Source organism: Saccopteryx leptura, chromosome X (assembly GCF_036850995.1).
Source record: "Saccopteryx leptura isolate mSacLep1 chromosome X, mSacLep1_pri_phased_curated, whole genome shotgun sequence".
Classification (NCBI taxonomy): Eukaryota; Metazoa; Chordata; class Mammalia; order Chiroptera; family Emballonuridae; genus Saccopteryx; species Saccopteryx leptura.
This window is the reverse complement of record NC_089516.1, coordinates 88,138,850-88,210,938: the sequence shown is the minus strand read 5'-3', so window position 1 is coordinate 88,210,938 and position 72,089 is coordinate 88,138,850. Positions and strand designations below refer to the sequence as shown.

The following is a 72,089-nucleotide window of genomic DNA, read 5'->3' as shown; positions in this document are numbered from 1 at the left end:
TGCTCCTCTGCCCCGTTCACCTCTCTCTCTCTTTCTCTTTTTCTCCACCCCCCCCAAGATGAGTAAATAAATAAAAACTAATATGATATACCTCCAAAAGAAAAGAAGAATTAAGTCAGATAATATATGTAATCTGAAAGAAAAATTCAAAACATAATATGTTAATTATTTTTAATATTATATTACATGTAATCCAGACATCTAAAGAAAACAAATTTGCACTTTGAATAGTAAGTAAAATTAAATAAACATAATCAGTATATTTTTCTATATCTCTTCCACTTGATACAAACACTATCATAGAATATTCTAAATTTCCCAAACTTTAGACTATTTATTATGTAAATAACTATTAAAGTTTATGCAAACTATAAATACAATATGATGGGTTTTGATTATATTTGAATCCAACACCTCTTACCAAGACCTAAATTAAATTCTTAGCTAAAAAACAGGGAATGGTCTCTGAACTTAACATTTTTTCTATTAATATTTAAGTTTTGCAGATTCTTTTGGTAATATTCCACGCTATTCCTGTTCCATAATTTTGACCATTGGGACAATTGCAAGATCCGGTTATGATTGGCAGAAAATATTTGATTTCAACATCTATAATACCTTAAAGATTGTATTTTATTTAAATGCAGTAAATATTTTTCAGTGTGTTGTTAAGTGTAGAAGATGAAGTGATTGAGTAGATGTTCTTTCCAATCTGCTTCTGTCAAACATAGAATCTTTCCTTACTTCAAAATATTATTTAAAATTATAGTTGTGTTGTTGTATACTAGTAAATCAGAGAAATTGCATGTCTATTAATATTTACTGATGTAAAATGCCAAATTAAAAACACACCACTGCCCAACTTATTTATTTGGTTTTGTTTATTTAAAATAAGCAAATTTACTATTTTCATACTTTTCCATAATAATATTATAACCAAAACCATTTTAGGAATGATTAGGTTACTTAAGTAACTGAAGTAATTTTGACTTAATAAAACAATCAATGAATTCAAGAGTGTGTTATTTGATTTAGTTATAAAATAATTAAATGAAAAAGATCACATCTATAAGAAGTTTAAAAAGATGCTATGCAACTTCTATGTACAAGTACTTGAAAATCATCATAATGGAGAAAATAAAATATTTTTTTTGGTTATTCTTTCAAAAAGCATCAAAATAAAAGAAAATAATAAACAATTCCTAAACGTTAAATGCATGAATTTCTTTTCCCTATGTCATAAACCAACCCATGCTATCAAGAACAAAGGAGAAACTAATTATTTGAAATCTGAAAATAAATACAATATGGCATGCAAAGAACTTGTATACATAATCTTGAATTATTGTCATCTTATCAGTAGGAATACAATACTTGGATTAACACCAAACACTAAAAATTTTTAAAGGATATATTTATTGATATTTTAGAGAGAGAAAAAGAGATAGAGAAAAAAGCGGAGGGGGAGAGAAACTAGAGGTATCAACTCATAGTTTCTTCTCATATGTGCCTTGACCAGGGAAGCTTGGAGCTTTGAACCGGTGACCTCAAGCATTCCAGTTTGTCACTCTATCCACTGCGCAACCACAGGTCAAGTAACATCTGAAATTGAAAGATATATAAAAAGCCAAAGAACAAACCTCTAAAGTCTTTTCATGGCATTTTAGCTGAAACACTGACAGTATGATTGATTATCCTCTTCTTACCAGTGACAAGAAATCTGGGGAAAAAAAAGTGATGAGTAAATGTTTTGGACTTTGTAGGCAGCTTGAGTTTTGTTCTGGTTTTTGAAAAATATTTTGGTATTTGATACATTTTTAGAGCACCATTGTTTAGAAATAAACCTACTAACACTATTTTCTAGTATCCATTACAGTTATACACGTACTCATTTCCTTTTGACCAATGTTAAGTTGACAGTGATCATTTTTATTTTAGTTAGGAAAGAATTGGTCTGTTTGACATGTTCTTGAGGATGTGCTTCTTAAGTAACCAGTCCAATCACATTTTTTTAGGAACAGAGTAATCAAAATACAGTGAAAATGTAAAGTCAATTTAGTATCTATGCAGCTTCATGGTGAGATAATTTTTTTAATGATGAATTATAATCATTTATTCATTCTAAACATCTAATACTACTATTTTAAGAATACCAAAAATAAAACTATAAAAAGAGAAAGTTATCAGATAAAATGTTTTAAAAATTGCTTCAAAAATATGATCTACAGATACCTGGACAATCTACTATAATGTGAATGTAAATAACTTACAAATATACTGCTCACAAAAACTAGAGGATATTTCAAAATGAATATGAAGCGATAAAAAAAAGAAGCATTTAATTTTTTTTATTAAATAAGAACATCAGAAAAGCAAATGACAAATCAAAGAAAGTTGTTCAATTATACAAATGAGATGCAAAACCAACTTTTTTTGAGAGAGAGAGAGAAAGAGAGGGATAATAAGAAAGAGTGGGGGAGAAGTGGGAAACATCTACTCATAGGAGTTGCTTCCTGTATGTGCCTGGACCAGGCAAGGCCAGAGTTTCGAACTGGTTACCTCAGCGTTCCAGGTTGATGCTTTATCCACTGTGCCACCACAGGTCAGGCAAAACCAACTTTTATTTCATTGGTGAAAATGCACTATACAAAAGGCTGAAAGTACTGGGGTATCTGCAATTTCCCTGACCCCTAATTTTTCTGAGCAGTTAAAAAACCTCTGTCTAGTAAATAATGCTTTGCTGATCTGTGTCACATCCTTTTAAATGTAATTTGTCCTTTTCATTTTTTTGACCTAGATCAAAATATATATCACAAGTAAACAAATACAAAGCAAAACCAAAACAATAGCAAAATACTTCTTACTACCTATCTCCTTAAGTCCAATTTCTGTTGAATTTGCCAGATGCACTGTGATGTCTTAGTAGGTTTAAATTTCAATTTGATCGATCTGTCATTAATTCAAAAAGTTTGCTTTTCTTTTTTTATGCCCACTGTACATAGAACACGAGTCTATTATTGTCAATTTAGAACTGAAAATTTAACAATAAGATTTACTCAGTATCCACAGGGAGTTATTAAAAAAAATGCATTTCTTCTGGTAGAATTGACTGTATAAACTGTTTTTCTTCATGATTTGTGACATTTTGAACAACATACCTTTTTCCAGGTGACAGAAATAATTAGAGGGAAGTCATCTTCCAGAATTTACATCCATTTTAAAGGAAACGAGTTAATAATTTTAGTTCTCTCAAAATGTAAAGTGGAGCTGTAATGGGAAAGACATCAGAAATAATTAAGAAAAATGAGCCTCTAGATCATAAATAAGAAATACTTCATCCTGTAAAGATTATCCCATCTTATTATAAAACTATGTGTTTTAAAATTCAGTCTAAGTTTGAAGTGCTAACCTGGTAATAAGCAGTGCAATACATTTTCTGTTCATGCAAAAAGCGTAATAGAAATTTTATTAGAAATAGAGGAGCAATAAGTATGATGTATCAGAACCCAGGCATCCAAATTAAAAACAAGTAAATGATAACCTCATAAATAATAGAGGCACAAGACAATAGCACAACAGGAAAAAGTATAGCTGAGGGATTTGCTTGGCAGTGTCTATTAATCATCCTGCCAAATTACCCTTTACCTCAGGCTTTTCAGGATCTAGTTATGTACTGCTTTCATAAAAAAAGTTACCACACCTCAGATTATTAGGAATAAGTTTACTTTAGTAGTAGCAAATAGAAGAAAAGTATAGTTTTAAAATATAGACTTTTAGAAGAAATGTTCAAATAACTTACCATTTTTGCATCTTTAAGTGACAAATGGTGCAAATTTATTCACCTGTCTCTAGCTTCCCTTATTATGTTTCCATAGGTAAAGGAAAACAAACATATAATTTTAGGGTGATGTTTCATCCATAGACCCCTCCAAAAAACTATTATCTCTAGTTTTCAAAAATATATATTTAAATATATTTATAACTTATTTTATAACTTTATTTTGAAATAATTTTAACTTACAGACAAGTCGCAAGAATTGTACAATGAGTTCCCACATTGCTTTGACTCAAATTCTTCTAATGTTAACATTTGACATAATTGTGGCACATTGCCAAAATCAGGGAGATTACAATGACACAATATTACTAACTAAACTACAGATCTTAGGTGAATTTCAACAGTTTTGCCATTAATGACAAAACATATGTTTTCTATATCAATTAGAACAAAAATTTCAACACTACAAAATTTCAATTTGTTTTCTGTACATTATGGGTTCTAAAACAATATTCTATCTTTAAGTGATTATATTTGAGATTCTACTACATTCTGAGACAGTCATACATAATTCTTCTCATTTTTAGGAATCATGAAATTAGATTTAAGGGCACATAAAAATTAAATATAAAAATCTGAAACTTATTTCTGTATATATACGTAAGTCTGATATCTGTTAAAAGGAAGATAAAAGGGCAGGGAAAGGGGAAAAAGATAGAGGAAGATATTATAGACAAATCTAATTAGAAGCTGATATCTCATGTGGTAAAACTTCTTGAAAAAACACATACCCATAGAGTTTGAACAGGATTTGACAAATGCTGTAGATTTTTCGAGATATGTGAAATAGATGTTAATAAAAATTATATATATAAGATCTGGATAACAGAAAAAAATAAGGGTTGTTCTGGAGGTCCAAAGGATGAATATTTTAACAAACAGAAAATGAATTTAGTCAAAGATTCTACATTTATTGGCTACATCATTTAGAAAAGATTAGAAATATATTGATTCTAGTTGTTTACATAATTCAATATAGAATTTGACAATGTAAGTGTCTTTTCTCTGACCATGAAAAAAATATTTTCTTTCTCATTACTTCTTTCTTTTAGGGGAAAAAAATGTTTTTTAAATGTAATTGCGAGTCCTAAGTTTGATAGTCACGATATGTCTCTCCAGTTTTGTGTGAGAAAAATCTTTATTCCAGTCCTGACCTGGAATTGTGAGGTCACTAGTTCAAAACCCTGGGCTTCCTGGTCAGGGCACATAAGGGAATTGATGCTTCCTGTTCCTTCATTTCTCTCTCTCCTCTCCTCTCCTCTCCTCTTCTCTCCTCTCTAAAATGAATAAATAAAATCTTTTTAAAAATTCTTCATTCCAGGTTCTGATTTCAGGGAATTGAGTTAGGAATGTGAACTCTTTGAAGAAAATCCATACAATCAATAAAGAAGTTAATGTTATAGATAATGTATAGGTGAAGATATTGAGGCTCAGAAAATTATGAAACTTGTCTAAGACCAGCTTCACAGAGATGTGTTGAGGTTCAAAAAATTTAGTATGTGTAAAATGCTTAAAACACTGTGTTTATTTTTTATCTAGCTCTTCTTCATTGTTCTGATATCATGTTCCACTATTTTTTAAAAATCTTCATGATCTATCAATATAAGTTATTCAACAAATAAATGGAAAACATTTTAATGATAGTTCATAATGAGAATTTTTACACTTATAGTTCTTGTACATAGTATAAAACTGATCTACATTTTCAATTCAAGCATTTGCTGTCATTGGTTTCTACTATTTGTGATTCATCTAGAAGTTTTTGTTAGAATAAACTGGACATAAATGAATAAATTTAATACTTATAATATAGCCTTCTTATGCTTTCCTGATTTTCAAAAGACTACTACTTCCAAATGTAAAGAATATATATATATGGTCTACCAGAAAGTTCTGTCTGTTTTTGGAATAAAACAAAATACAAATTTTTCTTACCGTCAATAAACTTTATTAAATAATATAATTGCCATTATTATTAATGATTTCTTGCCAGCATGAGGGCAATTTGTATATCCCATTTTTGAAAAATGTTTTATCTTTTGATGCGAAAAATTGAACCAGTGCTTGTTTGATATCTTCTTCATTTTTGAATTTTTTGCCCTTCAAAAAATTTTGTAATGCCCTGGCCGGTTGGCTCAGCGGTAGAGCGTCGGCCTAGCGTGCGGAGGACCCGGGTTCGATTCCCGGCCAGGGCACACAGGAGAAGCACCCATTTGCTTCTCCACCCTTCCGCCGCGCTTTCCTCTCTGTCTCTCTCTTCCCCTCCCGCAGCCAAGGCTCCATTGGAGCAAAGATGGCCCGGGCGCTGGGGATGGCTCCTTGGCCTCTGCCCCAGGCGCTGGAGTGGCTCTGGTCACAATATGGCGATGCCCAGGATGGGCAGAGCATCGCCCCCTGGTGGGCAGAGCGTCGCCCCTGGTGGGCGTGCCGGGTGGATCCCGGTCGGGCGCATGCGGGAGTCTGTCTGACTGTCTCTCCCTGTTTCCAGCTTCAGAAAAATGAAAAAAAAAAAAGGGAGAAAAAAAAATTTTTTGTAAGGACAAAAACAAGTGATTGTCGGAGGGTGCTAAGTCTGGGGAATATGGTGGATGCGACAGACATGCTTCTGTAGCATTTCTTCTTTGTTGAAATTCGTAAAAATTACAGTGGCGTAAATGAACTTTATCAGTAGCCATGGGTACACTATCGCTTCACACATAAGACTAATGTGAATCAACTTTGTTTTAGTTAATTTGCTACGTCAGTATGTATACATTAAGTGATAAAAATAGAGAGGCACACATGCACCAAATAAACATGTGCTTACGTGTCGAAACTTATTGTGATAGAAACTGACAGAACTTTCCAGTAGACTATATATATATATATATATATATATATATATATATATATATATATGAGAGAGAGAGAGAGAGAGTCTTAAGTTACTAAAGTAGAATCTATGTTTAAATACCTATTAACCGAAAAATAAAAAACAAAGTGAGATGCAACAAGTATTTATTTGAGATCACAAAGAATAGCTATTCAGAAAATACTGATTCTGGCAGCAATCCACATAGTGTTCTGATTATGAGGCAAGGGGATTTTATGAGAAAAGCAAGAAAGTAATTGCATGAAGAGTAGGAAGGAATGTCTGTAGGTACAAATACACTAAGTTATTCTTTTGCTACACAAAGTAGTGTTAATTCTAAAAAATGTCTTTTATTTTCAGTCCGGTATTCAAGATATCTGCTTTTCTGTTAGTTCTGCACTTGTTCAAAATAAAATGATGGTTTGACAAAGTCTAAAGTTTATTTTTCCTAGTTCAAACATTCTAAATGTTCAAGAAACAAAACATGAAATGACTAAAAAGTTACCTTTTCAGTTTTGGGCATCACTGAGCTTTTACAATTTTCTACCTGGATCCCAAAGCTTCTATGAAGGCATTTTTTTCCATGTATGACTGTCAATTACTGTTGCTGAGGGAGATTACAAGTGGGAGACCTTCCATTCTACCATCTCGCTGATGTCTTCATTTTCAATGGTTTTTAATTATACTACAGTCTTTTTTTCTAAATGGCACCACCATAGCATCAATTTTCTTGTATACCCTTGTGCCAACTCTGTGATAATTTTTTATTTATTTGAGGCTGCTCTATTTTAACCATAGGTGAAGGGTTAAAGTTCACATGTAAGACACAAAGATTTTATGTGTGTGTATTCATATATATATATATATGAATACACACACATACACACATATACAGATATACATACAAATGAACATATACACACATCTATATATCTATATATGGAAAATTTTTTCTGTAAATGGTTAGATAGTATTTTAGTCTTTATGCTTTGCCAACTACATAGTTTTACTGTAATTTTTTTTGTCTTTTTCTTTGAAGACTCTTTATAAATGTAAAAAAAAAATGTTCTTACCTAAAATGCCTTACAAAAGAAGACTTGGATTTGGCCCAAAGGCCATACTATGTGTTGGTCAAATAAGTTTGTAAAATATTATTTTTATGTTTGCTTGTTTGTAGTTTGCATTGGGGGTTGGGCAACACCAGGTGTATGTTGTCTGTGAAATTGCAAATTACCTTCCTGCTTGGGAAGGGCCATTGTTTTGCTAGCGTTTTCTGGAGAAGAGATTTTCATGCCAGAAAGTTTTGAGAAGAGAGCAGAAGAAGAGGCAGAGAGAAACCATGTTTGTAGAGTGAGAGAGGAGAGAATGCAGAATACTGGAGAGAAGCCATGTTGGCAGGGAAAGAGACAGTGTGCAGATGGGGAACTAGAGCTGAGGGGCTTTGCGAGCTCTGATGAGACTGATTGTGCCTTTGATTCTAGGAGGAACCGGACAAGATTCCCCTGGTTGTGGAACCGAATGGAAGTGTTTTCCCTGTGTGTTGCTCGTCGGCTGGTGCAAGACTTTAATAAAGGAATGGCCCACCATGTTTAGCTCCACTCTTTCTTTACCATCTGCCCGAATCCAATGAGAACCTGCATGTGCATAGCCACGATGGCCGCAGCCCCTGGCCGTCATTAACCTTTGTTGACCAAGATGCTTATATTTTTCATTTTGCTAACATTCAATTCAGTCCTTCCAGATAACCCCAGATGTACTGTTCAAGATCAGTTTCTTACTCCAAATAAAAATAGAAATTTCTCTTTGTTCTAAATACAAATAAATCAACACCAGACATCATTATCAATCATCCTGCTACATTTTGCCCCATCTGTACGTTGGGCCAAGTATTGAATATGTCAGTATTCATTCCCATGAATCAGTATGTGAACTCAGATGACATTCCATAGCACTGCCAAATTTTGTTCCAAATTGGTTCTTATGATTTTGAAATCTTGAAAATTAAAATATCTTATCACTTCTGTTTCAGCCCAGAAAAATAAGGAGCTGGTAAGGATATCGCTCTCACTAATTCAACATGAAAAAAAGCTGATCACTTTGGATATTAAGCATTTTTCTTGAACTCATCAGAGAAGTGAGGTTGCAGGTCAATCAAATAACCCTCCATATAGGGAGACACGGGCCATTAATATTTGTATATCTGGGGCAGAAGACCCATAAGTCAGTGAGAAGATTTAACTAGAAAAGTATTAAACTGCTAAGTGCTGGGTGAGCATGCATGCATGATAGTGCAAAACCGTTGGTGGTCATTGAAACAGAAACATTCATTTTCTCTTGCAGCTTTTTCTTTTCGCAGCCCCATTAGGTGCTGGCAGGGAATGTTATAAAGAATCTGAAAAATAATTTTCAGGAGATGTCTAGGAAATCCACTCCCAATATTCAGCTCAAAGCTATTCCCTCCATTTTCTCCATAAAACAAAATCCATAATCTGGGGAAGGAAAACAAAAACTTTAATCTAAGGAGACTGGTGGAAATCTACTTCAGTAAAGAGAGGAGAGCAGAAAGAAAAAAAGCTTTAACCTAGGATGCAGAGCAGGGATATATGTTCACCTCAGCATTATATTAGCAAGTGAGACAGAAACATTCTCCTGAATGGCACACTCCCAAAATCCAGGTTCACAGTGCTTGTTAAATCTGATTAAGATTATGGTTTAATAGGAACATCAAAAAAAAACAAAACACAAAACCTCTTCCTCCACTGTGGCATCCAATGCTAATACCATACAATGAAATAACAATGTAATGCAGCTGGAAGACATGAAAGAGACAGATTCTTTCTGGTCATTAGTGAAAAGGGAATAGGTCCAAAGACAAATTGAAACTAGAAAAGGTAGGCTAATACTGCTTGTCACCCACATAGTCAAATAAGTAGAGATAAGGATAGAATCTTTATGCACACTTTATTCAGATGGCCAGCAATCTGAGAAGACAGCGGATTTGTGGACTAAAAACAGTCTTAATATCTCATCTCAAGCTAGCCTTTTTAAAAAGAGAAGTAAGGGGTGGGTAAGAAATTTGGAATTCAAAAGTTTAATTGCTTCTGAAGTCAAGGTTCAGGAAAGAAGGTTTATTGCTCCAAAGCCTCCTGGAGACAGCATTTCAGACACACTTTGATTGTTAGCAGTTCTCCTGACCAAAAAAAAAAAAAAAAAAAAAGCTTAATTACTTGGAACAACAACTATTTACATGTGTTAACTTTAAACCTACTGGTTAAAACTAAAACTTAAAGCATTAAACCCTAAGCCTATTGACTACAACTAAGCTAAAAATTAAACTCACAAGTTTCCCCATCAAAATGGGAGAACAGAAACAAGGTGGGAACAGACATTGAGAAAAACCCACTGTCAAATTATCTACACTCTTAACACAAATTATCACAAGAAGAATTTGAAATCCCTGCTGGATTGAAGGTAACTATGGCAACAATTTATTTCAAACCAAGCCCAACTACTAAGTAGATTAACAAAATAAATACTAAAGCCCTAGCAGAAGGAAGACGTGCTCATCTTAAATCATAAAAAATTATTTACTTTAACATTTACTGTCATGAACAACACATCACATTTTCAATGAAAAAAATCTTGGAAATCATATTGTAAAGTAAGAAAAAACACATTCTGATGAAATAAAGCATCCTAGTATCAGAGTTAGTCATATGACACAGATGTTGAAACTATTGAACAAAAGAATTTTAAATAATTATGATACATATGCAAAAGGTTCTAATGGAAAAGCTCGACATCATGTCACATCACAAAGGTAATTACAAAAGTGAAATGAAAATATTAAGAAGGAATCAAATAAAATTGATAGAAATGTTTTTATCATAACAAAAACTCTTTTTTCTTTGGCTATGATTGCCACTGTGCAGAAGGGAACACACTTCAGTGACTGCTCTTCAATCCAGGTCATTAGAAGTTTCATCATGCCTGATATAAACCCTTCTCAAATTTTTTTGTTAATCTTACTGTCTTCAATAAAGCAGATCTTTTGTCAGCTTCTGTCACTTTGTCCTTGTTCTTCAAGGGTGTAGCTATGCTAGAATGAAACCTGCCTGACTGGCGACTAATAACCATCGTGGATTTTCCATCTTCGTAGTCCTTAATCACTTTTTTCTTTTATTTCTAAGTCAATCTCATGATGTGGTCACTTGCAATATTAGCATTGGATTTTGTATGCTTAGGGGCTGTGATGACTAAAAAATTACAGTATTAAACAAGCACAAGAGAAAATTAAAGAATGCCATAAACACAAGATATATGAGACAGATACCAGCATACCATGGCACACTATTTTACAACATTTTACAAGTAGAAAGAGTACACTCAAAAATAACAGAAAGTTTAGTATAGTAAATACATAAAATAGTAACAAAACCATTTATCATTATTGTTATCAAATATTATATATTGTGACTTGTGGTGGCACAGTGGATAAAGCGTCAACATGGAATGCTGAGGTCGCCAGTTTGAAATCCAGGTCTTGCCCGGTCAAGGCACATATGGGAGTTGATGCTTTCTGCTCCTCCTGCCTTTCTCTCTCTCTCTCTCTCTCTCTCTCTCTCTCTCTCTCTCTATCTCTCTCCAAAATCAATAAATAAAATCTTAAAAATAATAATTATAAAAAAGGTTATGTATTGTACATAATTGTCTGTTCTATACTTTTACTTGCCTAACAATGCAGTAGGTCTATTTGCATCAACATCACCACAAATGAGAGCAATGTACCATAATGTTATGGTGACTATGATGTCACTAGGTTATTGGAACTTTTGAGCTTCATTATAATCTTATAGGACCATTGATCAAAACGTTGCTATATTGCTCTTTTTTTTTTGACATCCAGCTACACTTTATTTATTTATTTATTTATTTATTTATTTATTTATTTATTTATTTATTTATTGTATTTTTCCGAAGCTGGAAACGGGGAGGCAGTCAGACAGACTCCCGCATGCGCCCGACCGGGATCCACCCGGCATGCCCACCAGGGGGCGATGCTCTGCCCATCTTGGGGCATCGGTCTGCTGCAATCAGAGCCATTCTAGCACCTGAGGCAGAGACCACAGAGCCATCCTCACCGCCCGGGCAAACTTTGCTACAGTGGAGCCTTGGCTGTGGGAGGGGAAGAGAGAGGCAGAGAGGAAGGAGAGGGGGAGGGGTGGAGAAGCAGATGGGTGCTTCTCCTGTGTGCCCTGGCCGGGAATCGAACCTGGGACTCCTGCACGCCAGGCCGATGCTCTACCACTGAGCCAACCTGCCAGGGCTCATCCAGCTACACGTTAACTTTGGATAGAAAAATTCAATCCACTTACATTTGAAGTATTTACTAATATTAAGGACTTACTACTTAACCGTTTACTGGTTATTTTGTACTATAGTTAGTTACTTTGTTTCTCTTTTACTGTCTTTTTGTATTTCTTTGTGATTGACTATTCTTATGTGTGTGGTGGTGGTATGTTCTGATTCCCTTGTATTTATCTTTTGTTAGTCCCCTATGGTTTTGTTTTGTCATTAGCATGAGACTTATATAACATCTTATAGATAGATGTAACAGTCTCTTTTGTGCTGATAATTTCTATTACATAAGAGACTCTCCCTTTTACACTTTTATTTTTGATGTCATAATTTTTATATTAAATATTCATTAATAAATTCTAATAGACAGATATTTTTTGATACTCTTCTCCTTAAATTTTTATACTATAGTTAAGTGGTTAACACTTCATCATATTACAATATAAAGTATTCTGAATTTGACTGTATTTTTTTATTAATGTGTTGTATGCATAATTTTATGTGTTCTCATGTTACTAATTAACTTTCTTACATTTCAGCTTGAAGAACTTCTTTCAGCACTTTTTTTAATTAAATTTATTGAGTTTACACTAGTTAATAAGATTGTGTAAGTTTCAAGTGTGCAATTTTTTAATATATTATCTATATATTGCATTTTGTGTTCGTGACCCAAAGTTTAGTCTCTCTCCATCATCATATATTTTATCCTTTTAATTTCTTCAACCTCCATCTCTACCTTCCTTTCCTTCAGGTAATCACCATACTATTGTCTATATCAATGAATTCTTATTCTAGTTTGTTTTGTTTGTTCATTTGTTGTTTTCTGTTTTATATGCTGTACATGAGATGAATGATGTGGTTCTTGCCCGTTTCCATCTGACTTATTTTGTTTATCATGATAGTCTCAAGATCCATTCATGTTGTTGCAAATGACAGTATTTCCCCTTTTCTTATGACTGAGTAGTATTCCATTGTATGTATGTACCATATCTTCTTTATCCTATCATCTATCAACGAACAATCGTGTTGTTTTCATGTTTTGGCCACTGTAAATAATGCTGTAATAAAAATAGTAGTACATATATCTTTATAAATAAATATTTTCTCTTTTTTTTGACAGACACAGAGAGAGAGACAGATAGGGAAAGACAGATAAGAAGGGAGAGAGATGAGGAGCATCAATTTTTTGTTGTGGCACTTTAGTTGTTCATTGATTGCTTTCTCATATGTGCCTTGACCAAGGGGCTACAGCAGACTGAGTGACCCCTTGCTCAAGACAGCAACCTTGAGCTCAAGCTGGTGAGCCTTGCTCAAACCAAATGAGCCCGCAATCAAACTAGCAACCTCGGGGTTTCGAACCTGGGTCCTCTGTGTTTCAGTCTGACGCTCATCTATCCACTGCACCACCACCTGGTCAGGCTATAAATAAATATTTTCAAAATTTTCTGGTGGAAGCCAAGAAAAGCTCTATTATTCATTATTTCAAGAAACTCCATACTGTTTTCTATATTGGTTATACCAGTTTAAATTTCTACCAGTAGAGTATGAGAGTTCTTTTTTCTCCACATCTTCTCCAACACTTGTTAATTCTTGTCCTGGTGATAATAGCCATTCTAACAGATGTGAAGTAATATCTCGTTGTGGTTATAATTTATATTTCCCATATAGCTAACAAAGTTAAACATATTTTTATATAACTGTTGACTATTTGTATGTCTTCTTGGGGAAAATATCTCTGAAGGAACTCTTCTCATTTTCTAATTGGATTATTTTTTGTTGTTGATTTTTATATATTTTTTGTTTATTTTCCATATTAACCCCTTATCAGAGGTTGTTTGAAAATTTCTTCTTCCAATCTCTTGGCTGCCTTTTTTTGCCAGGCTCTTATAGTGCTGATTTTCCTCAGCTTTTGTTTGTCTGGCAAATTTATTATTACATCTTTATTTCTGAATAATAACTGTTCCAGATAGATTGTCTTCAGCTAGCTTTTTTTTTTCTTTCAGTACTTTGAATATGTCATCTCACTTTCTCTTTGCCTGTTATGTTTCTGATGAGAAATCTACTGAGTCTAATGGGGGGTTCCTTGGTAAGTTACAGTCTTCATTTTTCTTGCTTCCTTTAAGATTCTTTGTTATTTTATTATAATGTATCTTAGAGAGAATTCTTGTATTGAAATAATGGGATTCTTAATATTAACCATATAAACTTGGATGTCTAAATCTATTTCAGGTTTGTAAAGTGCTCAGGAATTATTTCTTTAAAGATCTCTGCCCCTTTCTTTAGTTCTTTTTCTTTTATAACTTCATTTCAGATTTAGGCGTTTGGGGTTTTGTTTTGTTTTGTTTTGGGATATGTATTAAACAGGCTTTCTTCACTCTTTTTTATTTTTTTGTCTTTTTCTCTTCAGGTTTTGTTATTTTAAATTTTCTCTCTCACTGATTCTTTTAATTGGTCTACTTTGATGTTGATGCTCTTTCTTGCATTTTCCACTTCGTTTATTAAATTTTTAAGCTCCAGAATTTTTTTCCTTTTATATGGTTTTAAGCTTTTTGATAAATTTGTTTATTTGATCATGTATTATTTTCCTGATTTTGTTGAATTGTCTCTTGGTTTTTTTTTAGTTTGTTGAGTTTCCTTAAAATAGTTATTTTGAATTATTTATTATTTAAATAATAGTTTCATGCTTTTTTGTCTGTTATTAGAATATTATTGTAAAATTTTAAATTTAATCTTTCAGGGTTTTGAATTGCTTTTTTTTTTTCACTTTTTCTTATTTTTACTAATTTCTTTCAAGGTAAAAATATCTTATCAGTCCAGATATAGATTCTGAAGCTTTCTTTGACCTTGTAAGAATACATCTGCTCCACACTTGCTCCTTTTTGTGACAAAATTCTTAAGCTTACATATCTTCTCTAGACCCAATAATACACAAATTCAGCTGCTGATAGCCTCTCTATTATTTTTATGAATGTGGGGCTATTGCTTATTTGTGCCTTTTCCCTTGCCAGTAGACTCTAGTCTACTTTCTATGCTCCATGTTTAACAGATTTCTCTCTGCCTTCCTCAGTGACATACACAGGAGCCAGCCACAGAGTGTAAGGAGATGTGGGTTTAACTCATGATGCACTTAGGGTGATCACAAGTCTGTTAGAGGGATCTGCAATTCATGTTTTCCCTGAAGCTTGTGAGTATGTTTCCTGATGGAGTCAAGAGTACAGTCAGCAAGAGTCGTGTCTCTTGAATACCTTCTAGAAATTTGATGTGCTATAAACTCTTAATATGCTCCTTCCCTTAGTCATGCAATAGTTTAATGTTCTGGATGCTCTGAGAGATAAATGAGTTTCTTTGATAGTGCCACAGCTAGAGAAACTGAGCACTCACTCAGTGGCTATTTCTACTGTGGGAGAAATCACAAAAAATCACCGTATAGTTTAACCTTAAGCTGTGCCAAACTGGGGGAGAGGTGAAGACAGCAAAATAAAGCTGTTTTTCTTGTCCAATCTAGTGTATACTGACTTATGTATTTTTTTTCTCCAATAGTGTATTGAAATGTCTGCTATGAAAATCTGGATCTTCACAAAGAACTTCTCATTCACAGGTGACCATTCCAACCACTATTTTTCAAGTACTTTTGGGCCAAGTTAAATAATGCCTGTAACAGTTCACAGTTTTCTAAAGTTCCACAGCTGGTATGGATGTAGGTCTAACAATCACCTAATAGACTGGTGTGCATGCAATTTCTCCTATGTTCCTTGGTGCATTGTGGTAGGTACCAGTACTCCCACATAGGCATCTCTATTCATAAATAGATGCCAAATTTTTGTTGTTGAAAAGGGGAAAATCACTTTTTTTTTTCTTAACAAGAGAAAAAGACAGAAAGGAGAGAGATGAGAAGCATCAACTTGTAATTGCGGCACTTTAGTTGTTCATTGATTGCTTTTCATAATTGCCTTGACCAAGGGGCTCCAGTCAAGCCAGTGAACTTTTGCTCAAGCCAATGACGATGGGCATTAAGCCAGCGACCATGGGGTCATCTTTATGATCCCATGCTCAAACCAGCAACCTCAGGCCTTTGAACTTGGGTCCTCAGTGTCCCAGGTCAATGTTCTATCCAATGCACTACTCCCTAGTCAGGGGAAAAAAAATAATGTATTTTTTATGCTGTTGCAATGCCACCATTATTATAAACTTCTATTTGTGTGATATTCATACCATAGTTATAAAGTTTAATGATATTACTTCATTTTAATATCTAGAAAGGAAAGTTTTTTCTTCTTAACATTTCACTTTAAACCAGGGGTAGTCAACCTTTTTATACCTACTGCCCACCTTTGTATCTCTGTTAGTAGTAAAATTTTCTAACTGCCCACCAGTTCCACAGTAATGGTGATTTATAAAGTAAGGAAGTAACTTTACTTTATAAAACTTATAAAGCAGAACTACAGAAAGTTAAAGCATATAATAATAATTACTTACCAAGTACTTTATGTCGGATTTTTGCTAAGTTTGGCAGAATAAATCTTTATAAAACAACTTACTATACTTAAATCTATCTTTTTATTTATATTTTGGTTGCTTTGCTATCACCCACTATGAAAACTGGAACGCCCATTAGTGGGCAGTAGAGTGCAGGTTGACTACCACTGCTTTAAAATGTTCTTGAATAATTTTACTTTGCATTCCTTCAAGTATGCCTTATAAAAACTGTTTTAAAAATATATGTTGGATTTTGTTGTGTTTACTAAATTTTTGAATATGTTTAAAAAGTATTGACATATTTTTAATACTAATATTTCCATTTTGAAACACATAGTTTACCAATTAACTCTTTTTAAACAAATTTTAACTTTTTATGTATTTTGTACACATTTGCATTGTTTTTATAGCACATTTAATCTATTTTTGCTATAAATCTGTTTCTTTAAATGTTTTATACACCTGTTGAGACTTCAGTGTGATTATCTCATTTAATACTGTGTGTCTTTTTCCTGAGCTTATATACCTTCATGTGTAGGGAAAAATAATTAATTTTTAGCTTATCAATTGCATATTAAATGCTTATTTAAGCATAAGTATGTGTACAGATGTTTATTTTTATCAAATTTTACTTTGTATGCAGTGCATTTAGAACCAGGATGAGTGAGAAATACCTTGGATTTATTAAACAATCATTTTATAACTCTAATATATACAACATTGTGCTACATACTGGAAGTGTGAACTCTACAAATTTCATAGATTGTTAAAGGAAAATATATGTTCACGTAACTAATCCAATTGTGGATAATTTTTTGTGTATTGATTACATCAATGATACAAATAAAAACTCTTTTAAAGTAAAGAAAAGAATGGATAGTGTTGAGTAACATGATTAAGAAAACTTTTATAAACAAAAATATGAACTAAGAATTTAGATATTTCAGATAGTGCCACATCTCTTATTTAAAGTTGAAAATATTGAGTATACTAAATCCTACAGGGAAAGCTTATAAAAAATTGAAACAACTTATAGAACTGTAAAATTGCTTGTATAACAGGGAAATAGAATGCAGACACTTTGGATGCAAAGGCAGTTTTCCATAACTAGTCTATGTTGTGTCATGTAGAAGAAAAACATAAACAATAAAACCTATTTTTTCTTCTCATGGTACACAAATTTTACAGCAACTTCATTCATAGTAACCTAAAACCGGAGTAAAGCAAATTTTCCTTAACTGAGTAATGGATAAATAAAGTGGAGTATAAACATATAATAAGATACTTCTCGGTAATACAAACTATTGATATGTGCAACAGGATGGATGAATTTTCTTTTTTTTTAATTTTTTAATAATTTTATTTTTAATGGGGCAACATCAATAAATCAGGATACATATATTCAAAGATAACAACTCCAGGTTATCTTGTCATTCACTTATGTTGCATACCCATCACCCAAAGTCAGATTGTCCTCTGTCACCTTCTATCTAGTTTTCTTTGTGCCCCTCCCCCTCCCCCTTCCCCTCTCCCTCTCACCCCTCCCCCCATAACCACCACACTCTTATCAATGTCTCTTAGTTTCACTTTTATGTCCCACCTACGTATGGAATAATGCAGTTCCTGGTTTTTTTCTGATTTACTTATTTCACTTCGTATAATGTTATCAAGATCGCACCATTTTGCTGTAAATCAGGGGTCCCCAAACTACGGTCCGCAGGCCGCATGTGGTACCCTGAGGCCATTTATCCGGCCCCCACCGCACTTCCGAAAGGGGCACCTCTTTCATTGGTGGTCGGTGAGAGGAGCATAGTTCCCATTGAAATACTGGTTAGTTTGTTGATTTAAATTTACTTGTTCTTTATTTTAAATATTGTATTTGTTCTCATTTTGTTTTTTTTACTTTAAAATAAGATATGTGCAGTGTGCATAGGGATTTTTTCATAGTTTTTTTTTTATAGTCTGGCCCTCCAACAGTATGAGGGACAGTGAACTGGCCCCCTGTGTAAAAAGTTTGGGGACCCCTGCTGTAAATGATCCGATGTCATCATTTCTTATGGCTGAGTAGTATTCCATAGTGTATATGTGCCACATCTTTTTTATCCAGTCATCTATTGATGGGCTTTTTGGTTGTTTCCATGTCCTGGCCACTGTGAACAATGCTGCAATGAAAATGGGGCTGCATGTGTCTTCACGTATCAATGTTTCTGAGTTTTGGGGGTATATACCCAGTAGAGGGATTGCTGGGTCATAAGGTAATTCTATTTTCAGTTTTTTGAGGAACCACCATACTTTCTTCCATAATGGTTGGTACTACTTTACATTCCCACCAACAGTGGATGAGGGTTCCTTTTTCTCCACAGCCTCTCCAACATTTGCTATTACCTGTCTTGTTAATAATAGCTAATCTAACAGGTGTGAGGTGGTATCTCATTGCAGTTTTGATTTGCATTTCTCTAATAACTAACGAAGATGAGCATCTTTTCATATATCTGTTGGTCATTTGTATTTCTTCCTGGGAGAAGTGTCTGTTCATGTCCTCTTCCCATTTTTTTATTGGATTGTTTGTTTGTTTGTTGTTGAGTTTTATGAGTTCTTTGTATATTTTGGATATTAGGCCCTTATCTGAGCTGTTGTTTGAAAATATCATTTCCCATTTAGTTGGCTGTCTGTTTATTTTGTTATCAGTTTCTCTTGCTGAACAAAAACTTCTTAGTCTGATGTAGTCCCATTCATTAATTTTTGCCTTCACTTCTCTTGCCATTGGAGTCAAATTCATAAAATGCTCTTGAAAACCCAGGTCCATGAGTTTAGTACCTATGTCTTCTTCTATGCACTTAATTGTTTCAGGTCTTATGTTTAGATCTTTGATCCATTTTGAGTTAATTTTAGTTCAGGGTCCAGTTTCATTCTTTTGCATGTGGTTTTCCAGTTTTCCCAGCACCATTTATTGAAGAGGCTTTCTTTTCTCCATTGTGTGTTCTTGGCCCCTTTATCAAAAATTATTTGACTATATATATGTGGTTTTATTTCTGGGTTTTCTATTCTGTTCCATTGGTCTGAGTGTCTATTTTTCTGCCAATACCATGCTGTTTTGATTGTCGTGGCCCTATAATATAGTTTGAAGTCAGGTATTGTAATGTCCCCAGCTTCATTCTTTTTCTTTAGGATTGCTTTGGCTATTCGGGGTTTTTTATAGTTCCATATCAATCTGATGACTTTTTGCTCCATTTCTTTAAAAAATGTCATTAGAATTTTGATGGGAATTACATGAAATTTGTATATTGCTTTGGGTAATATGGCCATCTTGATTATATTTATTCTTCCTAACCAAGAACAAGGTATATTCTTCCATCTCATTATATCTTTTTTGATTTCCCTTAACAATGGTTTATACTTTTCATTATATAAGTCTTTTACATTCTTTTTTATGTTTATTCCTAAGTATTTTTGTTGTTGTTGTTGCAATTGTGAAGGGGATTGTTCTTTTGAGTTTGTTCTCAAGTGTTTCATTGTTGGCATATAGAAAGGCTATTGACTTCTGTATATTAATTTTGTATCCTGTGACCTTACTGTATTGGCTTATTGTTTCTAGTAGTCTTTTTGTGGATTCTTTGGGATTTTCGATGTATAGGATTATATCATCTGCAAAAAATGATACCTTTACTTCTTCTTTTCCGATATGGATGCCTTTTATTTCTTTGTCTTGTTTGATTCCTCTGGCTAGAACCTCTAGTACCATATTAAATAAGAGTGGAGAGAGTGGACAACCCTGTCTTGTTCCTGATTTAAGGGGGAAAGCCTTCAGTTTAGTGCCATTTAATACGATGTTAGCTGATGGTTTATCATATATGGCCTTTATCATGTTGAGATATTTTCCTTCTATACCCATTTTGTTGAGAGTCTTAAACATAAAATTGTGTTGTATTTTATCAAAAGCCTTTTCTGCGTCTATTGATAAGATGATGTGGTTTTTGTTCTTTGTTTTGTTGATATGGTGTATTATGTTAACCATTTTATGTATGTTGAATCATCCTTGAGATTCTGGGATGAATCCCACTTGATCATGATGTATTATCTTTTTAATATGTTGTTGTATTCGATTTGCCAGTATTTTGTTTAGTATTTTAGCATCTGTATTCATTAGAGATATTGGTCTGTAGTTTTCTTTTTTTGTGCAGTCCTTGCCTGGTTTTGGTATGAGGGTTATGTTGGCCTCATAAAATGTGTTTGGAAGTATTGCTTCTTCTTCAATTTTTTGGGAGACTTTCAGTAGAATAGGAACCAAGTCTTTTTTGAATGTTTGATAAAATTCGCTGGTATAGTCGTCTCGGCCTGGACTTTTATTTTGGGGGAGATTTTTAATGGTTTTTTCTATTTCTTCTCTACTAATAGGCCTGTTTAGGCTTTCTGTTTCTTGTTGACTCAGTCTAGGAAGGTTGTATTGTTCTAGGAATTTATCCATTTCTTCTAGGTAGTTGAATTTAGTGGCATAAAGTTTTTCATAGTATTCTACAATAATTCTTTGTATATCTATGGTGTCCGTGGTGATTTCTCCTCTTTCATTTTGGATTTTGTTTATATGAGTTCTTTCTCTTTTTTCCTTGGTAAGTCTTGCCAAGGGTTTGTCAATTTTGTTGATCTTTTCAAAGAACCAGCTCCTTGTTCTATTAATTTTTTCTATAGCTTTTTTGTTCTCTATTTCATTTATTTCTGCTCTGATTTTTTTATCTCCTTTCTTCGGCTGGTTTTGGGTTGTCTTTGTTCTTCTTTTTCTAGTTCCTTAAGGTGTGATGTTAAATGGTTCACTTGGGCTCTCTCTTGTTTGTTCATATATGCCTAAAGTGATATGAACTTCCCTCTTATCACTGCTTTTGCTGCATCCCATAGATTCTGATATGTCGTATTGTCATTTTTATTAGTCTGTATATATCTTTTGATCTCTGCACTTATTTCTTCTTTGACCCATTCATTTTTTAAAAGTATCTTGTTTAGTTTCCACATTTTTGTGGGTTTTTCGCCCTCTTTTTTGCAGTTGAATTCTAGTTTCAAGGCTTTATGATCAGAGAATATGCTTGGTACAATTTCAGTTTTTCTAAATTTGCTGATATTGCCTTTGTGGCCCAACATATGGTCAATTCTTGAGAATGTTCCATGTACACTAGAGAAAAATTTATACTCTATCGCTTTGGGATGAAGTGTCCTGTAGATGTCTATCATATCCAGGTGTTCTAGTATTTCATTTAAGGCCGCTATATCTTTATTGATTCTCTGTTTGGATGACCGATCTAGAGCCATCAGCGGTGTATTGAGATCTCCAAGTATGATTGTATTTTTGTCAGTTTTTGTTTTAAGTTCAATAAGTAGCTGTCTTATATATTTTGGTGCTCCTTGGTTTAGTGCATATATATTAAGAATTGTTGTGTCTTCTTGATTAAGTGTCCCCTTAGCCATTATGAAATGGCCATTTTTGTCTCTGAGTACTTTTGCTGTCTTGTAGTCAGCATTATCAGATATGAGTATTGCTACGCCTGCTTTTTTTTGGATCTTATTTGCTTGGAGTATTGTTTTCCAGCCTTTCACTTTGAATTTGTTTTTATCCTTGTTACTTAGATGAGTTTCCTGTAGGCAGCATACAGTTGGATTTTCTTTTTTAATCCATTCTGCTAATCTATGCCTTTTTAATGGTGAGTTTAATCCATTTACGTTTAATGTAATTATTGACACTTGTGAGTTCCTTATTGCCATTTTATATCTTGCTTTCTGTTAGTTTTGTGTCTTGTTTGATCCTTCTCTTTCATTTTTCTATCTTTTGTTTTTATTTGGTTGTATTCCATACATCTTTCCTCTGTTGCTATCTTTTTTATCTCATGTGCTTCTGTGGTGGTTTTTTCAATGGTGGTTACCTTTATGTAATGAAAAGGGTTCCTACCCTGTTCATTGTAGAGCACTATTTTGTGAGTACTTTTGTACTCCATCATCCTTTGCTACTATTAATCTCCATCCTCTCCCCCCCCCCTTTCTTTTTGTTGTTGTCATGGTTTAAATTTGGTTTTATTGTGTTCTTCTTGGAGCTTTTACTTGTGGCTTTGTTTTTTTTTTTGTTTGTTTGTTTTTTGTTTTGTTTTTTTTATTCTTTGTATCTGATTGGAGAACCCCCTTTAGTAATTCCTGGAGTGGGGTTTTCTGATGATAAATTCCCTCATCTTTTCTGTATCTGTGAATGTTTTTATTTCTTCTTCATATTTGAAGGATAGCTTTGATGGGTATAGTATTCATGTCTGAAAGTTCCCCTCTTTCAGGACTTTAAATATTGGGGTAAACTCTCTTCTAGCTTGTAGAGTTTCTGCTGAGAAATCTGATGATAATCTAGTGGGCCTTCCTTCGTATGTTGTATTCTTCTTTTCCTTGGCTGCCTTGAGAATTTTTTCTTTGCTGTTGATTTGTGCCAATTTCATTATGATATGCCTTGGAGTAGGTTTGTTGGGGTTAAGAAAACTTGGAGTTCTGTTTGTTTCTTGAATTTGAGGCTTTAGTTCTTTCCACAGGCTTGGGAAGTTCTCATCTATTATTTGTTTGAGTATGTTCTCCATTCCATTTTCTCTCTCTTCTCCCTCTGATATACCTATTATTCTTATGTTATTCTTTTTGATGGAGTCAGATAATTCTTGTAGGGCTATCTCATTTTTTAAAATTTTTGAGTCTCTTTCTTCTTCTCTCTGTTGTGCCTCAAATTGCTTGTCTTCTATTTCACTAATCCTCTCTTCTATCTGGCCTGTTCTATTAGCTAAGCTTGTTACCTCGTTTTTCAGCTCGTGAATTGAGTTTTTTATCTCTGTTTGATTTGTTTTTATAGTTTCAATTTCCTTGGACATATATTCTTTGTGTTCATTGAGTTGTTTTCTGAGCTCCTGAAATTGCCTTTCTGTGTTTTCTTGTATATCTCGGAAAAATTTTAGGATTTCTATCTTAAATTCTCTGTCATTTAGCTCCAAGGTTTCCAATATATTAATTTTTTTCTCCATAGATTTTTTTCTCATCTAGCTGTGTTACCTCTCTTTCTTTTGTATCCATGATATTCGATTTTCTCTTCCTTAATGGCATCTGAGGGTGGTTTTGTTGATAGTATTAATGAGATTTAATAAAGAATAAAAAGCTAAAAAAATCAAAAATCAAAAAGAGTTGTTTTTTTTAGAAAATTAATAATGAAATAAAGAAAAATAAAATAAAATAAAAATTTTAAAAAAAAGGAAATTATTCCCCCTTGTCCTTTTTTCCTCTCCTCTCCTCTCCCCTCTTTCTTGAGAAAATCTTGTGGTGAACTGTGAATTATATTGTACTAAATAGAACAAACAATGCCTGTAATGGAGGGCCTGAATTGGGGAGAAGTAATAAAGGAGCAAAAAATGAAAAAGAAAAAGAAAAAGAAAAGGGTGTATGGACCCACAAAAAGCAAATGAGAAAAAATTTTGGTCAAGTATAAAATGATTTGCTTTTAGGTGTTGGTTGACTAAGAGTTATGATGAGAGGAATAAGAGGGAAACAGGAAAATGGGGGGACAAATTAAAAAATTACTATTGTATTTAGTGGAATAAGTACTATATAAAATGGAGAGCCAGGGATGCAAGCACTGCTAGTGTGTTAAAAAGATGATGTAAAAAAACCCCAAAATGCCACAAATATAAGTTTGAGTCCCAGATACGATATTGTTTGCTATTGAGGTTTGAATGAGAGGAGATGTAAAGGAGAAAGGAAGAAACTAATATAGAGAGAGAAAAGAAAGAGAGAGAGAAAAAAAGAGGGAACCACTAAAAGAAGAAAAAAGAGGAGAGAAAGAGAGAGAGTTAAGGGTTTTGGAGTGCAACCCTCATAGAGAGAAAGAAAGTGGAAAGAAAAGATAATGGGAGATGTAACACTTACGGGTAGTGTAGTTCAAGGAGAGGAGAGAGTAAGAGCAGCAGAGAGTTAAACGACCAAATTGGAGGAGGAAAAAAAAATCAAGAATGAAGATAAGAGAAACAAATGAACAAATATAATAAAATGGGATAGGTTATAAAGTCTGCAGATTATTCTTGATTTTGAGAGGTTATCTTCTTGCTTTTTCTTTTCTCTCCCTTTTCCTGGTTGGTGACTCTGTACCCCAGTTTCTGCCCCTTTGGCACACTCAGGTAGAGGTTTGCAATTGATAAGTCTCTATGACGATGTCATGTATTGTGCTTTAGTCTCATTGGCAGTCGAGGCTCATTAGCATTTATAGGCTCCACCAGTGAGAGAGTCCATGTTCCTGGAGCATTTCTCTTAGTTTTTCCTTCCTGAATTAGTAGCCTGATAATCCAGCTATGGGGTTGCTGCTGCCTCTGCCTGGATAGTAAGAGGCTCAAAGAGCTGGCAACTCCCCACTCTATTCCCACTCAGCACAGGGCTCTGGGTGAGGCTTAGTCAGTCAGAGCTGGTAGCATAATCAGGCGGGGCTTCCGCCCACTCAAAGACCTCTGGCTCTGCCACTCTGTGGGATAACACGGGTGCGCACTGCCGAGGCTCTTGGAGGAATCTCTCGTCCACTATCTGTGCGCGCAGTCCAGGATATCAGGCTGGCCACCTCACCCTCTGAGTGAAACCCCCGCCCACACGGAAAGTTCCAGTGTTGGAATTCGCTCTCGCTCCGTCCCCAAGCATGGCTTTTTCAAGTTGCTGGGGCTGCCTGAGATTACACTTTTGGCCCACACAAAGGACCCTGACTCTGCCCCTCTGTGGGATAACATGGGTGGGCACTGCCGAGGCAATTGGAGGAATCTCTCGCTCACTATCTGCATGCGCAGACCAGCATATCAGGCTGGCCGCCGCCTCACCCTCTGAGTGAAACCCCCACCCACACGAAAAAGTTCCGGCATTGGAATTGGCTCTTGCTCCGTCCATGTGCATGGCTTTCCCAGGGCGCTGGGGCAGTCCGGAGATTCCACCTTCAGCCCACACAAAGGCCTCTGACTCTGCCCGTCTGTGGGGTAACATGGATGCCCACTCCTGAGGCACTCGGAGGAATCTCTCACTCACTCTCCATGTGCGCAGACCAGGATATCAGGCACGCAGACCAGGGATAACACGGGCGCCCACTCCCGGGGCTTTGGAAGGACTCTCTCGCCCACTATCTGTGCGCGCCGACCCCGAGATCGGGGAAAATGGCTTCCCCGCTTGTCTTTCTTTGTCTGGGTTTGGCGCAAGTGTTAGCTTATATTGCCTGGGTTGTGACAGGAACAGTTTTTCCTCGGCTTGGATCTCTGTGCCACAGCCTGGTTCGGCCGTTTGTGCCACGGCCTGGATCTATTCACTCCCTTTGCCCGCCTTAGTTTCTATATTGTCAGTTCCCAGTGAAAGCTGCCCTGTTTTGGTTAGTGAGGAAGGCAGAGCATTTCTTACTCCCTATTTCCTTCGGGGTTTGATTATATATTTAGCCAATTTTTCACTTGACCATACCTTCGGGTGTATTGCAAAACACCTGGAGGCTCCAAGGATAGATTTTTCTGTTTCTGGTTGAAGATCTTGTTGAGTTTTGGGGGAGATTTATCGGTATCACTTCCTACTGCGCCATTACTCTGACGTCATCCATCTGAATTTTCAAAAACCTTTTTTTGAGAAAAAAAAGTAAGACAGCAAAGTCAATCTACAAAAAGATTTTATTTAATACGAACTTTTAAAAGGAGACAAACTAATCTAAAGTGATAAAATTATATCACTGTTTACTCCAATGAAGAAGGTTGATTGCAAGAGGCATAAAAATTAGGGGTGGGGAGAATGATAGAACATTTTCTTTTTTTTTTTGTATTTTTCTGAAGTGAGAAGTAGGGGCAGCAGACAGACAGACTCCCACATGTCCCCGACCAGAATCCACCTGGCATGCTCACCAGGGGCAATGCTGGTCCCATCTGATGCTAGGCCTATCTGGGGCATTGCTCTGCTGCAACCGGAGCCTTCTAGCACCTGAGGCAGAGGCCATGGAACCATCCTCAAGGTCTGGGGCAGCTTTGCTCCTATGGAGCCTTGGCTGCAAGAGGGGAAGAGAAAGACAGAGACAAAAGAAAGGGGAGAGGGTAGAGAAGCAGATGGGCATATCTCCTGTGTGCCCTGGCCAGGAATCGAACCCAGGACTTCCACATGCCTGGCCAACACTTGACTGTTGAGCGTACTGGCCAGGGCCTACAGAACATTTTCTATCTTGTTTGTAGTGGTGGTTACATGGGCATATTCTTTTGTCAAAACTCACAGAACTATACACATAACGGAGGCACATTTTATTGTAGGTATAATATACCTCATTAAAGTTTGTTTTTAAAAAGACATGGGTTATAAGTTGGCCAACTAAGTCCTGAATCTAAGGCAAAAACCTAGTAAATTTATATTGAAGTTACATAAGGTTTAATTAACACTTAACACATATAAATATTTCCATTGTGTAATAACAAGTGATTGTACTTTTTACTGCTGTAAATGGTTCAAGCAAGGGAATGTCCTATAAAATCTGCCAGTTTCGCATGAATGAGTTTAATATTTGAGCTTTCTGAAATAAATGCATCAAGAGTGTCTCCATATGGATTCATCAAGAAATATAATTTCCATCTCTGCTGACATTGAATATTATACTTAAATATAAAGTCTGGCACTTAAGATTGAAATGTGAATGACCCCTTAAAAGGCCACAACTGTACATCCTAGATTTGATTGATGGCCAAGCTAGCTCTTGGTCTATGCAATCTGAGCAGGCACTATTACCAGACACTAGGAAAACGGTGAAGAATTCATGAATGAAAGCTCCTGATGTTGTGCAAGGTTCTAGTTGTCTTCCCACCTTTTTTTAAAAAAAAATATTTTGGAAAATATTCAGACCAAATACCTCAATATTCAATTAGAAGAATATAATTCTTTATCTATGACATTTGCATTTTTTTGTATGTTTGTTTTGTTTTTTTGCCTAGCAACTCCTCACCTTTTTCTGGTACTGATTTTATTAGATAAATTATTTGCCCTTGTTCCATGTTTTCTTCTGTGAATATCAATTAAGAAACCCATGTCCAGGCAACCTCTTTGACCAGGGTTTGACCCAGCTGAGTCACATGTCCATCAGTTGTTTTTTTCCTGGGATTTTGAATGGTGACTACAGCATCCAAAAGTGGCCGCTTTTGAAGTGCACATTAACCATCCTGCCAGTTGATACCTGAAACACACCCTTGTTTTTTCCAGCCCAGATTCCTGATGCTTTTTGTTTCTGGTTCAAGTAGTTTAGCTGTTCTGTAAACATTCTCATCTTTTTATTCACTTTCTTCTTTGTTAAATCAGTCAGGGTTTTTTTTGTTTGTTTTTGTTACTTGCAAAATAATCTGACAGATATAACATAAAACTAAAAATCAAAAAAAGCAGCCAAAGCAGAAACTTGTTTTACTCTTAGTTTGGCTGTGGGAGACCTGGCTTCCAGTCTTAGCTCCACTAATTGTTAGCCTATTGACTCTATCCTTGGGCAGGTTGTGTTTAAGCATTACTTTGCTAATCATTAAAATATTCCATAAATATATCTTGAATGCCTTGTTTGTCAAGCAAAAGCAAGCATAATAGAGTTTGATATATTTTTTAAAAGTTATTTATGTCCCATAGAATTTTTGAAAGAATCACATAAAATGAAGTTTATGAGAACACCATATTAGGTATAAAATATTATACCGGATGACCTCAAATGTAAACTATACCAAACATTAAAAGAAGAACCAATACCTATCTATTCTTTTCAAATTTTTGAGAAAACTGAAAAAGAAGGAATGCTTCCAAACCCATACTAAGCCAGCATTAGCCTGATACCAAAACCAGACAAAAGCAGTGCCCCATTGAGATTACAAACATAAATTCCAAAATTCTTCAGAAAATATTGTAAAATAAAATTTAACAATGCATTAGAAGAATTGTCTGCCATGATCAAGTGAGATTTATTCCAGGGATGCAAGGATTGCTCAAAATCTATATATCATTCAACATGATATACCACATTAACAAAACAAACAATAAAAATTATATGAACATCTCAATAGTTGCAGAGAAAAGAATTGACAAAATTCAAAATCCATTTATGAGAAAAAAAATTCAACAAAGTCAGTATGGAAAAAACATGCCTCGAGATAATAAAAGCTATATATAACAAACCCACAGCTGATATCATATTTAACAGTAAACACTATTAAGTTTTACTTCTAGGATCAAGAATAAAATGAGAATGCCCACTCTTGCCCTTTTATTTAACATGGTATTGGAAGTCCTAAACACAGCAATTAGAAAATAAAAATAATTAAATGACATCCAAGTTTGAAAAGAAAAAATAAAATGATCACTATTTGCAGATGACATGATACTATATGTAAAAAACCCAAAAACTTAACCAAAAAAACCCCCATTAGAAATAATGAATGAATTTAGTAAAATTGTAGGATAAAAAATTTATATACAGATATCAATGGCTTCTCTATAATAATAATGAGCTATCAAAATGAAAAATTAAAAGAATAATCTCAATAACTAATTTCATCAAAAAATAGAATATCTAAGAATAAATTTTATTTATTTATTTATTTATTTATTTATTATTAATTTATTTATTTTGGTGAGAAGAGGGGAGACAGTGAGGCAGACTCCCACATGAGCCCTGAACAGAATTCACACGACAACCTCATCTAGGGCTGATGCTCAGGTACCAAGTTACTTTTAGCACCTGAGGCTGACAAGTTAGGACCAATTGAGCTATCCTCAGCACCTAGGGCCATGTTCAAACCAATCAAGCCACTGGCTGTTGGAGGAGAAGAGAGAGAGAATGGGGAGGGGAAGGAGCAGAGAAGAAGATGGTCATTTCTCCTGTGTGCCGTGATGGGAAATCAAACCCAGGACATCTATACACCGGTCAATGCTTTATTCACTGAGCTACTGGCCAGGTCTTAAGAATAAATTTAAACAAGAAAATACAAGACCTATAATTTGGAGACTATAAGACATGGATGAAAGAAATTGAACACAAATTATTAGAAAATTATGCCGCCACACTCAAGGATTGAAAGAATTAACATTGTTAAAATGCCCATACTAAAGCAATCTACAGATTCAATGCAATGCCCATTAAAATAATAATAGTATATTTAACAGAGCTAGAGCAAAGAATTCTAAAATGTATGGACCCACAAATAACCCTAAAGAGCCTAAAGCAATCTTGAGAAAGAAATACAAAGACAGAAGTATCACATTCCCTGATTTCAAACTATGCTACAAGCTGTAGTAATCAAAACAGTAAGGTACTGGTACAAAAACAGACATACAGATCAATTAAGAAAAATAGAGGCCTCCTCAAAAATAACCCATGAATAATTAATAATGTAAAAGAGGTAAGACTATACAATGGGGAAAAACAGTCTTTTCAGTAAATGGTGTTGGGAAAACTGGACAGCTACATGCAAAAGAATGAAATTGGACTACTATTTTGCACACTACCAAAAAATAATTTAAAATGGAGTAAAGACTTGAATGTTAAACTTGAAACCACCCTGGCCAGTTGGCTCAGCAGTAGCACATCAGCCCGGCCTGTGGAAGTCCCAGGTTCAATTCTCAACCAGGGCACACAGAAGTGCCCATCTGCTTCTCCACCCTGTCCCATCTCCTTTCTCTTTGTCTTTCTATTCTCCTTCCATAGCAAAGTTGGCCCAGGCACTGAGGAAGGCTTCATGGCCTCTGCCTTAGGCACTAGAATGGCTCCAGTTGCAATGGAGCAATGCCCTAGATGGACAGAGCATTGCCCTCTAATGGGCATGCCATGTGGATCCTTGTTGAGTGCATATGGGAGTCTGTATTTGCCTCCCTAATTCTCACTTCAGAAAAATACAAAAAAGTATAAAAATAAAACTTGAGACCATAAACTCCTAGAAGAAAACATAGGCAGTACATTTTTTTCCCATCAGTATTCGTAATATTTATTTGGAACAGACTCCTCTGAGAAGGCAACAAAAACAATAATAAACAAACAGATTTACATTAAACTAAAAATCTCTTCCACAGTAAAGGAAACCATCAACAAAATAAAAAGGCAACCTACTTAATGGAAGAAGATATTTGTAAATAATATACTTGATAAGGGGTTAATATTCAAAATATGTAAAGAATTTACAAATCTTATTTTTAAAAATAAGCAAAGGACTTGAAGAGACATTTTTCCAAAGAAAATATACAGATGGCCAAGAGTTACATTAAAAGATATTCAACATTCCTAATTATTAGGGAAATGCAAATAAAAACCAATATATATCCTCTAACAGACAGAATTGCTATTATCAAAAAGCAAAAAACAAATGTTGGTAAGGATTTTCATGCACGGCTGATGGAAATGTAAAATGGTGCAGCCACTGTGGAGAAGAATGTGGAGGTTCTTCAAAAATTAAAAATAGTTCCTGGTGCAATTCCATCCTGTGCATTGTTCGCATAACGAAAGTCATTTATCTCCATCTGCTTTCTCTCCCATCTAAATTTCTGTCACCACCCCATGGAAGGTTTGGTGGACATGGACATGAGTTCCCTGAAGCCACAGAACTATCTTTTTGGTTGTGAACTGAAGGCTAATAAAGATTTTTCTCTTTAAAGTAGATAATGATGAAAACAAGCACCAATCATCTTTATGAACAGTTGGTTTAGGAACTGGTGCAAAAGATGAATTGCACCTCGTTTCAGCAGAGACAATGAATTATGAAGGCAGTACAATTAAAGGAACACTGATAACTTTGAAAATATCTGTAGAGCCAACGGTTTCCCTTGGTGGCTTTGGTCTTATGGGTGAAGTGTGTTTCAGTGTGGTTAGCGGACAGCACTTAGCTATGGCAGAAGATGCCAAGTCAGAAGATGAAGAGGAGGAGAATGTGAAACTCCTAAGTATAAATATATCTGGAAAGCATTCCGCCCCGTGGAAGTAGTAACAAGTTCCCACACACACACACAAATATAATAATAAAACTTGTTGCTAATGAAAATGATGATTCTCAGGGTAAGGAAGCTGAAGGAAAAGCTCCAGTAAAGAAATCTAAATGATATATTCCAGCCAGAAGTGCACAAAAATCAGACCAGATAAAAAATAACTCAAAACTATTAACACTAAGATCAAAATGTCAAGAATCTTTCAAAAAACGGGGAAAACTTTAAAAGACACCAAAAGGACCTAGTTCTGTAGAAGACATTAAAGGAAAATTGCAAGCAAGTATAGAAAATGGTGATTTTCTTCCCAAAGCAGAAGCCAAATTCATCAATTATTTTATGAAGTGCTTCCGGATGACAGACGAGGAAGTTATTTAAGAGTTCTGGCAGTGGAGGAAGTCATTTTAAGAAAATAAAGAGGCCCTAGCGGTTGGCTCAATGGTAGAGCATTGGCTTAGCATCTGGAAGTCCTGGGTTCAATTTCCGGCCAGGGAACACAGGAGATGTGCCAATCTGCTTCTCCACCCTTCCCCCTCTCCTTTCTCTCTGTCTCTCTCTTCCCTTTCCACAGCCAAGGCTTCATTGGAGCAAAGTTGACCCAGGCACTGAGGATGGCTCTATGGTTCCCATCCCCAGTGCTTGAATGGCTCCTGTTGCAATGGATCAACACCCCAGATGGGCCGAACATCGCCCCCTGTTGGGCATGCCAGGTGAATCCCAATTGGGTACATGCAGGATTCTGTCTGTCTGCCCCCACCCTCACTTCTCCCTTCAGAAAAATACAAAAAATAATAATAAATAAATAAACAAACAGTTTGTTAAAATTTTTAATCTTATTTTATTTCTAACAGTTGATTTCTATCTGTTATAATGCAGAGTGTGAACTTTCTCTGCCATGTCTGATAAAGGTTGTCTAGATTCCATTGCCAAGCATGTTGTCCAAAATGCTTGTTTAGTTTTTAAAGAGGAAACTCCACTTTTTGCTTGGTATGGAATGTTGTGATAGGACATGGTAGTAGTAAGGGGTCAGACAAATGGAAATGGTAAGGAGATAAAAATATACATGTGAAATAAACTTAGTATTTTAATAAAATAGCACTGTTTCTATTAAAAAATTAAACCTAGAACTACCATACAATCTAGCAGTTCTACTTCTAATCACTGATCCAAAAAGATTATTTATTGCAACAATTATTTATAATAGCCAAGATATGGAAGCAACTTAAGTGTCTATCAATAGATGAATGGCTAAAGAAAACATACACATACATATGTGTGTTACTATATATATATATATATATATATATATATATATATATATATATATATATATATATATATAGAGAGAGAGAGAGAGAGAGAGAGAGTACTATATATTATATATATATAATTACTAAACCATAAAAAGAATGAAATCTTGCTATTTGTGACAACAGAATTGACCAAGATAGTATTATGTTAAGTGAAATAAGTCAGAGAGAAAAGCAATACTGTATAATTTCACTTATATGTAGAAATTAAAAACAAAATAAATGAACAAACAAAACAAAACAAACTCAGAGATACAGGAAACATACTGGTAGAAAAATATTTTATAATAAAGGATTTAGTTATTTTCCCCTGGAAGGGAGTACTAAATTTTAGAATTTTCGGAATAAGAAGTCTTTATTTTTCATATTAAGTCCTATGGTCCACACTTGCATTTCTGATAACAAGTTCACTCATTCTGGCCTTCCATATAGTTTCAGACTAAGGGCTGCTAGAGCTGGAAAAACCAGCCATGTAATTAGAGGTTTGGGACTTTGAACCAGGTGCTATCATCCTGATCTTCTAAACTTAAGAAAGAAAAGAGGAGATAAAAATTGAGTTCAATCACATGGCAAATGATTCAAGCAATTATGTTTATGTGTTAAAATGCCAATAAAAACCTTGGACACTTAAAGTTTAGGTCAACTTCCTAATTGGTGATACATATCAATATTCTAGAAGGGTGATGTTTTCCGAGGACAGAAAAGCTTTATTTACTTTGAGGCCCTTCCTAGATCTCACCCTATGTGTCTCTAAACTTCACTGGTCCTGACTTGCAATCTTTATAATAAAACTGTAATAGCAATTATAGTGTGTTCCTGAGTTCTGTGATTTACCTAGCAAATTATCAAACAAAACTGAAACAAATTCTTAGATACAGAGAACAGACTGACAGCTGTCAGAAGGGAAGGGCTTGGGAGACTGAGTGAAGAAGGTGAAGGGATTAAGCAGTACAAATTGGTAGTCACAAAATAGTCACAGAGATGTAGATTACAGCATAGGAAATATAGTCAGTAATATTGAGGTAAATATGTATGTGCCAGGTGAGTACTTGAGGCAGCCGGGGTGACAATTCTGTAAAGTATGTGACTTTCCAGCCACTTTACTGTGCATATGAAATGCATATAGAATAATATTGAATGCAAAGTGTAATTGAAACATAAAAAATGAATATAAATAAATAAATTCTTCTTCTTTCCTAAAAACAAACAAACAAACTGTTGGAATCCATGGGAGTTCGAAAAGATCAGAGTAACAGGCTTTTATTGAAAGGAAGAAAGGAACCCTGCCGGGCACTTCTCGGGGGAGAAGGGCACCAAAAGAGACTCTGAGGCAAAATTTTATAGGGTAGGGGAGAGCCTTGAGGAAGTGTGCTTTGAGTCAGCAGTTCTGGTATGCTGCCTTGTGCAGTTTTACAATTTTGGCTTCCTGGAAAGCCTCTCCTTGGGGCGGTCGATCAGCTTTCTAGAACTTTTCTGCTTCAGGGACGATAGTCCAGTAAGTAAGGGTGGGGTCAGATAGACAAGCAGAACAGCAAAAGGGCAGTTGGAAGTTCTGGTAAACTCATGTATCTATCAGAAACAAAGAAAACTTAAAGGGTAGTGGGAATTCTTAAATTTGAAGCCAGTTTGGCAGAAGTTCAAGGGACCTGGTAACCCTGGAGCCTCCGGCTGGTGTCTGAAGTGAAAAGTGTCTGTTGGAGGACTGTGCCTTTAACCTGTGAAATTTGAGCTAATTCTAGATAGTGTCAGAATTACATTTGGAAACCTATAATAAATGACCTCAAGTAAATTGTACTCCTTAGAGTAAGATATTAAATGAACAGTAACTAAAGTACCAGCTAATAGAGACAGAGAAAATTGAAGAGAGTAGAATTGAAATAGTTATCCCTTTATTTTAATAAAAAAAAGGTATAAGAGTGACTTCCTTAGTGAGCTTACCACAGTTTACTAATTGTTTTCTTATAGGATACCTATTGCTCTCCACCCACTGGAATCTTGTTTCTCTATATATTAATCTGTTGAGTGACCAAGGGTAATGAAACCAGTTTCTTAGACCTGATAACACAATATGTTATCTCTCAACCAAGTAAAATAAACAGAATAAGCAATGACTGACTTTGAAATAGAGGAATTGAATGAGAATAAAATGACTAATATATTTTGTGCAAGGAAAAACTACATTATATTTTTTAGTTTTATTTAGACCAGCTCAGAAATTATATAAAACCAGGAGAACTATATAAGTGAACAAAATTTAGGGATCTAAATTCACCTTCATCCAGAGCTTACTATTTGATTAATTCATCTGTTGAACCAGTGATATATTTGGAAAAGTTAAGGCTATAAAACAAAGAAGTAGGTATTCTGAATACTGAATATAAAAACATAAAGCAGTATATTGTAAGTACTAGAGAAAATGCAATTTTATTTCAACATAACTAATAATAACAATTCTTGAGCCATATAACAACATAGTGATCTATCAGGTTTTTCTGAAATACAATACATCATCTGTAACAAGTTTATTTTATTTCTGATTTCCATGTACTGTAGCCTTTCTCTGAAAGCTTTACCAAAAAAAAAGAAAAAAAGAAAAGAATATAAAAGAGCATGATAAAAAGAACTATTACACATACTCAATCTCTTCAAAAGCATTTCTTCAAAAAATTTTGTTATTCTATTGAGTTGTTCCAGCACTGGAAAACTATTGATATATTGAAATATGTGTAATGAACAATTTTTACGTTTGTAATGAGTGATTCTTCTTTTATCATTTTTGGACTCGTTACAACTTAATAGTAGTTTCTTTTGATTTAAGTCAAGGGATGCATAAAACAAAGGTATTTTAACACACAAAATGACAGTTATACAGAAATTCAAAGTAAGAATATTTTCTATTTATACCTAATACTCAAAGATACATTGTTTTATTTGAATTGCATTTTTCTACATGATATGGAGAAAAAAAATGACAAGTTTATGTAATGTCTGACAGATTTCATTGAGTTCAAAATTGTAATTCAATTTCTCACTCAATTAGACAATTTATGAATAATAGTAGGCTAGAGGTTTAAACAACCTATTAAACATTTATAAGTTAAAAAACCTAATTTGAACCAATACAATTAAACAGTATTACCATAGAAAAGTGAAATTGAGAAGGCAAGTACTTTTGAGAATATTCATATAAAGAGTACCTGTAATTTTAACATCTGACCAATAGATGACACCAGAGGGTAAGAATCGCAAACTGTTTTTAAGCATTGAAACCAGGCAGTTGTTTTACTATAGCTAGTTATTAAATGATGTGTAATACCTGCCGATAGTTAAGCATAAGAGTGAAGAATAAAGAAACTCTGTTAGAAGTATTTTATACATAATTTATTTTAAAATTAGTACTATATTTTCAGCACAAGGAGAACGAATAGAAAGAAGCAGGATAAGGATTCAGAATAAACTGAAAAGTCTGATTATTAAAAAGAGCTGTCCTTTCCTTCAAGGTTTCTTCATTTTAACTTATGTGTATCTATCATTATAGCACAAAAATAAAACTGAATAGTGGGTAACATTCACAAAACAGGTAGTCTAATTATCAAACACACAAAGTAAAATTCTAGTCATATTTGTGTTATGCAGAGTATTTATTTCTTAGCTTAAGATCATTTTAAATGTTGTAATGGAAAGTATTAATTATTCTAAACTTGACTGTGAAATGTGAAACATTAACAACCAAAATAATCTCATGGACTTCCCTGCACATTGCTATTTATTGATGGATCTGAATTACTTGTATGTAGACAAAGCACGTTTAAATTTGAGAAGTATAGATATATTTATAAATATAGATATATTAAAAATATATTTTATTTAATTATATTTTAATATATCAATATCTATAAATATATTTGCATCTGCAAACTTGTGTAAACACAAATTCAAAAGAGACAGAAAGAAGGATCAAAAAGAAAACATTTATTGACAACCAAATTCATGGCAGACATTGCAAAGTACTTCTGTATATTTTATTTAATTCTCTAAGCAACCCCATTTGAAAGATGGTATTATTATTCTCATTTTCTAGATGAGTAAAATGAATCCCAAAAATTTAACCATTGTGCATAAAGTATACACCTAGTAAGTGGTAGAATTGCAACTCAACCAACCTAGATTTATTGGAGACAAAAATTTATGTTTCTTTTGCTTTACCAACATGCATCTCAAAACTCATAACTATACACGTAAGTCAATAGTTCTTGTTGGTTGGTTGAAAGCATGGGGAGCCACAATAAGTTTATTAAAATTATGTTCACATGCAAGGTAATTTATCTTTTTAACTAGATAACTAAAATTGCAACTTAAGAATAAAATATTAATTCATTGCTGGGTTAAAGTAGCCAGTTTGAAGTTGGATGTTCTTCTATACTAATTTCACCTCACTAAGCATCAGTATTTGTTTTGTTGTTGTTGTTGTTGTTGTTTAGCAAGAGAGAGTGAGACAAACAGGAAGTGAGAGAGATGAGAAGCATCAACTCATAGTTGCGGCACCTTAGTTGTTCATTGATTTATTTCTGATATGTGTCTTGATTGAGGGGTAGAGCAGAGCGAGTGACCCCTTGCTCAAGCCAGCAAACTTGGCCTTCAAGCCAGTGACCTTTAGGCTCAAGCCAGCAAACTTGGCCTTCAAGTCAGCGATCTTTAGGCTCAAGCCACTAACCTTGGGCTTCAAGCCAATGACCTTTGGGTTCAAGCCAGCAACTATGGGGTCATGTCTATGTTCACTCACTCAAGCTGGTGAACCCACACTGAACCCAGATGAGCCCGTATTCAAGCTGGCGACCTCAGGGTTCGGAACTTGGGTCCCCTGCATCCCAGGCTGGCACTCTCTCCAAATGTGCCACTGCCCGGTCAGGCAAGCATTAGTATTCTTATATTTAAAATTAAAGGAGTTGACCCTTTCTGTCTGTCTGTCTATATCTGTCCATCTCTCTGTCACTCTATCTCTGTAAAAAAAAATATTAAAATTAAGAGTTTAAATGGATTAGAATTTTTTAAAAATGTTAACACTAGAAAATCATTTTTAAATTAAAAGTACATAAAATACCAATATATAAAATAAATAAGGATAGAATTGTTGGTTCCCATGGTTTGAATCCCAAAGCTCCACTTTTTTAGAATTTTCTTCCCACTCCTTCCAGTAATTCCTGAGGCATGTCCATAAAGTTTGAAAACTACTCTATTAGGTTGCATCTAAAGTTACTTGTAACTTGAAATTTTTATGATTTTATGATACTTAGTGTATAAGATTCCAAAAATATGTCAATAGTAGAATTTGCAGACTTTATCATTGTAATTTCTATGGAATATAAAAGTTCACCCTGACCAATTGGCTCAGTGGTAGAACATTGGCTTCAATTTCCTGCCAGAGCACACAGGAAAAGCACCCATCTGCTTCTCCACTCTTCCCCTCCCATGTCTTTCTCTCTCCCTCCCATACCCACCCACCCCCACCACCACAGACATGGCTCGATTGAGGGAAGTTGGCCCTGGGTGTTGAGGATGGCTCCATGGCTTTTGCCTCACGCACTAAGAAGAGTTCAGTTGCTGAGCAACAATGCAACAACTCAGATGGGCATAGCATTGCCCTGTAGCGGGCTTGCTGGCTGAATCCTGATCAGGGTACATGCAGGAGTCTGTTACTCTGCTTCCTCTCCTCTCACTAAATTAAAAAAAAGAAAAAAAGAAGAAATATAAATGCTCAGTCACTCTTCACAAATTAAAACAAATAAATGCAAACATTTTACTTGAGCTTAACCAAACTTTTTGTTTCCTCTTTCCTGACAAATGCCATTAATGATTATTTGTTTTGTTTTATATATTAAACACACACACAATTATAAATCTATGAATGGTTCATTCTAAAATAAATTTTAAAGTTTGCATAACTACTTTAATCCAGCAAATAAAAAGCATTAAACATTCTGCCTTTGTCACATTGCTGATTCTCCCTGCTCTGCAAAGGCATATGTTAAAAGCTCGGGTGTCTTTTCCATTGTTCTTCTCATATCAAGTTAACTAAATCAGACTCACAATATCACTTAAAAGGAGAGGCATTATATTTTCAAGATCCATCTCTGTTGTCACAAATAACATGATTTCATCCTTTATTATGGCTGAACAGTATTCCATTGTGTATATGTACCATACCACTTCTTCTTGAAAGTATGCTAAATGAAATAAGTAAGATGGGAAAGATTAAAAACCATATGACTTCATTCATAGGTTGATATTAAAGAGACAGAAAAAAAGGAACAAAACAAAGCAAACAAACTCATAGGTAAAGACAAAAGAACAGCAGTTACAGAGGGAAAGAATGTGGTGGGGGTGGACAAGGAGGCTAAAAAGGAGATCAAATTTAAGATGACAGAAGGAAACTAGACGTTGCCTGGTGAACACCTAGTGCAACATACAGATGATATATTACAGACTTGTATACATAAAACTTATGTAAGATTATTAACTAATGTCAGGTCAATAAACTTAATAAAAAAGTTTAGTGAAAAAATAAGTAGAAGCATATTTTGAAAGGTTTAATTTTTCCCTTTCATTTTTAGATTGAATTCATTGTCAGTTTCTAAAAATGAAATTATTAAAGTATTTATGAGCATATTCTTTTGTTGAATTCTATTAACAAAAGTCTTGAACTTTCAACTATGTTAAACATGAATTTATTTTTGTTTTGTTTTGTTTTGTTTTCTTTTGTTTTTTTCTTTTGTATTTTTCTGAAGGGGGAAATGGGGAGAGACAGCCAGACAGACTCCCACATGCGCGGGACCGGGATCCATCCGGCACGCCCACCAGGGGCGAAGCTCTGCCCACCAGGGGGCGATGCTCTGCCCCTCCGGGGCGTCGCTCTGCCGCGACCAGAGCCACTCTAGCGCCTGGGGCAGAGGCCAAGGAGCCATCCCTGGTGCCCGGGCCATGTTTGCTCCAATGGAGCCTTGGCTGCGGGAGGGGAAGAGAGAGACAGAGAGGAAGGAGGGTGAGGGGTGGAGAAGCAAATGGGCGCTTCTCCTATGTGCCCTGGCCAGGAATTGAACCCGGGTCCCCCGCACGCCAGGCCGACGCTCTACCGCTGAGCCAACCGGCCAGGGCAAACATGAATTTATTTTAAGGATGACAATTCCATGTATTACATGTACAGATAGATCTTGATATTTTAAAACATTGAGGTATTAATATATTTTATTTCCTGTTTTTTTGTTTTGTTTTGTTTTGTTTTGTGTTTGGTCTAGAAAATTTTTGGACAAATGCAAGTCAGTAAGTAAATCGATGATACTTTTTAATGCAAATTAAATTAGTCCTGGCTTTGATTGCAGTGATTTAAAAAAATCACGGTAGTCAAATACCTATTCTATGTATTATTTAAAAGATTTTAAGTGATTGTTTTTGAAACTGGGTAATTTTTAACTAGTTTGCATTTTCTTCAAAACATCAAAGTGACATGTTTTCATAGTCACAGCTTAATTATTGTATTTTGCAGACCTGTAGATAAAGCCTACAGGAATTCTAATTATCTGTGATTCTGCCTTGCTCTCCCTGTTGTATGATCCACTGTTCTCAGCTTGTGGGCTCCAATACTACGTCTTGTTCAACCAAGGATGAATATAGCTGCTAGTCTTTTGGCTTATCTCCAAGCTGAAAAACATGCCCACCTTTTTTTTTTAACAAAAATCTGCTTACTCACCTTTCCCTTTTGTTTTCTAGTTCAAATCCTACCATGAGAAAGTCTAAATTTGTCGTAAAAGAGCATGAATCTCATTTCTAGCAGTAGTCTTCAAGGATTTATTTCACATTACTCTTTAAACTTAAAGATTTAAAATATAGCTTCTTGATGCAAGCAGTAAATAAATGCAGTGACATTTCCACGATTCTTGGTGATGACATATTTTTAGTACTATGTGTGGTGCATATCTTTAGTGACTCCTCAACTAAAAATCTGAATTTCACTTTAACAATATTTAAATTTTAATAAAATCTCAGATGAAATGGAGCCATACATGGCAAACAATTTATTTTTTATTTTTCTTTTTTATAAATAAATTTTTAATAATTTTAATGGGATGACATCACTAAATTAGGGTACATATATTCAAAGAAAATATGTCCAGGTTATCTTGTCATTTAATTATGTTACATACCCATCACCTAAAGTGAGATTGTCCTCCATCACCTTCTATCTAGTTTTCTTTGTGCTCCACCCCCTCCCCCTCCCCCTCTCCCTCCTCCCCTCACCTCCCCCCATAACCACCACACTCTTGTCCATGTCTCTTAGTCTCATTTTTATGTCTGACCAATATATGGAATCATGCAGCTCTTGGTTTTTTCTGATTTACTTATTTCACTCTGTATAATGTTATCAAGATCCCACCATTTTGTTGTAAATGATTCGATGTCATCACTTCTTATGGCTGAGTAGTATACCATAGTGTATATGTGCCACATCTTCTTTATCCAGTCTTCTATTTTTCTACAGTAATTAAAGACTTTAAGCAAACTCTTGGCCAATGCAGCAAGAATCCATAAAAGAGTAGTGTCCTTAACATGTTCACCAAGTCCAAGTTGGCACCAACACCATTTCAAATCCATGTAAATGCAACCTAACCCCAGTTCAGTCCATTAGGAGCTATCACAAGGAGCAGGAGTCCAGGAAAAGTCCACATCCAGGAAAAGTCCACATGGCACTGGAATTGTTGTCACAATTCTATACTGTGCGGCTCATGTCCAAGTCCCAATGACCACTGCTTCTAGCTGGTAATGATTCAGGTAGACTGGAAAAGCCATCTGCCGCATGTGTGGAGATGGGGTTTCTGTTCTCCTCTGCCTGGAGAGATGAGACCAGGTTGCTTTTCCTTAGAGCTCTGTGACTGTGGCATAGTAAAGAGAACCTTGGGATACACTAGCTGGGTGGTATAGGTAAATTCATAATAGAAGTTGGCAAAAGGGGGAAAGAGAGCTCTAAATTAGGAGTAGGTCCCAGCCTGAAAGATGAGTGGGGCATTGAGGTAGGAGGAAAGAGGAAACACTATATATTAAACAAAGCAGCAGAAAATAGGACTATCAACACCCACAACAGAGATCTTCAAGGGAAGAATAAAAAACCTGACTATTCAGGCAAGACTTAGTTAAGTGGCCCTTGTGTAAATAAGATCAGTTTACCTTCTTCTTGGAAGAAATACCCTAGGCTCGTCCACAGTGTCATAGATGGGGCCGACGGCCCTGGGCACCTTCAGCCTTCAGTGGCAAACCCCAGCATTCTGGGCAAGGTTAGGTCATAGGTGGCTGGAGCAGGGCTGGAAGAGACTGAACCCTCCCTTAGAGGAGCGAGGGGGAAACCTACTTTCCAGTGTCCCTTTTCCCTCACAACAAAGGCATGTAAGCCTGGCAGGCCTTAGTTCAATGACCTTCCTATTCACTATTGAAGCAGGACCCAGATGGAATCCCATGAGACCCCTTTGGGGCCTTGGAGCCTTTAAGGGCATATCCTAAAAGCTGGTAGTTCTCCTGATCTATATTGGGCTTTTTCTGCCTCTTGGTACCTTAAAAGCCATGCTCAGAAGATCTCACTGAGGGATTTGAGGATACCCCTCCACCTATATAAACCTTTTCTGTATATCTGGAGCTATTTTAAAAAAGACAAAACAGTGTTATTAGCTGGATCAAATAAAAGAAGGTAGAAGTTTGCAGGACAAAAAGATTTGGTGTCTTCTGTTCAACAGCATTCAAAAGAAATTTAAATTGTTTTAAGTAAAAAGCATGATATGGTAGACCCGTAGGAGTTCCAGGATATGACTCCCCCCTTTTAAATTTTTTTAAATTGACCTTAAAATATTTGCTGGGTACACTTTGATAATACCTTGACTTTAAAGATTTTAAGAAATACCCATAATTTGAAAGGTTTGACAAAATACAGTAAATGCTTTTGCTACATATGCAGGAGCATTGTCAGTTTAACCAGTTTAGGAAATCCAATAATAGAACAATGCATACAGACAATGAGCTATAACATGCTTAGCAGCCTCTCCTGTTCTGAAAGAGGTTACTATCAATCCAGAATAGGTATCCACTGGAACATGGTCATAGGACTGTTTGCCAAATGAAGGTATATGAGTAACATCCATCTGCCAAAGTTGTCTTGGTAGGGGTCCTTGAGGGTTAACTCCAAATGAAGGGACAGATTGTAGTATAGGACCCCTTGGACAGGATTTATCAATCTGCCATGCTGCTTCCCGAGAAAGTTGAAACTGTTTACACAGGGCTGCAGCGTTCTGGTGATGAATAGTATGAGACTGAATTGCTCGATCTGTCATGGTTGCTCCAAATAATTTTCTTTTGGGTAGCTTGATCAACAAGGGCATTCCCTTGTGCTAAAGCTCCAGGGAGCATGGAGTGAACTCGAGTATGTCCTATAAAACATGTAGCTTTATGTTGATATACAAGTCTTTGAAAAATGAGGAACTGCTGAAATAGTTCATCAGCAGTTGTCCCTAAGATAGCAGTCTTTATAGTGGAAACAACCATAAGTAAATATTTGCTGTCTGTATACAGATTAAAGGAGGAATATGGCAAATGCTGAAAAGCCATGATAATGGCATATAATTTAAGTCTTTGAGCAGATTTTAAGTTTTCCATTGATTTGCAAAAGTGATTTGCCATTTAGTGGAAGTTTCCCAGAACCATTGTTGTTGATCCTTTGAAAAAAGGAACAACAACAATTTTGAGGCTCAAAACCAATAAGCTGTAAGGGTCGCCTATGCCCCTTGATAATCCAGGAGGCGACAAGATAAAAATATGGAAGTGTATTCCATGGGCTATTAGATGGTTCAATGTGCCCAAGCTGTAGCTGCTCTTGTACCAATTGAGCAGCTGCCCTAAGTTTCTCCTGAGAAAGGGGCCATTGATCTACCCATACACGATTATGTGATTTGCAAGTAAGTGGGTTTGCACAATGCATTATTGAGGTAGCAGGAGCTACCAAGGCCACTATGCTAAATTTTGATATCCTAATCCACACCTTCTGGTATTGGGTGCCACTTCTATGGGGGTGAGAATTCCTCACTGTTCTTTCCCTAGTCCCTTAGTGTGCAAAAATCCCCAATCAAGCATCTGAGTACTGACTAAACCATTAGGACTGACAAGCAACACTCCTGTATTTTTCAAAACATCTCTACCCCACAAATTAACTGGCCATCCAGGGAGCACATAAGGCTTAAAAGTCCAGAATGACCTTAATCTTCCCAATGCAAAAAACTAGAACTTTGTTGAGGGGATTTACTCTGCCCTATACCTTGTAATTCTGTGGCTGCTGCAGGAGTAGTCCAGGAAGGAGGCCAATGTAACTTAGCAATAACAGATACATCAGCTCCAGTATCTAAAAGTCCTTTAAATTTATGCCCATGTATTGTTAGTTCCATTTCAGGGTGTTCCTGACCTATTTTTTTAAAATCCAATTGGGAAAATCAGAGGAGCCAAATCACCAATTTTCTTGAGGCCCCTTTTGCAGGATGTGGCCTGAGAAGCAGAATTAGCATCCTTATACTATTCTTCTAACTGACTGAATTAGCTGTGAGACAAATTCTTTTTTTAAATTAATTTTAATGGGGTGACATTGATAAATCAGGGTACATATGTTCAGAGAAAATATCTCTAGGTTATTTTGACATTGGATTATGCTGCACACCGATCACCCAAAGTCGAATTGTCTTCCATCAACTTCTAACTGGTTTTCTTTGTGACCATCCCCTCTCCCAGCCCCCTCCCTTCTCCTCCCCCCAACCCTGTAACCCCCACACTCTTGTCCATGTCTCTGAGTCTCATATTTGTGTCCCACCTCTGTATGAAATCATATAGTTTTTAGCATTCTCTGATTTACTTATTTCGCTCAATATAATGTTACCAAGGTAATTTACAACAATTACCAAGGTAATTTACAATTACCATGTTGTTGTAAATGATCCAATGCCATCATTTCTTATGGCTGAGTAGTCATCCATAGTATATATATACCAAAGCTTTTTAATCCACTCGTCCACTGACGAACACTTGGACTGTTTCCAGATCTTCCCCATTGTGAACAATGCTGCCAGAAACTTGGGGATGCATTTCTTCTTTTCAAACAGTGCTATGGTGTTCTTGGGGTATATTCCTAACAGTGGTATAGCTGGGTCAAAAGGCAGTTCGATTTTTAATTTCTTGAGGAATCTCCATACTGTTTTCTACAGTGGCTGCACCCATCTACATTCCCACCAGCAGTGCAAGAGGGTTCCCTTTTCTCCACATCCTCGCCAGCACTTATTCTGTGTTGTTTTGTTGATGAGCGCCATTCTGACTGGTGTGAGGTGATATCTCATTGTGGTTTTAATTTGCATTTCTCTAATGATGAGTGATGTTGAGAATTTTTTCATATGCCTATTGGCCAACTGTATGTCCTCTTTGGAGAAATGTCTATTTATTTCTTTTGCCCGTTTTTAGACTGGATTTTTTGTCTTCCTGGTATTAAGTTTTACAAGTTCTTTATAAATTTTGGTTATTAACCCCTTATCAGATGCATTGTCAAATATATTTTCCCATTGTTTAGTTCATATTTTTATTCTGTTCTTATTGTCTTAAACTGTGCAGAAGCTTTTTAGTTTGATAAAGTCCCATTTGTTTATCCTGTCTTTTATTTCACTTGCTTGTGGAGACAAATTGGCAAATATATTGCTGCCAGAGATGTCATAGAACTTACTGCCTATGTTTTCTTCTAAGATGCTTATGATTTCACAGTTTACATTTAAGTCTTTTATCCATTTTGAGTTTATTTTTGTGAGTGGTGTAAGTTGGTGGTCTAGTTTCAATTTTTGCAGGTTACTGTCCAATTTTCCCAACACCATTTGTTGAAGAGGCTGTCTTTACTCCAATGTATGCTCTTACCTCCTTTGTGAAATATCAGTTGTCCATAAGTCTGAGTTTATTTCTGGGTTCTCAATTCTGTTCCATTGATCTATATGCCTGTTCTTATGCCAGTACCAGGCTGTTTTGAGCACAATGGCCTTATAATATAACTTGATATCCAGAGGTGTGATACTTCCCACTTTATTCTTCCTTTTCAAGATTGCTGAGGCTATTTGTGTTCTCTTTTGGTTCCATATAAATTTTTGGAATATGTGTTCTATATCTTTGAAGTAAGTCATTGGTATTTTAATCAGTATTGCATTGAATTTATAAATTTCTTTGGGTAATATAAACATTTTAATGATGTTTATTCTTCCTAACTATAAGCACAGTATATACTTTCACTTGTTTGTCTCTTCCCTGATTACTTTTATCAATGTTTTATAATTTTCTGAGTATAAGTCTTTAATCTCCCTGGTTAAATTTATTCCTAGGTACTCTGTTTTTTTGGTTGCAATGGTAAAGGGGATTGATTCCTTATTTCTTTATCTGACAGTTCATTGTTAGTGTATAAAAATACCTCTGATTTCTGAATATTAATTTTATATCCTGCCACCTTGCTGCTTTTATTTATCAGGTCTAGTAGTTTTTTGACTGAGACTTTAGGGTTTTTTATATACAATATCATATCATCTGCAAATAATGATAGTTTTACATCTTCTTTTCCAATTTGGATGCCATTTATTTCTTTTTCTTGTCTGATTGCTGTGGCTAGGACTTCCAGGATTACGTTGAGTAAGAGTGGTGAAAGGGGGAACCCCTGACTTGTTTCTGATCTTAAGGGGATTGCTTTTAATTTTTGCCCATTGAGTATGATGTTGGCTGTGGGTTTGTCATAGATGGCCTTTACCATATTGAGTTATGTTCCCTGTATTCCCACTTTGCTGAGAGTTTTGATCATGAATGGGTGCTGAATTTTATCAAATGCTTTTTCTGCATCTATTGAAATTATCTTCTGGTTTTTCTCCTTCCTTTTGTTTATGTGATGAATCGCATTGATTGATTTGCGAATATTGTACCAGCCTTGCTTCCCAAGAATAAATCCCACTTCATCATGGTGTATGATTTTTTTCATATATTGCTCGATTCAGTTTGCTAATATTTTGTTGAGGATTTTATCATCTAAATTCATCAGGGATATTGGCCTATAATTTTCTTTCTTTGTGTTGTCTTTGCCTGGTTTTGGAATCAGAATTATGCTTGCCTCATAAAAGGAGCTGTGAACTGTTCCTTCCTCTTGAATTTTTTGAAATAGCTTGAGAAGGATAGGAGTTAGTTCTTTGAATATTTGGTATAATTCACTTGTGAAGCCATCAGGCCTAGGAATTTTCTTTTTTGGGAGTTTTTTGATAACTGTTTCAATCTCATTTGTTGTAATTGGTCTGTTTAGGTTTTCTGATTCTTCCAGATTAATTTTTGGAAGATTATATGTTTCAAGAAATTTGTCCGTTTCATCTAGGTTGTCTAGTTGTTTTGGCGTACAGTTCTTCATAGTATTTTCTTACAATATTTTGTATTTCTGTTGTTATTTCTGCTCTCTCATTTCTAATTTTATTTATTTGAGTCCTCTCACTTTTTTTCTTGGTGAGTCTGGTTAATGGTTCATCGACCTTGTTTACCTTTTCAAAGAACCAGCTCCTGGTTTCATTGATCCTCTGTATTGTTTCTTTAACCTCTATGTTATTTATTTCTGCTCTGATATTTATTATTTCCTTTTTTCTACTACCTCTGGGCTTTACTTGCTGTTCTTTTTCTAGGTCTTTTAGATGTAGGGTCAAGTTGTTTTTTTTTTGAGCTTTTTCTAGCTTCTTGAGGTATGCCTGTAATACTGTGAACTTCCCTCTCAGGACTGCTTTTGTTGTGTTCCATAAATTTTGAGTTGATGTATGCTTGTTATTGTTCGTTTCTAGGAATTTTTTAATTTCTTCTTTGATCTCATTGTTTACCCATTCTTTATTTAATAACATGCTATTTAGTTTCCAAGTGTGTGAGTATTTTTCAGTTTTTCTGTTGTGGTTGATTTCTAGTTTCATACCATTGTGATCAGAGAAAGTGCTTGTTATAATTTCAATCTTCTTAAATTTGTAGAGACCACTTTTGTTCCCTAACATGTGGTCTGTTCTAGAGAATGTACCATGAGCACTGGAAAAGAATGTATATTCTGCTGTTTTACGGTGAAAGGTTCTGAAGATATCTATTAAATCGAGTTGATCTACTATGTTCTTTAAGTCTGCTGTTTCTTTGTTAATTTTCTTTCTTGAGGATCTATCTAGTAATGTTTGTGGGGTATTAAAATCCCCTACTATTATAGTATTGCTGTTGATCTCACCCTTTAAATCCATCAAAGTCCACTTTATATATTTAGGTGCTCTTATATTAGGTGCATAGATATTTATTACGGTTATATCTTCCTGTTGAATTGCTCCCTTTTTCATTATGTAGTGACCTTCTTTATCTCTAACTATAGTCTTTGTTTTAAATTCCATTTTGTCTGATAAGAAGTATTGCTACCCCAGCTTTTTTTTCATTTCTATTTGCGTGAAAATTTTTTTTCCATCCTTTTACCTTCAGTCTATGTGCATCTTTTGTTTTAAGGCATTTCTCTTGTATACAGCATATGTATGGGTCCTGTTTTCTTATCCACGCAGCTACTCTATGTCTTTTGATCGAACCATTTAATCCATTTACATTTAAGGTTATTAGTGATATGTAATTGTTTATTGCCATTTTATTCTTTAAAACTCTATTCTTCTTTTGCTATATTATTTTCTCCTTTTGTCTGTTTTCAACAGGCCCCTTAGCAATTCTTGCAGCCTTGGCTTAGTTGTAGTGAATTCCTTGAATTTTTTTGTTTTCTTTTTGTGTGTGTCTGGGAAGCTTTTTATTTCTCCTTCAATTTTAAATGATAGCCTTGCTGGATAAAGGAGTCTTGGTTGTAGGATCTTGTTCTGCATTACTTTGAATATTTCTTGCCATTCCCTTCTAGCCTCAAGTGTTTCTGTTGAGAAGTTGGAAGTCATCCTTATGGGTCTGCTTTGTAGGTAGTAGTCTTTTTTTCTCTAGCAGCTTTTAATATTTTTTCTTTATCACTTAGCTTTTGTATTTTAATTATGATGTGTCTTGGTGTTGATTTCTTTGGGTTTCTCTTTAATGGAGTTTTCTGTGTTTCTTTAACTTATGACATGTTTTCCTGCCTTAATTGAGGGAAGTTTTCAGCTATGATATGCTTGAACAAAGTCTCTATCCCTTGTTCTGTCTCTTGTTCAGGAACCACTATGATGCAGATGTTATTTCTCTTCATGTTGTCACAGAGTTCTCTTAGATTTTCCTCATACATTTTGAGTCTCTTTTCCTTTTTCTGCTCTGATTCCGTGCCTTTATTCATCTTGTCCTCTAACTTGCTGATTCGATTCTCAGCTTTTTCCATCCTGCTTTTAATTCTTTCCATTGTTTTCTTCATTTCTGATAATATATTTGTCATTTCTGACTGATTCTTTTTTATTATTTCAATGTCCTTTTTTATATTTGCTATTTCTTTATTTAGGTGTTTGTAATGACCATCTATTGTTGTTCTAATATCTTTGAGCATCCTAACAATTGTTATTTTAAACTCTGTATCTGGTAATTTGGTTATATCTGATTCATTCAGGTCCTTTTCTGGGGATTTCTCTTGATTCATTTGTGTTGCATTTTTCTGCTTTCTTATTTTCTCTGTGTAAAGGAAGGTTTTGGCCATTGGTGTCCACTGGGTATGGCTTCTGTTCCCTAGGTATGGTCTGTCTGCAGGCCCGGCACCTCCTCTGCTGTTGCTGCCTAGGGTGTTTGGGTATGGGCGTTGCTGGTTTCTGCTGATTTGGGCTGTTGCTGTGGTTTTTGCCTCTCCTTCACAGGAGTGGCTGTGATCACGTGCTCAGGTGTACAAGCCTTGGAGGCCTTGGCCTTTGCCCTGCCCCCATGGGTGGCATTATCTTCGGCCCTGAGGGCAGTGGCGAGCACCTTTGCTTAAATGCGGGTCTCCGCCTGTTTTCAGGCTTCTGCCTCGCCCTTGCAGGAGGAGCCCGCTTGTGGGATGGCTGCAAGCCTTGGCTCCACAGGCCAGGTGGGACTGTGTGCCCAAGCTCAGTAGCAGACTCTGCCTGTTCTGGGTTTTTGGCTCCACCCCCGGGGGAGAAGCCGTCTCCCAAGTCAAGCCAAAAGCCTTGGTTTCATGAGTGGGGTAAGGCTGTGCTCCTTCTCCCTTGCTCAAGGGCTGGTCTCCACCCCTTCTGTAGTTCCCGCCCTTTTCCCCCCAGGCTGGATTACAGGCGGCTCGCAGCTGGGCTTAACCGCTTATGCACACCCCTTCCTCCCCAGCCTGTCAAGACTGAGCTCACACCTGGGCCCAGTAGTGGCCAGCTGGCTTCCGCCCTTGCCAACAGAACTGCACTTCTGCATCCTGCCGCCGTCCACCCTCCGGTGAGCCCTCAGCCATGTTGGGTGCAAGCGCTGCAGCTCAGACCCGAACACTCACTACTATAGTCCCAAAAGCTCCCTCCTTCTAAGTGACTCTGCTCTGAGTGCCATGGGAGAGCTTGTTTGGCTGGTGTCCTGCTTCCCTTTGCTGGAATTGCTGTTTCCAGGGAAAATATTCACTTCAGATTTGGGAAGTGACTGGTCCCAGGGGTTAGGGTAGCTGTCTCCCAAAATGTTTCTCCCTGTGCCTCCTAGATTACACTCTCTTCCTGCTACTGGCTCCTCTCCTCTCTCCCCATCCCCACGAGCCCCAGGTGAGTGGTTGTGAGAGAGGTTTTCTGCGTGGTCCCTTTAAAAAGAATCCTGTGTCTGAGAAATCAGTCTTTCTCACAAACAGTATCCTGACTTGTTTCCAGCTAAATACTGTTCATATGCCTCTTCTAGGCTGTGGGGCTGCAGGCTGGGGCTTTGTTCCTGGGATTCAAGACCCTCCCCTCTCTGCTAAACTCACTTTCTGCCTTGCAAGTCTCCCCTGGCTGCCGTTTGCTCTGGGGAGTTGGGCAGCCCTATCCACATTTCCACTTTTCCTACCAATCTCGGTGTGGCTTCTTCAGTGTTTCTTGGTTTAAAAGTCGTCTTAGTTTAGTCCAAAGTTGGTTTTTCCAGATGATAGTTCTTAAAATTAGTTTGTAATCCACTTTGGTTCTGGGAGGTGGATTTTGGTATGTCCGCCTATTCCAGCGCCATCTTGTCTTCATCACAGAATTTATTTTGGATGCTATATTAATGTAATTATTAAGTTGATAGAACCCCTTCATTTCAATAAATAATGCAAATCTGAAGTATGAAAGTAGAATTTCTTATAATACTTTTATTTTTGATTTTTAAAATATTTAAACATAGATGAAGACCTTTCTTAAATACATAATTAATGCCAAACAATATCATTATTCTATCATTTCTTCTATCTGGTATACTATTTCTTAAGGGAATATTAACTTTTATATTACTATGATATCTCAAAACCTGGTAGACAAATTCTGGAGATAATACCACAGGAAGCATATACATAATTTCACTAATTATCTGCCAATCATATTTAATGATTTTTGTTATCCATATTTTAACTTTCAACTTTCATCAGACACTATAAATAAAACGAGTAAAAATTATATTTTATTCTTAAAATCTGTATGTTTAATGTTAATTTTTATTTGTGTCAAACCAGCAGTCCATAAATAATATTAAATTATCAGTCTAGATTGAGCAATGCAGTTATTGAAGTGTAAGTTTCACATGGATTCTTTGTATTTTAATGTACTCTAGTCAACATGCCAACAGAGTCCAAATAACTGAATTCATTGATAAATAAATGAATTGATGTGATAAAGAAACAATATTGGTTAATGTCTTCATTAAAACATTATAATTGAAAATTTAAATACTCATTCTTATACTTAACTATCAATTCTAAAGGATAAGAGTTGACTTAAAATGTTTTTCCTGGAATGACCATTCTGCTTCCCTGTTTTTACTGTCCTGTAATCTTTAGCTTTGGATTCATTTACTACCAACTTGTAACTTTATTTTAGACATTCTGACTAATGCAGCCCCTCTGAGGTACATATAAGGACTCTTGTTTACACATCTCATTGTTTGAGCATTTATTCATCCATCCAACTAGCAGTTATTGAGTCCCTCCAGTGTGCTACACACTGAAGACTTAGCAGTGAACCAAAGAGGGCATTATCTGTGCTTTCATGGAGTTTTGTCACCAGATTCATGTTTCCCTTTTATCACACTCCCAATAACTGTATCTGTGCTCTGCCTCTCCAGGTTATGTCTGTCTGTCTGTCTATCTATCTATCTATCTGCATGTTTATAAATAAGTGTATGTATGTTAGCAAGTTTATTAATCTCAATTCTTTTTTTTCTTTGTTAACCCTTTTTCACAAGTCATGCTCTATAGAAGTATATGTGGACATAAGTAAAAATTAATATCAATTCTTCTTATTATTTAAATTTTACTTATTTTTAGAGAGAAAAGAGAGAGAGAGAGAGAGAAAAGCAGTGTGGGAGAAGCAGGAAGTATCAACCTGTAGTTGTTGCTTCTTGTATGTGCCTTGACCAGAGAAGAATGGAATTTGAACCGGCAACCTCAGCCTTCCAGGTCAGCATTTTCTCCACTGTGCCACCACAGGTCAGGCTAATCTCAGTTCTTGATTCCAGTCATTTATCTGAGCTTTTAAAAAATGTTCTATGTGCACAGGCATATCAGATGCATATGATAATTTCATTTCTTTCTTTCCAAACATGATTGTTTTTATTTATTATTCTTGCTTTAAAACAATAGGTGGCCTGACTAGGGTGGCACAGTGGATAGAGCATTGGACTGGGACACAGAGGACCCAGGATCAAATCGCTGAGGTCTCCGGCTTGAGCGCAGGCTCACCAGCTTGAACAAGGGATTGCTGGCTTGAGCATGGGATAATAAACATGATTGCATGGTCGCTGGCTTGAGCCCAAATATCACTAACTTGAAGCCCAAGGTTGCTGGCTTGAAGCCCAAGGTTGCTAGCTTGAAGAAGGGGTCACAGGCTCAGCTGGTACCCCCTCATCAAGGCACATAAAGAAAGCAATCAATGAACAACTAAGGTGCCACAATGAAGAACTGATGCTTCTCATCTCTTTCCCTTCCTACCTGCCTGTCCCTATCTGTCCCTCTCTCTGTCTCTCTCTGTGTCCTTGTCTCACTAAAAAAATAAAATAGGCGGTACTTCCACAACAAAACTAGATGAAAGTGGAGGTAATGGGCAACTGTGTTCAATTCTGTCAGTGTAAGATCTTTTGTCATTTCACCATTTGGTGTGTTGTTGGCTGTAGGCTCATTTGTAGATATATCTTAATATTAAATAAAGAAAATTTCTTTTTAGTTTAAACATTTTTTTATAAATACATGCTGTATTTTATCAAATTTATTTTCTACATTTGTTTTTTTCTATTTCTTTCTGCTAATGTGATAAAATATAGTGATTTTCAATTGTTAAACCAACTTTCTATTCTGGAAATAAACTGAAATTAGCTTTATTGTATTACCCTTTTTATATTTGTTTTGTTTTGCTAATATTTTATTTATAATTTCTGCATTTATCTTAATTTATTCCAATAATGTTTGGTAGATTTAACTATTAAAACCATCTTGGCCTGGTGTTTTTTTTTTCCAAAGGGTTTTGCTTACCAATTTAATGTTTTTAGTAGTTATAGAACTAATCACAATTTGTTTTTCTCTTATCCTATCATTTGCATCCCACATGAAGCCATACCTTTATTAATAATAGATATAGTACAAATTTCAAACCAAACTGCAATAACTCTTCTGAAACAACTCCCAAAAAGGTCCTCATTTTTAGATGGTTACATTGTTAATTCCATAATAGCACTTAATATATTATTATTGTTGTTCTTCAGGGCTCATTCTGCCTTTGCTCTTGACACACTTGCTTGTGACATGACCAATTCAATGTCCTTAACTTCCACACCTGTTTCATCAACATCTTTCTCTTTACCCTCCTTTTGTACGGTTGAAGTCTGTGTGTTTTCTTGAATGTTTGAGACAGCTTCACCTTGACTTTGTATTTCTCAGCAGCTGCTAGCTGTGCTCGCTGAGATAAATCCTCGATCTTAGCTTCCTTCCAAACTGTGTAGATATCTGAAGCTTGGCTTTTGTAGACATCTGGCTTTGTGATAACAAAGAAGATATTCTTAGATTTCTATATAGTGACCTGAGTAAATTCTGTAACCTGTGGAAGACCAGGTTTGGACATAGTCTTCCCCACTTTCTTTTCATTCCAGCTCTGTTTTGCTTTACTGCCCGGGTCTTCATTGATTTCAGCTGCTGCTGCCAGGGAAATGTGGAACAGCGATGGTGGCAGGAATTTTTAAGCTATTTTTATTAGACATTTTTTCATTGTTCATATTTCTAATAGTATGGCATAGTAGTACATGATAATTCCTGGGACACAGCTCATGTTTTTATTTATTTATTTATTTTTGTAGTAATATTTTCTCTTTTAATCAGATATTTGTTTTTTGTGCCTTTACACTTTTTTTTCATTGTTTTAGCTATAGGTGTATTGATATTTCAAAGAACTCATTTTGGCTAAGTTGATCCTCTGTTTTTATTGTATCTTTTAATGTCTTTTGTTTCTTTGTGTGCTTACTTTGCTGTCTTCCTCTAACATTTTTAGATGTTTGCTAGCTCACTGATGTTTTAGCCTTTCTTCTTAATTTAAACAATGTAAAAAAAAGTTAACATGATGTAACACCTGTGGCCAAGGCCAGACAAGTTCACATTGGATTTGGGCAGACAGTAGAGAAACTGTGGAGCTAGAAAGCATTGAGCCATCCCTGTTAGTCTCGCAATGCTGAGTAAGTGAAGAGGCAGGGGAAAACCTTTTCTCACAGAAGCAGGCAAACAAACAGCAAAAACCCCCCAAAAAAACCCTTGCAGTTGTGGGCAAGCAATCCGCAATACAGTGTCCACCCTGAAAGCAAGCACCCCTAGCCTTACACAGACTATATACACATGGCACTGCCACGTGCTCATGCACTAATCAGGCAAAACGCAAGCAAGCAAGCCGAACACAGATGTTTTCCCAGCACATGATTCACCTAAGACTGCTGTCCTTAAAAAAATTTTTGCTTGCTAGATTGGTCATTGCTGACACCAGAGAATTTGACTTGTACTGTACACCATATCCTACACCAATGTAAAACTTATTTTACATAGAGGGGTTTACTACACCTGCAATATTTGAACATGCTTTAATGCACATGGATGCCAAATTTTAATATTATACACCTAAAACTTATAACTGTATCAACCAATGTTACCTCAAAAAATTTTCCATATTTTAAAACTAAACCAAAATCTTTTAATTTAAAACAAAACAATGTACTTCATGCCTGACCAGGCTGTGGCGTAGTGGATAGAGCATTGAACTGGGATGTTGAGGACCTAGGTTCCAGACTCTGAGGTCGCCAGCTTGAACACGGGCTCATCTGGTTTGAGCAAGGTTCATCAGTTTGAGCCCAAAGTCGCTGTCTTGAGCAAAGGGTCACTCGCTCTGCTGTAGCTCCCTAGTCAAGGCACATAGGAGAAAGCAACAATGAACAACTAAGGAGCCACAACAAAGAATTGATGCTTCTCATCTCTCTCCCTTCCTATCTGTCCTTGTCTGTCCCTATCTCTGACTCTCCCTGTCTCTGCCACACAAAAAAACAAAAAAACAAAACAAAAACCAACCAAACAAAAAAATAATGTGTTTCATGTTGAACATTTGCTTTTCTTCTGGGAGTGTGGAATTTGGTATGAATGTCAACACGACTGAACTTTCTTTAAAAATCTTGAATCCACAAATAAAATCATACTCAGCAGTGAAAAGCTGAAAGTGTTTTCTTCAAGATCAGGAACAAAAGAAGAATGCCCAGCCTCACCACTTTTATTTAACATAATACCAGAGGTCCTAGCCAGGCCAATTAGAGGGAAAAAAAGACATTAAAATTGGAAAAGAAGTGAGTATGTCTCTATTTGCACAAGACATAATATTATATATAGGAATATCAAATAATCTATTAAAATACTGAGAAATCATTTTTAAAATTCAGTGGAGTTGCAGAATAAAAAAATTAATATGTAAAAATCATTGGCATTTTTATACACAAGCAACTAATTATCAGAAAGAGAAATTAAGAAAACAATTCCATTTATAATTGCACCAAAAAGAATAAAATACCTAGGAATAAGTTTAACGGAGGAGAAAGACCTATACTTTGAAAACAGTAAGACACTAAAGAAGAAATGGAAAAAGATACAAATAAATAGAGGATATACTGTGCTCATGGATTGAAAGATTAATATAATTAAAATGTCTATACTAACAAAACCAATCGACAACAAACTTATGGTTGCCAGAAGGAAGGAAGGTGACGGATAAGAGAAAAAGATGAAAGGGAATAAGAGGTTCAAACTTCCATTTATAAAATACAATAAGCCACATGGATAGAGTGTAACACAGGAAATATAGTCTATAAAAAATGTAATACTTTTACACTATGACTGATGCTTGTTAGACTGTTGTGGTGATCACATTATAAAGTATATGCTGGTTTGTTATGTTGTATACCTGAAACTAATATAACATATGCCAATTATATTTTAATATTTTTAAAAAATATAAAATGTATCAATAATATTTTTTTCTCAAGCACTTTTATGAAATAATATTTAGACATACTGGGTTAAATATATTATTAAATATTTGTAAAATTAAAATAAAATGTCAGTTTGTATTTATCTCCTATTTGGAATGTAAACAGTTTATAAATAATTCGCTTTATTTTAGAATGTGTCTGACATTTGACTATGGGCTTTAATTGGAAATGGATAAAGAGAGGTCTGGATTTCTGGGTCATTGTCTAGGTCAGGCACATAGCTTTCTTAGTATTGTAAAGTAACGTTTCACCAGGTTTACATAGAGACACCAAGTCCAAATAAATTTTTAAGGAGTTTTATTAAAAAAAGGAAATTCATTAATATGCCGGCCACATATGACTAACATGGGGCAAAGCTGACCCAAATCATGCCTTCCTTTAATATAGCCCTGAGTCAGGTTATATACCTTTGATCACACAGGTTGGTGGGAAAAGGAGGGGTGGCAATGACATAATCATTATTAAGCTGATAACATTTGTCTATAGAATATATAAAAACATTTCTACATATTAAAACTTATAAGGTAACACAATAGCAAAAAAATATTGTTTTTCATATTAAAGGACATTTCCAAATCTTTCAGTGTTTATCTACTATTCCTTTGTTTAGAGGTATACATTAACTATACGCCTTCAAAAGAGGGAGTGGGAGCCTACATGGCGCCAGGGGATAAGCGTTTGTGAACGGCCCATTAAAGAAAGAAAGAAAGAAAGGGAAAGAAAAAGGGCTTGCTTGATCTTTCTTCCCTTCCCCTGCACCTGGCTAGGTGTTTATCCTTTTCCTCACAGCTGCAGAGAAAGGGAGGGAATCCAAGTTCCTTCTCCACTTCCTCTCAAAACCCAGCACAAAATCTCTTTATTTACAACACAACACTGTCATCCATCCTGAGCTATTTAAATCACACACAAGTATAGAAATCATATTTACAAAATTTCTCTGTATGCTTAGCCCAAATTATAAAATGCCCTTTAAGCTTCCTAGTAAAAGGGGGTTTCCTACACAGTATGTCTCTGCAAGCCAGGAAATTTTCACATTTCTCTCCCCTCACTCCATACAGAAAGGAGAGGACAAGAAACCTGACTTTTTCTCTTTCAATTGATATTAATATCAATTTTTCTATTCTTTGGTACCATACCACATTAGACTGACCACCTTTTTTTGTAATTACTTCAACTATAATTTTATATTTATAAAATTGAAATTATTTATGAAATTTATTTTCTTTAGTTCCTTTTATTTTTCCTTATAAACACTTTTTTTTCTTTTGAGAAAAAGTGATATTGCAAGTCCATTCATTCATGTGTTCATTCATGAGGCTCACTATCCTCATCATGGGGAATAAAGACTGAGCAGAAAGCAATTGCAGGGTGCTTGCAGTCTTCCTTAGTTTGGGTGTAGAATTTATAGTTCAAGGACTGCCATGGATTCCAATATTTGAGATGAAGTAGTGCCTTCCAGAGAAATAAATTTGAAATTCTGCTTGCAGTGTTTTCGTAAAGGTGTTTGCTAACTCCAAAGCTGCCTGTACAGAGAGCAGAATTTTCATAAACCATGTTTAAAGCAGTAGCTGGTACCATAACATCCTGAACAAATGTTTCTCACCTTGATCTAGTTGTTAAGATCTTACAGTGCTGAAAAGAAGGGTATTTTGATTCAGGACTATCAAAGTTGAAGGTCCAAGATAAATATTTAAGGTTTTCAGGTGAGATCACAAAAAGGATAGAAATGCTAAGTGTAAGAGAACCAGGGGGGAAAAACGACTTAACAGAGCCTAAATCTCTTCCCCACTGGATCATTAAGAAAAAAAAATGAACAAATAGTTGAACAAGTACCTCAAAAAAGAGTGCACACATAAGGCCAATACAAATAGGAAAAGGTGCTCAATGATCTTACACATCAAGAAAACTCAAATTGGAATTACAATGAGATACCATTATATACTTTAAAAAGTGCTAAAATGGATAGGCTATAAAGGCAGTGTCACATACTGTTGTGTGCATTCTTCCAAAGTCTTCTTCCAAACCGGTCTTGGTACTTCTGTCTCAGAGCTGCTGAAAGCAAGATGTCTTCAAGAAATGCTAAAATTGGGCACCCTGTCCTCAGTTTCAAAGCCACAGCTGTTATGCCAGATGGCTAGATCAAAGCTATCAACCTATCTGACTCCAGAGGAAAATACGGGGTGTTCTTCTTTCGCCCCTTGATTTTACCTTTGTGTGTCCCACAGAGACCACTGCTTTCAGTGATAGGGCAGAAGAATGTAAGAAACTCAGCTGCCAAGTGCTAGGTGCTTTTGTGGATACTGACTTCTGTCACCTGACATGAATCAGCACACCCAAGAAACAAGGAGGACTGGGACCGACATTCTCTTGTTGTCAGACCGCAAGCATACCATTTCTCAGGACCATGGGGTCTTAAAGGCTGATGAATGTATCTTATTCAGAGGCTTCTTTATCATTGATGATAACGATATCCTTCACCAGATCACCGTAAATTAGCTTCTTGTTGGCCATTCTGTCAATAAGACTGTGACTAGTTCAGTTTTTCCAGTTCACTGACAACCATGGGGAAGTTATGCCCAGCTGGCTGGGACCCTGGCAGTGATACCATCAGGTCCAGAAGAGCAGAGAGTATTTCTCTAAGCAGAAGTGAGCACTGGCCATTATAAGGTTGTGCAGCAATGTACAGCCATGAGAACAAAACTTGTCTTTTACTATTGTCATGTTTAAAACACAAGACCTTAAACTTAGCCCAGATGTAGTATGGAGCAGGACAGGCCTTTCCTATGGGGTTTGGCATGGAGACAGCCTTTCTGCTTCTGGTAGAAATGGTCTGAACTTATTGAGCAGGCCAACTGATGTGTACAGTAGTGGCGCATTACTTTGACTTTTTGTAGTTTCTATTAAACTTTTTTTTTTTTTTTGTGACAGAGAGAGAACCAAAGAGAGGGACAGACAGACAGGAAGGGAGAGAGATGAGAAGCATTAATTTTTTGTTGCAGCGCCTTAGTTGTTCATTGATTGCTTTCTCATTAGCCCCCCTTGACCGGGGGCTACAGCAGACTGAGTGACCCCTTGCTCAAGCCAGTGACCTTGGGCTCAAGCTGGTGAGCATTGCTCAAGTCAGATGAGTCCACACTCAAGCCAGCAACCTCGGAGTTTTGAACCTGGGTCCTGCGCATCCCAGTCTGATGTTCTATCCACTGCACCACTGCCTAGTCAGGCTCTATTAAACTTGAACTGAGAAAAATTAAATTAAAAGAAGTAGAAAGTGATAAAATAAATGTGATAGACATTGACAAGGATGAGCAAGCACATGGATTACTTGACATTCACATGAATTTCTGTTTAGATTATATATTGGTACAACTACTTTGGGAAATTCTTTTATTGCATTTACTAAAGTTTAATTTAACCCTATCACATGAACCTTAATTTCACTTATCGGTATACACTCAAAAGAATGGTGTTCATATATTCATATACTCATCAAAAGATATGAACAAAAATATTCATAGTGGCAATAGTTATAATAGCCCTAAAATGTAAATAATCCAAATGTTCATAAACAGTAGAATAATAAATAGGTAAATAAATTAGTACATTCATGCAATGAAATATTATGAACCATTGGGATTGAAGAAGCTATCCCTATTGACAACTTGGATAAATCTCTATGCAATCTCATTGTAGAGTAAAACAAGCCAGACATAAAAGAGTACATCTTACATGACTCCATATATATTAATTCAAAAATAAGAAAATCTAGAAATTGATAAAAATCAAGATAACGATTACTTTGTGGCAGGTTTTGGCTAGGAGAGAGCAATTAAGAGGTATCTGAAACCCTGGCCGGTTGGCTCAGTGGTGGAGCGTCAGCCTGGCGTGCAGGAGTCCTGGGTTCGATTCCAGGCCAGGGCACACAGGAGAAGCGCCCATCTGCTTCTCCACCCCTCCCCCTCTCCTTCCTCTCTGTCTCTCTCTTCCCCTCCTGCAGCCGAGGCTCCATTGGAGCAAAAGATGGCCCGGGTGCTGGGGATGGCCCCATGGCCTCTGCCTCAGGCACTAGAGTGTCTCTGGAGGCAACAGAGCAACGCCCCGGATGGGCAGAGCATCGCCCCCTGGTGGTCATGCCGGGTGGATCCTGGTCGGGCGCATGCGGGAGTCTGTCTGACTACCTCCCCGTTTCCAGCTTCAGAAAAATACAAAAAAGAAAAAAAAAGTGGTATCTGAATGTTACTAACTCTCTCTTCAAATTTGAGAAGTTCTCAGCCAGAATTTTAAAAATAAACTTCTGATCCTCCCTCTTCTTCTGGAATCACAATAATGCATAAACTGTTTCTTTTAATGGTATTATATAATCCATGTAGGTTTTCTTCACTTCTTTCATTTTTTTCCCCTTATGCTCCTCAGAGTGTTTGATATCAAAAGACCTGTTTTTGAAATCACTAACTCTGTCCTCTGCTTTGGTCCAGTCTGACGTTGAACCCCACTATTGAATTCTGCAGTTTGTTTATCATAGTCTTCAACTGTAGAATTTCTGTATATATTTTTCTTAATGGTTTGTATTTTCTTATTGGGCTTCTCACTTTGTTTATGCAGTCTTTCTTTGATTTTATTTAGTTGTCTATATTGAAATGTAGTTTATTGAATTTCCTTAAGAGGATTATTCTTTGTGACACAGTTCATATGTCTTTTTTTCTTTAAGGTCAGTCACTGGAACTTTATTAGTTTCTTTTGATAGTGTTGTGTTACATTATTATTCATAACCTTTTTAGCCTTTCATTGGTGTGAACACACTCACCCCTTTTAGTATGTAAATACTGGTTTAAGCAGGAAAAGCTTTTCACCAGTCAACCTGTCCAGGGATTCTGAGTAAGCAATATGGTAGTGTCCCTAGGAGGAGTTTCTACTGGGGATTTTGGGCAGCTTGTGTTAGGATCGGTAGACCAAAAGCCTCGTATCATGGTTTTATAGATTACCCCTGGGTTTACAGGTGACCCTTGGAGCCGGGATTTGTGACCATTGATTTGGATCTTGAAGCCACAAGTGCTGCCGTGAAATCCAGCCATGTGAACTGTGCAGGGCTGAATGTGCCATTAGCCTGTGTCTTCTGGAGCCTGGTGGGAGCCTGGGTCATAGAAGTCATGTAGGACATTGGTAGCTGGTCAGTGCTGTGGTGACCTGGGAGATTGGTTTCATAGGTTTGTGTCTGGAGCCTAGTACCAAAAACATTGCCCGAGACCACTAGAACCAGCAGGTGGCAGAAAGATGCAGGGTCCTAGGTCCTCGTGAGCTTGCCATAACCTGGTGTCACAAGAGGCACCTGGGGTTCCCCACATCAGCAGGCACCGGGTGAGACAGGAGACAGAGTTCCTAGGCACTCATAGGGAGCCCTGCTATGGAAGTCACCTGGAGCTATGAGAGATACCTAAGGCTACTGGAGTAGACAGGCACCAGAGTGAGTAAGTTTCTTGACTCACAAGCATTGCCTGGAGTCACAGGAGCTTCAGGGCTCTGGGGTGAGATGAAGGCCTGGGTACCTGGGAGCATACAAGGAGCCCTTCTGTGAGAGCTGCCTGGGGTCACGTGAGCTACCTGAGTCACTGGAGTAGTCAGGCTCTGGGGTGAGCCAGGGCCTGGGTTCATAGGAACTCACTGGGAACTTGGTGCCAAAAATGCCTCTTGGGGCAGAAGATTCTGCCTGGGGCCACTGAAGTTGGTAATTGCTGAGGAGAATTTGGCCTGGGCTTGAGGGAGGAGTAACAGGGGTTATGTGAACCTACATTTTTTTTGCTATCTTCAATGTATCTTTTTTTGTTTCTATGCTTCCTCTATGTGCTGTAACCCCTCACCTTTAATCCTGGCTTTTAAGAAAACTTTTCATGTGCAAACAGTTGTCCAAATTGATGGTGGGAGGGCACAGTAGAAATTTTTATGCCACCATTTTGCTGACATTATACTCTGGATTCTCTAAATTCTTCTGAGAAGTGAAATGAAGTGACCTATTTCTAATGAATTGGATCAATTAATGAATTTTCATATTTTTTTTCTGTTTCATTTATTTATTACTATGCCATTGGTATTGGTCTGCTAATAGCTACATTATAAGAAACTTTAACATCTGATAAGTAAAGCACTTCTATTTCTCTTTTCCAAGATCATGCTTTTGATATAAATGTTTAAATACCTTTATTGAAATCTCAAATTTAATCCCTAGATTGCAATAGTATTACTATAGAAATCACTTTAATTTAGATATTGATTTGGAAATGATATGTATGTTATGTTAAATTTTCCTTCCAGGAAACTGATACAGATTTCATTTTATGTTCTCCAATTTATACTGTCTTTGTAATTTTGTTAAATTAATCTTAGATATTTTAAAGATTTATTACAAATGTGAACATAATTGTTATGATTATATTTCTCATCATTGTAAGGAAAATCTATTTTTGTACATTTAACATTAATTAAACTATCCTACCAACTTCTCGTGATTTCTAATAAAGGCTTTGTTTTTTGTTGAGCAAAAGATCAATTTATAAGTAACTGAGGTAAATATTATGATTTTGGATGTGTCAGTTTCTCCTTACAGTTTTATCAATTTTTGTTTTATAAATTTTGGGGGCTATTTTGTTTTGTTTAAAATGTTATATATTTCTGGACCTGGCCAGGTAGTTCAGTAGGTTAGAGTATCATCATCATACACCAAATTTGTAAGTTAGATCCCTGGTAAGGGAACATAGAAGAATCAACCAAAGAGTGCATAAATAAATGGAACAACAAATCAATGTTTCTCTCTCTCTGTAATAGGGTGTCAAGAAACTGTAAAACTGTTGATACTGGTATTTCAAGAAGAATAGCCAGGTCCCCCCTTACCCCTCCCTTCTGAGGAGAAAAAAACCCAAGAGAAAGAGATTAAAGGCGCAAAAGTTAGTTAGTAGTTAATCATAATTTAACTATAGTTCTCTGGAAAGACTGAGGCCACTACTTGCTAGATAGAGCAAAGAAGGTAGAACTTATCTTCCCCTTTCTTAAGAGCCTTTAGGAGACAATGTTTACATAACTTAATTAAAAACTCCTTTAACTCTTCCTCCCCTCCTGGAGTCATAAGAGTGACATATACCTTTAGACAAAGGGATCAAAAACCCACTCTCCTTGCTTGAAAAACCTGCATTCTGTAACATTTTATATACTTTCTAATAATCATCTCTTTTGAAATTCTTTATATGTATAGAACTTGTAAACTAAACAAGTCCCAACACTTTTAGCAAAGGTAATTTCATTTAGCTTCTCTCCTTATCCTAAGTATTTCATTTCCCATTGTTGTGGCAACAAGGATAAGTGTAAACCCTGGAAGATTTGGGAATGTCTTTGATAGTAAAACGACATTTATCACGACTGTGTCAGGTATATAAAACATTTATCACTACTGTGTTATCTTGTAGTCTTGATACATAGGAATGTTTTTCCTTTTAATAGATCCTATAGATAAATGTTGTAAGCTTATCAGTAAATAACTTTTGTATTATGCTCCCCCTCCTTTTCCCCCCAACCAGTATGTGATCATGTCTACATAACCAACCTAAGAGCTATGATCTAGGCTGCACAATTTTGGTTAGTTATACCCCATGTCAATCATATGTAGCCAGCTTATTAATAAATCTCCTCCTAAAATTTCTTCTGTATCCTGTCTTGGTGCCTCTATGTAACCCGCAGATTAAAGTAAAGTACTTTATAACATCTCTCTCTCTTGCTCTCTTTCTCTTTAAAATCAATCAATAAATAAATTAAAAATTAAATAATACATACTCCCTTTTTTATAGCTAAAAAGTGAGAGGAAGAGACAGACACACAGACAGGAAAGGAGAGAGATGAGAAGCTTCAACTCATAGTTTAATGTGTCACTTTAGTTGTTCATTGATTGTTTTTTTTATATGTATTATACTTTGACTGGGGGCTCCAGCTGAGCCAGTGACCCCTTGGTCAAGCCACTGACCCTGTGCTTAAGCTGTTGAACCCGTACTTAAGCCAGCAACCTCGAGATTTCAAACCTGGATCCTTAGTGTCCCAATCATATGCTGTATTCACTGCACCACCATCTGATCAGGCACATATTACTGGTAAAAGAAACTTATTATGTGGGTACTATTGCTATTTTTAGAATTTATTTCCTCATAAAGTTATTTTGTTTTTTATCAGTATAACGATCTAACCTTTCTGTTGTTTGGTATTTGTGTGAAAACATCTTTTTCTATCCTTTTTCTATTTTATTCTTTCTAAGAACCTATCTTTTAAGTTTTTCTCTGCTAGATAAAAAATTGTCAGTTTGGATAAAACAAAAAGTTTATTCCAACAATTTATTATTTAATTTGTGATAATTGTCTAATTAGAAATGTACCTGTTTCCCCAGTTTTACTTTTTAATTTATATTTGTCCTACTTTTAATTTTACTCTCTCTTTATATCCTTTCTTGCTTATTTAAGATTGTCCTTTCTTTTTTTTATTTTTACTACTTTTTCTTTTCATTAAATTTAGACACTTATGCACACTATTTTTCTTTCTTTAGTGGTTGCCCTTGAAATGTTTATAACATTATAATTTAAGAATGTCCAAATTTACAGCCTGGCCAGGCAGTGGTGCAGTGGATGGACCGTTGGACTGGGACATGGAAGACCCAGGTTTGAAGCCCCGAGGTTGCTGGCGTGTGCGCCAGCTCATCTGGTTTGGGCAGGGCTCACCAGCTTGAGCCCAAGGTTGCTGACTTGATTTGAGCAAGGGATTACTCGGTCTGCTGTAGCCCCCCAGTCAAGGCACATATGAGAAAGCAATCAATGAGAAACTAGGGTGCCGCAACAAAGAGTTGTTGCTTCTTATCTCTCTCTGTTCTGGTCTGCCTGTCTCTCTCTGTTCCTCTGTCTCTCTCTGTCTCTGTAACAAAAAAAAAGAATGTCCAAATTTACATAATTTTCAAATACCTTAACTACTGAACATGAGCATTATTTGGTTACTCTTTCTTCAAATTCTTTTAATTCAAATAATTTCTTCCAAACTATTATTACTGTCTAGAATTTTAGACCTACTTTTCCTTAATCCAACTAATGAGACGTTATTGTGATTTTTGTCATCCTCTCCATTCTCTTCATCATTATCATTGTTAACAATGTTTGTATGGATTTATACTCATATGCATTTTACTCACTCTATATCACTTTTGGAATCTCAGACCATTCTTCTGAAATTGCTTTTCTTTTTTTCTTTCTTTTCTGATGTACTTTTGTTTAAGTCTCTTAGTGGGAATTTTTCATCATTATTGTTTGTCTACAATTGTATTTAGTAGATCCTCATTCTTGGAAGAGAGTATTTCTGTGCATACAATTCTAATTTAAAAGTTACATTGTTTCAACTCTTTTGAAGCTTTTATTGAACTATTTTATTACATTTTTAGTGGGTGATGAGAAGCTACTGCCAGTATTATTGTCTTTCCTTTGAACTCCTTTCTCCCTTACTGCTGTAAAAATCTTGTCTTACATTGTTGAATCTGTAATTCCACTTAATGTATCCAGATATAGATTTTAAATTTTGCTTGAGATATATCATTCCTACAGGATTTAATAGATTTATATTTGTCATCAGCTATAAGAAATATCACATCCTTTCTAGTATTGTTGGCCTTTGTCCTCTATAATTTCTTTTTCAGAAACCCAGGCAAGATACATTTAACTTTCTCATTTAATGATTCATAATTTTCAATGTCTTTTTTATATGTATCATCTTCTCATCTGTCTGTAATTGAATCTGTATAATTTCCACAGGTATATAATTTAATCCATTAGCTTCATCTGCAGCTGTGTTCTGTCTGCTATTTAATCTATCAATTTAGTTTTGTTTCAGCAACTATATTTCCTTTATAGAGTTCTAAAATGTGCCAGCTTATTCCAGTTAGGTTTTTTGTCTTCTCATATTTGCAATTACATTCTTTCATTTCTATAACTATTTAACATGAAGCCATTCTATACTTCATATATGAAAATGTCAATATCTGCACAATTTGGTACCTGAATCTCTTGCATTTTATTTCTGCTAACTTTCACATAGTAGCTCCTCTTCTTAAGTACCTTGATTTTTTGAGCTGTGATCTTATCACTGAGTTTTAAACTGTGGGTCCACTGAAAACATAAGTTGGTAAATTTTTCTTTATATATATATATATATTTGCATATTTTCTTTATATATATATATATATATATATATATATTTGCTTCTACCAGTAATTAGGGGGAAGAAATGCCATACTTAAATGACTATTAAAATACTCCCCACAGTGTCCTGGCTTGAGAAATTTTTGTTATAACTAAGGTAAAAGGTTAATCTAATTCATTAACTTTACCACTGTAAACTATTATATTTTGGAAGTTTCCTTATGCATTCTATTACTGAAGAAATTTAAGTTTTTTTTTCTTTTAAAAACACTTCTTATTATATATGATATTATAATGAATATCATTTTGTTTGAAAATCTGTGACAAGTAGATATGCAAATGTAAGATTCTAGTGTTTGCTAAGTTTTTACTTTAATATGTACTGCTAAATTATGTTCTAATATGGTTCCACCAAATTGATCTAAGAATTCTCATATTTCTCTGCCATTTATATGTAAGTTATTTTATCTCATTAATATTTTTAAATTAAATATTGTTAAATCAGGTATCTATTGAACACGTAAGATTTCTCCCCGGTGAATTGCCTGTTCATGTGTTTTAATCATTTTTTGCTTTTTTGAATCTTACCCTTCACTGAGTATATAGTTAATAAATCACTTTCCCATTTGTGGTTTGTCTTTTAACATTTTTACCATACCACATTTTAAATTTTAATAAAATTTAATTTACCAATATTTAACTTTGGAGACTGTGTACTTTTTGGTCTTGGTTAAGAAAAAACTTTCCTATTTTATAATCATACATATGTTAGTTTATATTTTTCTATATTTCTTCTAATAATTTGATAGTTCTTAATTTTACATTATGTTTTTTTTCTGAAATTTAATTTCGTGTGTAGTATGAGATCAAAATCATATTTTACCTCATATTTTATTTGTTTTATAATTTTTAAAGTTTTATTTATAAATTTTAGAGACAGAAGAGAGAAAAAGGTGAAGGAGGGGGAGTAGGAAACATCAATTCATAGTAGTTGCTTCTCGTTTGTGCCTTAACTGAGTAAGGCCAGGGTTTCAAACTGCATTCTAGGTCTATGCTTTATCCACTGAACCTCCACAGTTCATGTCAAAATCAAATTTCACTTTTTATTTACATTATATGTTTATCATAGAATCATTAAATAAATGGTCCTTTGTAAAGCTATCTCTTTGACACAGCAAGTTTCCATATATACATAAAATTTTTCTAGTCTCTTTATTCTACATGATTCATCTATTTGTCCCTGCACTATTTTCACACTAACATAACTTCTAAGTTCTTACAATAATAAGTTTTTGTAAGTTTAATTATTGAGCACAATTTACATTTATTCTGGTTTTATTTTTCAACTATCCATTTGTTTTCTTCAACTTTTAATTTGCAAAATCAGTTTTTTAAAAGTCTTAAGAGTAAGTATGTTTTTAGGACTTCTTCTTTGTCTTACAATAGTGTCATAATTTTCTCCTGTTGCACAACTTTTGTTATTGGTTTGTACTTTATATTTTGGTTATTATTATAAATTGCATTTTTAAAATATTACATGTTCTAATTATTTATTAGTTATTTATATATCATTTTATTATTCTTACTACTGTAGATCTACTCTTAAATACTAACGAAATAATTTATTGTGCCCTCTTATCTGATTTGCAAGTTACACATTCCAATTCTATTGTCTTAATGATCACTCTAAACCTTTTAAGACAGTGGTCCCCAACACCCAGGCCATGGACCGGTACCAGTCCGTGGGCCATTTGGTACCAGTCCGTAGAGAAAGAATAAATAACTTACATACATTATTTCCATTTTATTTATATTTAAGTATGAATGATGTTTTATTTTTAAAAAATGACCAGATTCCCTCTGTTACATCCATCTAAGAGTCACTCTTGACACTTGTCTCGGTCATGTGATACATTTATCCTTCGCACCCTAAAGGCCGGTCTGTGAAAATATTTTCTGACAATAAACAGGTTCGTGGCCCAAAAAAGGTTGGAGACCACTGTTTTAAGACATACAAGATAGACAAAGACTAAAATTAATCAATTTTCTATCCTCATTCAGAAGTAAAAATGCCCTTAGACTACTTAATCTTCACTAATTCACTTTCCATGTTACTTGTTATTATTTCTTAGTAACTCAGTTTTATATTGTATTAATAACCCCCAAATTGGTCCTTATCACTGTTTTTGTTTAATATAGTTGCAACTTGTTCAGATCTACTTAAATATTTGTCACCTTTTGGTAACTAATTCTCCCTTTCATTCTTTTCCTTGGAGTTGTTTCCTTCTTTTTAAAACATGTTTTAGCAGTTCTTTGAGAAAGAATGTGAAGCGTGTAAATTATCTATTTTCTACCAGAGAAAACCTTTGTCTTCACTTCTAGGTAGTAATTTCTTAGTGTATAACCACCTACGTTAATACTTATTATCTCTCATGATTTTAAATATATTATTCCACTGCTGTTTTGTGTGTGGATTTCTTTTGCTACATTGTACATGTTTACTTTTGCTTTGATGTCCTGCAGATTCCTTAGAGATTTTCTGGTTTAGATTTATTACAGCTATCATAATTAGGATAAACCTTCTTGAATATAAAGTTTTATATCTTTAGCAAGTTTTACTTTAAATTCTCAGCTATAATTTCTTTGACTATTGCCTGTCCAACACTGTCTCTATCGTCTCTATCTGAAACATCAATTAGATGCACATTGCAACATACTATATTTTATTCATGCTTCTTAGATCTTCCGTATGTTTTCCCATGTATTTATCTTTCTGTGCTCACTATTCAGATCTATCAACTCAGTAGTATTATTCTCAGATATACTAACTTGCTGTTAACCCTAACCACTGAATGACTTCTACAAAATCTAAGTATTGCATTTTTATTTCAAGATCTTGATGGTGGAAAGCAAGCGATAGAAATTTAGCTTTAGTAATAATAGCTTTTAGTTATAATCAGTAGGCTTAACAATTAAAGTAAATAAATAGCTTTGTTCTAGGAGCTGGATACATAGCTAGCCTACATGACTTCATGAAGCTGTAAGCAACCTGCCTTTGTGCCCCACGCCCAGGAGATCCACAACAAGATGGTATCTAAGCTCCCTTGCTCCAAGGACTGAATGTCTCTTGACAAGGATGCAGATAAAAAATTACTGGTCAGCAGATGTAGAAACACTAGAAGAATTCCTGAACTGCAGCTTTTATTTAATCAACTTTTATCTAAATTCCAAACCCTTCACCTACTTTTTTCCTTTTTTCCCTCTATAAAATGTTGGCTGAGATGAAGTGTTAAGATACATTTTTTAATGTTCTTGATTTTTGTTGTTGTTATATAACCATCATTTTCTGAGATCACCAGCCATGTGAATAAAGCACCCATAAAGATCCAATCCTTATTTTTACCTATTTCGCTGAGTGGTGACAGGCAACACAAACACCAATATTTCATTTCATTTTGGTCCTTTTGCAAGAATCTAAATTTTAATATCTTATTTGATATTTATAGGCTTAGGTTAATGTGTTTTCTTTTGTCTCCGATTATTTAAAAGTATATATATATTTTTTCTGATTGCTTTTTTAATTTTTCAATTTATTTGGGGCTCTGATACTCCTGTTTGTTATTTCTGACTGTGTCGTAGTAGTGTTTGGTGTTTCTTTTTTTTTTTTTTTTTTTTTTTTTTTTTTTTTTTTTTTCATTTTTCTGAAGCTGGAAACAGGGAGAGACAGTCAGACAGACTCCCGCATGCGCCCGACCGGGATCCACCCGGCACGCCCACCATGGGGCGACACTCTGCCCACCAGGGGGCGATGCTCTGCCCATCCTGGGCGTCGCCATGTTGCGACCAGAGCCACTCTAGCGCCTGAGGCAGCGGCCACAGAGCCATCCCCAGCGCCCGGGCCATGTTTGCTCCAATGGAGCCTTGGCTGCGGGAGGGGAAGAGAGAGACAGAGAGGAAAGCGCGGCGGAGGGGTGGAGAAGCAAATGGGCACTTCTCCTGTGTGCCCTGGCCGGGAATCGAACCCGGGTCCTCCGCACGCTAGGCCGACGCTCTACCGCTGAGCCAACCGGCCAGGGCTGGTGTTTCTTTATAGAGCCCATGTGTTCTAGGTTTTGAATACATTATGTCAGAGAAGTTTTGCATTTATAATTACCAAATACTAGAGGATAGTACAGAACTAATTTTATATCAGTATCTTTTCTTGGTGTTTGTTAAACTTAGGTGTAGTATACATTTGAATCCTAAAACCAAAATCTAGAGAGTTTTTGTTTTTCCAAGAGAAACTATTTTGGCTAAGAACTTAGTAAATTTTTTTTCTTTACTTATCCATGCTATCTAGTTACTTTTATCCAGTCAAACTTTTTAACAACAATGAAAGGGTGTTTAAGGGTATTAAAGACTTTGTGGTTATTATAATTACTGAAGAGAATTTTTTATATTTAGTGCCCAGAAACTAAAGATACTATGCATCTTACAAATTTCAGAAACATTCTGCACTACCCATTAAATCATCCACAATATTAATAACACCCAATTGACCCAAGATTTATGCAAATTCTTCTTAATTCCTGTCTCTTCCTTAACCTCACCTCTAGTCGCAAAACCTTAAATTATCTGAGACGAACAATCACTTTTTAGCAAAGCTGTAATATCATCTCAAAAATTTATAATTCTGGCTTTTGGTTCCCAATTTGTTATGTGACTTGATATTTGTATTTCTTATAAGTTCTACTATGCAGTAAACTATTTTGTTATATTTATCCAGGTGTTTGTTGCAGTTTTTGTAAGTGTCATTATCTCTTATAAACTAAAAATCATCTATCTTAAGCCAGTATTGTTCTCTCTATATATATTTTTTTGTAATTTAAAGAAGTAAAATATAACCGATTGAGTTGCAATCCCCTAATTCTCCTGGGGTCTTATTTTCTGCATTCATTGCTAGAGAAAACCAGTGTTTTAAATTCTTATAAGTATTTTAGTTCATATTTTATGTATTATTAACCACACATAATTTTCTATGAAATGTATTTATTTAATGTGCACAGTATACACTCCCCAGGATGTTAAATGATTAATTTAATTTATACACCTGTATTTTTTCTCATTTTATAGATAAACAAGTCAAAGATCACAGAAGTAGGAAATATCAGAATAACAGATTTGGGATTCTAACAAATACAATTTTATTCCAGAATTTCTTCTTTGTTTAAACCCTAATAAACAATACATAATGAAGGGACGTAAATTCTGCCACCTTAAAGCTGTTTTGGGGCATATTGATTTTAAGCTGTTTATTAAGAAATAAAAGAATCAGAAACTTTGACACTATCCTCTTTCCTGCCCAAGAGATTCAGACTGAGAACCTG

At 35.5% G+C, this 72,089-nt stretch overlaps 3 pseudogenes; 2 read left to right on the top strand and 1 right to left on the bottom strand.

Moving 5' to 3' along the window:
• Positions 1 to 31,074: 31,074 nt before the first annotated feature.
• On the top strand, positions 31,075 to 31,912 carry LOC136385720 (nucleophosmin pseudogene; annotated as a pseudogene).
• A 21,750-nt stretch (positions 31,913 to 53,662) lies between these two features.
• Positions 53,663 to 54,183, bottom strand: LOC136386404 (nascent polypeptide-associated complex subunit alpha pseudogene; annotated as a pseudogene).
• Positions 54,184 to 58,584: 4,401 nt separating this feature from the next.
• LOC136385794 (peroxiredoxin-1 pseudogene) lies at positions 58,585 to 59,171 on the top strand (annotated as a pseudogene).
• Positions 59,172 to 72,089: the final 12,918 nt, after the last annotated feature.